The following is a 72,089-nucleotide window of genomic DNA, read 5'->3' as shown; positions in this document are numbered from 1 at the left end:
AAAACCTTGCTCACTACCGCAATGCGTCACAATAAGCCTGCCACCTTTGCCACTGGGGTTTTGTAGACCAGTCGACAGTCCGGATCGATGCGCTTGGTGTGCAGATTGGATGGTGCAGTCAGTCCACACTCGACTTCGCGTGTGGCCGGCGTTAACCCACGTTTCGTCGGTGAAGAAAATAGGCCTACCCTGGCGTCGCAGCTCCGCTATCTGGCGCAGGTACCGGCGGCGACACTGCACAATGTGCGTCGCTTCGATTAACATCGCATTCCGAGAGCGCTTCTTATATCGGAAGCCAAGTTTCTTCAACATCCTCTGCATTGTCGCTGCGGACACGGTCGGTAGCGTTTCGTCCTCTTCGAAATGCGCAACCACCTTCGCGATAGTTGGAATTTCCCCTCTCTGGAAAAAGGTGTGTACCACCCTTCGCAACACGCTCAGGTCAAAATCGTCCAGCTTCTTCGTCCGCTCGCGGCCTCTTCCGCCAGCACGCTTCTTCGGTGACAACACTCGGCCCGCGTTCAACGTCTCCGTTGTCCACTTGTAAAGCGTTCGCTCGCTCACCTGCGTGAGTTTTGCCGTCCTCTTGATGAGCGCATTTGTACTCCAACTGCCCCCGCACTCGACGCGAAGCGCTTCAAGAACATTTAAAGCCACCTGCTTCGCCTGCTTGGGGAAACAGCGCACTGTCGGTGTAGAGCACACAGGAGACACAACAGACTCGTCCGACGCCATGTTGGAAAGTGGCGACGCATCACTACCTCGCAGCAGGCCTCCGCAGAGCTGTGTCCGTACAGGCTTTGTCTGGTAATTTCACCAGTGATTGAAACACTCCCTACCATTTAAATATACCTGTCCAAATCATGTTTTTAGTTGCAATGCTTATTGTTTTGATTAATAGTCATACACTCCTCAAATATTCGAGGGACTATTTTCTGCGTTTCTGCAGCCCTGATTGGACGAGAGAGCTCTACCTTCCGTAATGCTGCAAACATCTTGTGAGACGAAGTATAATTCTTCCTTTCTTCTTTCACTCCCTCTCTTATCCCTTCCCTTACGGCGCGGTTCAGGTGTCCAACGATATATGAGACAGATACTGCGCCATTTCCTTTCCCCAAAAAACCAATTATTATTATTATTATTATTATTATTATTCAGACCATTCCAAGTTTCTGCGCTTCTGCATTCCCTCTCCCCTCTGGACAGAATGCAAAAGTTGTTTAATTCTCTTTGTCCTCACCTTGATATATTCGAAAATTCTGTCCCTTCCTTTATATTCGATGTCCGTGACGTTCCACTTTGAGCACTCTTTTTCTCTTACATAACTTCCCCTTTCATGCATTTTGTCTTTACTACCCTTGTGCATTTGCACTGGTATTATTTTGTTGTTTTTTCTCCTTAATTGTTCATCATGTCTACTTGTTTTCATTAATATTATTTCTTTAATACTGTGTACTCACGCCTGATTGTCTGTAACGCGTTCTCTAATTACATTTTTTATTGTGTATTATTGTATTTCTAGCTTGTATTTCAGAGGTTTCTTATTCGTTCATATTAGTATGGCTTTATTCTTGTTTGTATTTTGCTATATGCTGTACTTGGCTGTTATCGGTCGTTCTTGTGTTCAGTCTCTTTGTTTATTGTTTCATTAGTTATTTTTATGTCTGTTGCCTTTTCTAGCTGTTTTCATTTACCGCTGCTCTCGCTGTTTTCTTTTTTAGCTTTTTTGCTTCATGCTTGCTGTCACGCCTAGTTTATGTCTTTTTTTTTCTATCGCCTTGACAGCTGCATTACACCACTGAGTGTCTTCGTTTGTGGTAAAATAAATTTACATTTTGTGCGTGTGAATGGTGTACCAGCACCAAGACCTTTGGGTTGTTCCTGGACACCGAAAAATAAAGAATTATTGATTGATTATTATTAATAAATTTAAACGCGGATTTTAATATATCATTCGGAAACCAAAACGAAAAATCGGTAAAAACCAAATACGTAAGAAGAGGTATTACGATGAAACTGCTGAGAAATCTCTGATAATATAATGTGCCAAGGGTGTTCGCAGCCGGCAAGTGAAAAGATGTTAAAGGATATGCGGTAAAAATCTAAAGATAACTTTACATGCTGCATACGAGGACTATAACTTTGAAGAGTTAAAAACGTTGCAGAGACTCCAAGTAGATTTGCGTAAAAAAATATACACAGTTTCGTAAATCACTAAAATAAATATATGCTTTGCCTACTATCGGTGCCTGAAGATCAACTAAGATGCATTGCGACAGTGTGAATAGAAATCAGTGTTTCGTCATATTTATGAACAATCAGAGGATTCCTTCCCGAAAGTAGACGCTAATCACCATAAAGCTGGTGTAATGCGAAGAGCGGGGGTAACGCTGAGAAAAATAAATTTGGTTTTTGGGGAAAGGAAATGGCGCAGTATCTGTCTCACATATCGCCGGACAAGAGAACCGTGCCGTAACGAAAGGGATAAAGGAGAGAGTGTAAGAAGAAAGGAAGAGGTGCCGTTGTGGAGGGCTGCGGAATAATTTCGACCTACTTGGGATCTTTATCGTGCACTGACATCGCAAACCACACGGGCGCCTTAGCGTTTAGCCCCCATCGAATTATTAATTATTAATTGTTTTTTTTTGGGGGGGGAAGGAAATGGCGCAGTATCTGTCTCATATATCGTTGGACACCTGAACCGCGCCGTAAGGGAAGGGATAAGAGAGGGAGTGAAAGAAGAAAGTAAGAATTAGGTACCGTAGTGGAGGGCTCCGGAATAATTTCGACCACCTGGGGATCTTTAACGTGCACTGACATCGCACAGCACACGGGCGCCTTAGCGTTTTTCCTCCATAAAAACGCAGCCGCCGTGGTCGGGTTCGAACCCGGGAACTCCGGATCAGTAGTCGAGCGCCCTAACCACTGAGCCCCCATCGAAACGCGGACGCTACAATCGCGTTAGAAACGTGGCACTCCGGATCAGTAGCCAAGCGCTGTAACCACTTAGCCCCCGCGGCAGGTAAAAATAATTATTAGTTTTTGAGGAAAGTAAATGGCGAAATATCTGTCTCTTATATCGGCCGGCACCCGCACCGCGGTGAATAATAATAATAATAATTGGTTTTTGGGGAAAGGAAATGGCGCAGTGTCTGTCTCATAAATCTTTGGACACCTGAACCGCGCCGTAAGGGAAGGGATAAAGGAGGGAGTGAAAGAAAGGAAGAATAGGTGCCGTAGTGGAGGGCTCCGGAATAATTTCGACCACCTAGGGATCTTTAACGTGCATTAATATCGCACAGCACACGGGCGCCTGGTAAAACGTTGAGCAATAAAAATAATATTAATAATTGGTTTTTGGGGAAAGGAAATGGCGCAGTATCTCTCTCGTATATCGTTGGACACCTGAACCGCGCCGTAAGGGAGAGGTAAATGAGGGAGTGAAAGAACAAAAGAAGAAAGTGGTGCTGTAGTGAAGGGCTCCGGAATGATTTAAACCACCTGGGGATCTTTAACGTGCACTGACATCGCACAGCACACGGGCGCCTTAGCGTTTTTCCTTCATAAAAACACACCCACTGCGGTCGGGTTCGAACTCTGGAACTGCGGATCAGTAGTCGAGCGCCCTAACCACTGAGCCACTGCGCCGGGTCAGGCGCTCGGCTACTGATCCGGAGTTCCCGGGTTCGAACCTGACCGCGGCGGCTGCGTTTTTATGGAGGAAAAACGCTAAGGCGCCCGTGTGCTGTTCGATGTCAGTGCACGTTAAAGATCCCCAGGTGGTCGAAATTATTCCGGAGCCCTCCACTATGGCACCTCTTCTTCCTTTCTTCTTTCACTCTCTCCTTTACCCCCTTTTCTTACGGTGCGGTTCAGGTGTCCAACGATATATGAGACAGATACTGCGCACTTTCCTTCCCCCCAACCAAAAAAAACCAAAACCAAGTCAAGCGCCCTAACCACTGAGGCACAGCGGCGGGTCTGAGAAATAATAATAATAATTGGCTTTTGGGGAAAGGAAATGGCGCAGTATCTGCCTCATATATCGTTGGACACCTGAACCGCGCCGTATGGGAAGGGATAAGGGAGGGAGTGAAAGAAGAAAGGAAGAAATAGGTGCCGTAGTGGAGGGTAAGGGTCTGAGAAACAAAATCGGTTTTTGAGGAAAGGAAGTGGCGCAGTGACTGTATTGCATGGTGGTAGACACCATAACCGCGCCGTAAGGGAAGGGATAAAGGAGAGCGTGAATGAAGAATCGGAGAAAGAGCTGGGAAATTGCAATGCTCCGGAAAAATTGCGACCACCTGGGCATCGTTAACGTCCACAGACATCCCCACACCACTCGGACGCCTTTTGCTTTTTGCCTCACTCGAAACACGGCCACTGCGAACGGGATCGAATTCGGATACTCCGGCTGAATAGCGGAGTGCCCTCACGCTGAGAGGAGTCGAAATTTACAAGGAAGAGAAGTGCTTGTGTCTAGGACATGTTTTTTTCGTTTTAATTATTCCATAAAATTTGTAAGCGCGTCGTGAACTAAAACCGATTGATAACGAAAGAATCCGGCGCTTGACGCTTAAGTGTTCGAATTGAAGCTAATAATGCTGCAGTTTTTTTTAACCCAGACAACAAAGAAGTGGTTCGACTTGTGGGAGAGCTTTGTTGCCAAAAACGTTGTCAAATAAACAGGGATAAGCCGGCTAGATTTTGTCATGGCAACTGGAATGAAGCACCTTAAATTTTTGCGAACATACGATGAATAACCGTGCCCTTACGTACTTTGCTGGGCACCTCGATCTCTAAGCAACTAGTGAGGAGTAGTGGTGCGCGCAAATAGACACTGCCATAGAGAAAACAAACCGTTGGCACCGGTAACTCTCCATGTTTGTCCGAAAAACGGTTTTTATTGTGTTTATAGTGGCTAAAGCGGGGTATAATTTGCAATGCTCTTTTAAAGAGCACTCTAACATGCGCACCAGTGTTCATTTGGGGTGCAAATTGTGAACGGACTTGACGATCAAATTTGTTTCATGCAGTTGGAAACTGCGCATTAGGACTCCATTACCTCACTGATAAAAGTTCCGTGAACGCGCTGAAAAAGGTCCCTGACCGACAGGAGCGTCTGCGCTGTGGAGGCTGTAGATGCGGCCCCTAGGTCCTAAGAACAAAGGGAGTGTACCACCGGCGCTTAACTTTTTGCCGTGCTGCGGAAGCCCACGAGCGAGGACTGTAGGGAACCTAATCCGGCTATCAATTACAGAGAAATTATTCAAATGAATCAAATACAGCACAGTCGCTTTCATCCCCCTGCGAAAGGGCTAACCAAAAACGAGAAGCGTCGGGTCCTTCGCTTTTATCCTCTTCAGATGCCTGTTCCCTCTAGAGCGACATTGGGTGTCAGATCCGGACCATAAATTCATTTTATGTAGAATATACACCTAGTGTCCCCCTAGGAGCACAAACGTTGTGGCGCTATCTGTGAAGAGCGCAGAGATAGATATCTCTCCGTAAAGAAAACATGGCGGGAATAAGCACGATAACGTATTACACGCAGAGGAGCGATAAGGCGCATTTTACCATTGAAAAATTTTTTTCTGGGAATTCTATTCTAATTGTCTAGAATCGCTATGGCTTAAAGAACATTCTAGTGCAGTTCATTGCGAGAAATGTTAGTTGTCTGCCACCCGCAGTGTTCTAAAAGAAATGTCCCTGCACGGGGACATTGGGTCTCAGTCCTGAAAGTTCTTGATTGGTTCCGGGTGATGAAACTTTTTTGTTCAACGTATGCAGCTTAGAAATCACAACACTTTTGTTGTTTGTTTAGGCCCTGCCTATTTAGTAAGGCCGAAGAGATTTTGAGGTCAGTTTGTCACCGTGAAAACTCCGATATATCTGACTCTGAAAATAAAGAAGAGGATAATGATGCACACAACTGTAATACTGAGAAGTACACTGATGCCTCATCTGGCAGTGACAGTGAAGACTCAACCCGTTAAACTTTACCGCGACGTTTTTTGTGGAGAGCAGCGATGTCAGCTCCAGAGAATGATGACCCGGATCTAGGAACCTGGACATACAGCTCAATTATTAATTATGAATGATAAGCATTAGGATCTTCCAAGTTCTGAGTAAGGGGTCCTTTTGACAGCGTTTCAGGATGTCTGTAGGATTATGGGAGTATCCTGAACTACCCAACAAATACACACATAGGAACCCAAGTGTCCCTGTAGAGGGACATGCATTTTCAGCGAAGTCAAAATTGCGATAACTGAAACTGAAGTTTATATTGTTCTGAGGTTCAAAATAGAAATCATATGTGAAATAAACATTTTCGCTGTGACGTTTGCTCTCAGGTCTGAGAAGGTTATACCAACACGGTACTGTGTCCGGCAGCGTTGTATATATTTTAATCTGTCTTTAGACGGGGAGTGCCCGCATTGTTGCTTCGCGCTCTTGGACGTGTATCACACGGTGTGGAGATGCCCCTCTAACCCTGCTTACTCCCCTTTCTCCTTACCTACCGGTGAGAGCTGGGAGGCTACCCTGCTCGGCTGCTCTACGTTAGAGAGCCAAAGAGCCCTCGTCGCTATGGCCCGAGATAAAGCGGAAGCCACAAAGGTCCCAGACTAGGGAGCCCTCGTATTATTGGTAAGGGCCAGCCCTTAAGGCCAGTTTCCTGGGATCTCTATTGCAAAAAATAGAAAACAAATGTTTTCCACCACCACCGGCTTCCACGAGTGTAGGCGCGCTCACGATCCAACCGCACGCGCCTGGAAACCGTGGCCTCGCACTCCCTAGAGGCCTCATATAGTAACTTTCGACAAGTTGGTGGTAGTGGTTTTATTAAAAATGATAGTAAAAAGCAAGGAAAAGATTTTTGCTAGCCCCGCATCTGCCATCCATACTGAAGCACCTGAGCTGGGGCAGCGGAAATAAAGGATAGCAGGCAGAATGGAGAAATGAAATGAGAGAGGTGAGGGGACAGGAAGAGAGGATAGGGGGAGAAGTAATATGTACAAACTATTTACACAATAAGAAATATGTCCAGGTTGTGCGCGTGATTAGTTCATTTTAGAGGAATTAAATCACACACGAGCACAGCACTGTGTTGGTTACAACTGGAGTGGGGCGTCCAGTTATTAGTCATTCAAGGTAGAACTCGCGGAGCGTTCGGTCACTGCGTGTAACTACCTGACGGAGAACAGACGGGACGTCAAGCCCGTGTGTTCGAGGAATGCACAGAGGCTCACCAAAGTTCGCTCACGAGTGCGCGCACTGCCCTGCGGCCACAATAGCGTCTTGATGGAGTCTGGTACTATGCCCTGCGCCCTATAGGCCGCGAGCATATCGCGACGAGCATCGGCGAACGCGGCACAGTGTAGGAGCAGGTATTCTAGTGTTTCCACTGCACCGCATCCGTCACACACATCACTCGTCGCGATTCCATGACGCACACGTCGTTCCCCAGGCCACACGCAGCCAATGCGCGCGCGGAGGATCATTGCACGTTGTGACCGTGTAAGTGCGCGACAGCCGGTGACACTGTCGATGCGCTCATCTCCCGTGATGCGTGGGTCGGGGTACTGCTTTCGGTGATGGTCGTGGATGGCCGAACGCGCGTCCTCCAGCGCAAGGGTACGATCGTTGGCAGGTAGTTGTTGTGCAGCGGTCGCAAGGTCGTCAGCTTCTTCGTTGCCTGCGATGCCGCAGTGACCGGGTACCCACTGTGCACGCACGGCACAACCTCTCTTCGCGAGGCGCTCGATGCGCGAGCGAATTTCCCGCACTAGTGGGGTACCGCGGCCGTTAGATTGCAGGCGGCTGAGGGCGGCGCGGGAGTCGCACAGCAGAGCACTCCTGGGCGGCGGAGGGCCGAGGGTGAGCAGCAGGTCCAGCCCGAGCCGTATCCTTATCAACTCCGCCGTGGTGGAGGAGCCCAGGAAGGCTGCGTGTTGCTGGCTGTGCAGTCGCAGGGCGGGGATGGTGGCCGCCGCAGCAAGGGAGCAGCTGTCGCGGGCCACTGAGCCGTCGGTGTACACGAGGAGATGGTCCTGGAGCTCCTCGTGTATGACGGCTCTGGCCAGCTGCTGCACAGCACAGAGGGGTGTGCTCCGCTTTCCCGCAATGCCGACGATCTCTCGCTGTACCTCCGAGGCAGCAGGCCAGGGCGCGCAGGTGCCGTAGGGGGGTGGGCCCTGTGTCAATTGCTCATACTCGAGCAGCGCCGCACCCATTCGTGTGCGCGGGTGCAAGCGCATACGCTGCAGCAGCGAGCCGCCGTCCGGTGCGCGGTGGAGCCGGTCGATGTGATTCAATGCCCTGCGCGCTGCTTGGAGCTCAAATGGCCACGTTCCTGCCTCGGCCAACGTTGCGGCGCACTGCGAGTTTTTGGGCAGGCCTAGGCACACGCGCAGGGACTTGCGGTGCTGAAGCTCGAGTTTCTTCCAGCACGGCATGCGCACCGTGACGAGCGGCAGCGCATAGAGCACCGCCCCCAAAACTGCGGCATTGTATAGACGCAGCGCGGCTTGCTAGGAGGTGCCCTGGCCTCGAGCGGTGAGCTTGTTCACGGCGGCGGTGATCCTCTTCATCTGTAGACAGGCCTTGGTCGCCGCGGGGCGGAAGGAAAGGCCCAGCCGATGTCCAGGCCAAGGTACCGCACCGATTTACGCCAAGGAATCGGAGTCCCGGCCAGTGACAGTGGCGCAAGTTGCGCGCGCGAGCGCGAAACACAGGCCATGGCCACCGACTTGGCCGCGCTCAGCGACAGACCAAGGCCGCGCAAGCTGGCATCGATTGCGGTCAGGGCTCCCTGGAGGCGCCCCCCCCCCCACGCGGAACGCCTCGCCCGGTGGTCCCCGGCACCACAGAGCTATGTCGTCTGCATATATGGACATGTACACATGGTGTCGGCCGCTCGTGGGGAGGGAGGCCGGCACCATCGACATGGCCACATTAAACAGAAATGGTGATAGGACAGAGCCCTGCAGCACGCCCATGTCCACCGGGCGAGGCTTGGAGAGCTTACCCCCTACTCGCACGCGCATGGTGCGCCCGCTCAGGAAGCCATGAACGTATCGCAAAAGGCGCCCGCACACATCAGCCCCCTCAAGCACCGCGAGAATTGGTGCGCGGTGAACGTTGTCAAAAGCGCCCGAGACGTCCAGTAGTAGCAGCAGCGCAACCTGGCCTGCCGCCCTGGCATGCTGCAGCGCTGTAACAACGTCCGATGTAGAATCAGCTGTGCACCGCATCCCACGGAAACTCGTCTACCGCGTCGTCAAACAAATCAGCCTCCGCAGCCCGCTCGTTCAGACGCTGCAACGCCATATGCTCCATGAGCTTACCTGCCGCCGATGTTAATGCCACTGGCCGGTATCCGCTCAGCTCCGTAGGTGGGCGCCCTGCCTTTCGGATGAGACAAACGACCGCGGTTCGCCAATCCTCCGGTAGCTCTCCGCGTTCCCACACCAGGTTGATTTTCTGTAGGAGGATCTGTCGTTGCTGCGCATCCAGGTTTCGCAGCATCTGGTATGCCAGCCCGTCCGGTCCGGGCGCCGAGCGGCTGCGGCAGCGCTGCAGCGCATTGTTCAGTTCCGCCGCGGTGAACGGAGCATCACATGGACCTTCCGAGGCGACGGGCGAGGGACTGGCGTCGCTTCTGGGGCTCTCAGGAGCAGCTATGTTAGCGGCGTTTGCGGGGCTGGGCGGCGCGAATCGATCGGCAAACCGCTCTGATAATTCTACAAAGCTGAGCCCGCTGGAGATTGCGAGGGCGTCCAGCGGTTGACGGTTTGCCTGTGCTTCGGTGATGCTCCGCAGGGTGTCAAACAGCCTCCGCGAGCTGACACCTTCCTCCATCCTTTGGCATAGTGAAGCCCACTGCCGGCGGTATAGCTTGTTGGCGTGGCTGAGCGCTGCCGCGTCCAAGCGGTTGTAGACAGTCCAGTCGGCGGCTCTGTCAGTCCGTCGCGCCCGGCGCTCTGCGCGATCTCTCTTCTCGCGCAGATTGAGCAGCTTCATATCAGGTGTGGGGTGCCCTGCCCTGACCTCTGCTCGTTGGGTGGCTGCGAGAGTGCTTCGGACTAGAGTTGAAAAGAAATCTGCGCCAGTGGCCGCCGCTACGCAGATTCATTTTAGGACTCAAGTCTACTTCAACCGCTGCAGAGCTTACGCGCCTTCGGGAAGCGATTCGCCACATCCGCGGAGAACCGCCTCAGGAGTGGTGCATTTTCACTGACTGTAAACCTGAGCTACAAAGATTTGGATGCTTCCTACGTCACACTGAATACCAAGCTCATGCTCTTGATAAAATTAGTCTACTGTCATTTTCTCAGGAAAAAGGCGACCGTATAGTGTTCCAGTGGATCGTGGACACTCTGGACTCGATGGAAATGAGATCAGGGCCGCCGCTGTCGCTGAGTGGTTACGGTGCTCGGCTGCTGGCCCGAAAGAGGCGGGTTCGATCCCGGCCGCGGCGGTCAAATTTCGATGGAGGCGAAATTGTAGAGGCCTGAGTGCTGTGCGATGTCAGTGCACGTTCAAGAACACCAGGTGGTCGACATTTTCGAACTCCTTCGCTACGGCGTCTCTCATAGCCTTAGTCGCTTTTAGACGTTAAACGTCCATAAACCAATAACAAACCAGAAATGAGATCGCCGACGCTGAAGGAAGGAGCCCCTTCAGCAAGGGCCTGCGTACAGCTGTGCCGTTCTCTAGACAGGACACCACTTGCCTCCTTTCGGAATCATTGAGGAGTGCGACGGCTAGGTAATGGGCAATGCCAGACACTCGACCCATCCGCCATAAATGGCTAGATCCGGCGATGACCTTTTTTGTTCCGCGCGGAATACTACGCCCTATTGCGTGCATAATTCATAGATTACGTCTAAACGTCGCATTCACGCGCAAATACTTGCACTTCATACGACCAGCGGACTCCCCGGAATGTACCCACATGAGGCGTGCTAGAGACTATAGAACATGTTTTAGTGGCGTGTCCAGCATATGCACGTGAAACACTCATGCTCCAATCTGCTTTGAAGTCTATGGACACAAGGCCCCTCATCTGAACCGCATAAAAGCACTTGCGCTACAGCTCAGTAATGTTACCCTATCCTATCTATCCTCAGCGCTTGGCCATATAGTTTGAAAACTGTACAGGCAACGCGAGCGCTCTCAAGCTTTTTAAGCGACACGGACCTTGCCTCGCGTTGGCGAAGTTAGAAAGTGTGCCTTAGGTTTTTAATGTATTTTTCATCTTCCACCTCCCATCATCACTATCCCCCATCGTGAGCCTCGATTTTTCTCCTCTTCCCTTACCCGCCACGGTGGCTCAGTAGTTAGGGCGCTCGGCTAGTGATCCGGACTTCCCGGGTTCGAACTCGACCGCGGCGGCTGCGTTTTTATGGAGGCAAAACGCTAAGGCGCCTGTGTGCTGTGCGATGTCAGTGCACTTTAAAGATCCCCATGTGGTCGAAATTATTGCGAAGCCCTCCACTACGGCACCTGTTTCTTATTTTCTTCTTTCACTCCCTTCTTTATCCCTTCCCTTACGGCGCGGTTCAGGTGTCCAACAATAAATGAGACAGGTACTGCGCAATTTCCTTTCCCTAAAAACCAGTTATATATATCTCCTCTTCCCATTCCCCAGTGCAGAGTACCAGGCCAACCCCTCTGCCCTTCCCGTCAATAAACGCTCTTTCTCTCTCTTACGTGTGTTACGCGCCCGCACTTCTTTCTCTTGTCTAATATAGCTTCCTCTCCTCCTAACCTCATTCTCGTGAACTGAACTGGCACCGTGCTGCTTTCGGCGCTTTCACTTGTCCTTTGTATCCTAGTCTCCAGACCGGACATTGTTTCTTGCTTAGTAAGTAATTTTCCGAAGAAAGCTGAAGACGACCACGAGCCGAAAAAGCGCTTCCCGGAAGAAGAAAACCGACGTAGATTTCCAGTGCAGCGATGAAACCTTTTGATCCACTCATGAGTGTCGGAAGGAATGACGCCGCCTCTCGCCAGAGTGGAAAAGGTGGTTTAATTATCACTGCAATCGATCCTGTAACGCGTCTGTTTCGGCGGAATAACGCCGTTTCCCGCTTGCGTGGAGAGCGGGTTTTCTTAAGGATAATTCTTTTGGAGCAGAAATGTCAGTAACTTGTTTTCTAATCTAATCAGGCGTTGCCAAAAGGCGTCTCATTCTTCTGATACCAAAAAATCAGTGCTTCCGCTTGTTTCCCCGGAGATTTGCACTCCATCACTTTTTGAAGTTCTGATTACAAGGTGCGGTTTTCACGAAGTCAACGCTACGATTCGGCAGCGCCGCGAACGATAGTGTATAGAGGGATCGGCAGTACGTGCTCCTTTGGCATTGCTTCGTCGGCGCATTCGCTGTCATGTTTTCCTATAATAGTTATCAGTTTTCATGACATAGCAGCTACACGTCGATTCCGTTTCAGGGGAACTCGTCCTACTGATGCACGATGTCTTCTGCTGGTAGGCACTTTCGGATGTCGTACACAGAGCGTCGTGGCAAAAAGAAAGCTCGGCCGCACTGCTGCGTGCCTTTTCGTATGTCAACGAGATGGCAAAGCTAGGGGATATCGTTCTATTAACCACTGCTCGACGCCGTAAAAGGAGGCAACTTTGGGTGCAGAAACTACGGATTGGTAAGCCAGTAACAGCGTCGACGGTGGTTGGTTGGCGGCATTGTCAATGAGACGACTTTCTTCTTACAGGTAAGGACTCCGTGCTAGTATAGCTTTCTTTGGTTTAACTGAACGAGTACGGTGATAATCGTGGCAGGTCTTTCTAAATGTTGCCGCGACGAACCATAACCAACGAAAATAGCACCTCTTACCCAAGCTCTTGAGCTGCAAATAATGCGCCGGTATTATATTTTTTATTCTCTGCGTTCTACATGTTCGCATTTGTGCCTGTTCATTCTAAACGCTCGTGTTTCACATTCCACAAAATAAAACCTTACACCGAACAGACCGAGCGGCGAGATATGAGCGCATTTGAGAAAGCATGAGCCAGCGGACAAGACAAAAATAAAGCTGCGAGGCAGGACGAGTTAACTGGCCGGCAAGGGGTAGCTTTGCACGTTAGGCCAAATAAGTAAATTGCACTTCGTTCGATTCACGTCTAGGAATAGCATTACAGGCATGTGAAAATAAGGACAGGAACCTGTGCTACTGCCTCCTCCGTCGCGCCTACATGGGCGCGCTCCGACCCGATGGTATCGAGACCACGACTCAACGTACAGAAGTGAGCAGGTTTTGCATCACGGCGCTGGAGCTGTCCTCTGCAGTGCAAATGAAGGAAGGTTTAACAGCACGTTAAATAATTTAAATTATTAGACTTCAGTAATTTTCCTATGATATATGGCAACTGTTTGCGATACACTGAAAATAGTTATATTTTTTAAAAACAGGAAGAACAAACACATTCACAGATCTGATTTAATTACAAAATCTTTCGCAGCACATATCTTCAGCGCTTTAAAAAATCTTCTCACGAACACATATTGCATACAAGAACGTTGCTTCTCGACTGAAGCGATGGCCTCACTTAAAGGCTGCTGTACTTCAGTTCTCTTAATTGAAACCGAAGCACATGACGGCCGAAAGCTAAACCATAGCAAACCGTTTAAGTTTTCATCTTTATGCAATGAATACGGAAAACCTTGGTTACCCGTAATAACGAAGCACTAAACTCGAGGCACCCTTACTTTTACACTCTTAGAGCTATCTGCCTAGCTGCCATTAGAGATTTGTGCGTGGAATTAGGCAGACTTATATCACTTTTTATAGTTTCGAAGACGCGATTGCCTCAGGTTCTCCGGCTCAAACAAATCCAGACCATCTCTTGCACCATTCGAAAGGCGCGCGTCTGTGTAGCGCGCAGCAACGATCACTTGTGCACGTCGCTCCGTTGCGCACGTGCCGGGTGAAGTCCTCCATCCCGCCTGTGCTGGAGCAAATAAATCTATGTTGCCAACCATGCCCGTGATTGTAGCAGCTAAACATCTAACTATTTGAACTAAGTTAAGCACTTTACTAATTAACATGATTAACATTTTTTTTATCACACAAACACCGTTTTTATGCCTCAAAAAGACTACTTTTAAAAGTTAGTGGTAGTTTTCGCTCACAGGCCCGGTATAAAGCGAATACGGTGTTGTGCGCTGGAACTGAAGCTCAGCCTTTAGAATAATAAAAAAAAGAGCATCGACGAACTTCGGAGGTAGGAAATGAATTGCGGCTTGATAATAAAAGAAAAAAGCCGTAATACCGGATTCCGAGATATCTTTATATAAATGCAGGATCAGCGCATATACTAACGGTGGGGCCCGTTGGTCTGGGGGTATGATTTTCGCATTTGGTGTCTCTCGGGTTCAAATCCTGGACCGGCCATTTGGTTTAAAAAATAATTTCGTTCATGCCAGCGCCAGCCTTAGGAAGTCGAACGAAGATATATTTTTGCATCCAGAAACAGCTTTTGCGTAACCTACACAGTGCTGTGCGCGTGTGTGATTTAATTCCTCTAAACTGAACTAATCACGCGCACAACCTGGACACATTACTTATTGTGTAAATAGTTTGTACATATTACTTCTCCCCCTGTCCTCTATTCCTGTCCCCTCACCTCTTTCATTTCATTTCTCCATTCTGCCTGCTGTCCTTTATTTCCGCTGCCCCAGCTCAGGTGCTTCAGTATCGATAGCAGATGCCGGGGCTAGCAAAAATCTTTTCCTTCCTTTTTACTATTATTTTTAATAAAATCACTACCACCACCACCACCGTCCATGGATTCGGACCACTAATATAAGACAGCGAACGCAGTCCCGTTTGATTAAAAAATTTTCCGTTCTAGGCAAAGGTCAATTATGTCTCGCAATATTTTTGTATTACACTTTCATCGTTTTGACAAACTGAAATGGTCGGGCTCGAGCCCGACCGCGACGGCTGCGTTTTAATGGCGGAAAATCTTTAAGACTCCCGTGTGATATGCGATGTCAGTGAGCGTTAAAAATTCCCAGGTGGTCGAAATTATTCCTGAGCCCTCCACTACGGCACCTCTTTCTTCCTTTCTTCCTTCACTTCCTCCTTTATCCCTTCCCTTACGGCGCGGTTCAGGTGTCCAACGATATATGACAGATATACTGCGCCGTTTCCTTTCCCCCAAAACCTATTATTATTATTATTATTACTAAATTGAAACGCGGATTTTATATACCTTTCGGAAACCAAAAAAACCTCTGTAAAAATAGATACGTAGGAAGAGGTATTACGATGAAACTGCTGAAAAATCTTTGATAATAAAAAGTTCAAATGGTGTTCGCAGTCGGCAATAGAAAAGATGTTAAAGGATATGGGGGAACAAGCTAAAGACAACTTCACATGCTGCATACGAGGACCATTACTTTGAAGAGTTAAAAACGGTGCAGAGACTTCAAGTAGAATCGCGTAATAAAAAAATATACACAGTTTTGTAAACCATTATTAAATACAAGTTTTGCCTACTATCGGTGCCTGAAGGTCAACTAAGATGCATTGCGACAGTGTGAATAGAAATTAGTGTTTCTTAATATTTATGAACAACCAAAGGCTTCCTTCCCGAAAGTAGACACTAATCAATATAAAGCTGGTGGAATGCGAAGAGCGGGGGTAACGATGAGAAAATTAAAATTTGTTTTAGGGGAAAGGAGATGGCGCAGTATCTGTTTCACATATCGGCGGACACCTGAGCCGTGGCGTATGGGGAGGAATAAAGGAGGGAGCGAAAAAAGAAAGGAAGAAAGAGGTGCTGTTGTGGAGGTCTGCGGATTAATTTCCACCATACAGGGATCTTAAACGTGCACTGACATCGCATCACACACGAGCGCCAGGTAAAACGCTGAGAATCATAATAATAATTGGTTTTGAGGGAAAGGAAAAGGCGCAGTATCTGTCTCATATAAAGTTGGATACCTGAACCGCGAAGTAAGGGAAGGGATAAAAAGGAGAGAGTGAAAGAAGAAAGGAAGAGAAAGGTGCCGTGGTGGAGGGCTCCGGAGTAATTTAGACCACCTGGGGATCTTTAACGTGCACTGGCATCGCACCTTAGCGTTTTGCCTCCATAAAAACGCAGCCGCCGTGGTCGGGTTCGAACCCGGCAACTCCGGATCAGTAGCCGAGCGCCCTATAACCACTGAGCCACCGCGGCGGGGGAAAAATAAACACTGAAAAAAATTCGGTTTTTGAGGTAAGGAGGTCGCAGAGTAACTGTATCGCATGGAAATAGACACCATAACCGCGGCGTAAGGGAAGGGATAAAGGAGAGCGTGAATGAAGAATGGGAGAAAGAGCTGGAAAATTTTAATGCCTCGGAAAAATTGCGACCACTTAGGCATCATTAACGTCCACAGACATCCGACAGCACTCGGGCGCCTTTTGTGTTTAGCCTCGATCGAAACACGGCCACTGCGACCGGGCTCGAATCCGGATTCTCCGGCTCAATAGCTGAGTGCCCTCACGCTGAGAGTAGTCGAAATTTACAAGGAAGAGAACTGCTTGTGTCTAGGACATGTTTTTTTTTCGTTTTAATTATTCCATAAAATCTGTAAGCGCGTCTTGAACTCAAACCTATTAATAACGAAATAATCCTGCGCTTGACGCTTAAGTATTCGAAGTGAAACTGATAATGCTGCAGATTTTTTTTAACCCAGCCAACACAGAATTGGTTCGACTTGTGGGAGAGCTTTGTTGCCAAAATGTTGTCAAACAGGGATAACGTGGTTAGATTTTGTCATTGCAACTGGAATAAAACACGTCAAATTTTTGCGAACATGCGATGAACAGCCGTGCCCTTGACATACTTTGCTGGACACCCCGATCTCTACAAAACTAGTGAGGAGTACTGGAGCGCGCAAATAGACACTGTCATAGAGAAAACACAAGGTTGGTACAGGCACAATCTCTCCATGTTTGCCCGGGAAATGGTCTTTATTGCGTTTATAGTGGCTAAAGCGTGGTATAATTTGCAATGCTCTTTTAAAGAGCACACTAACATGCGCACCAGTGTTCATTTGGGGTGCAAAGTGGGAACGGACTTGACGCTAAAATTTGTTTCATGCAGTTGGCAAGTGCGCATTAGGCCTCCTTCACCTTATTGTTAAACCAATGGTGTCGTAATCTCGCTGAAAAAGGTCCCTAACCGACAGGACCATCTGCGCTGTGGAGGCTGTAGATGCGGCGCCTAGGTCCTGGGAACAACGGGAGTGTACCACCGGCGCTTAACTTTTTGCCGTGCTGCGGAAGCCCACGAGCGAGGTGTTTATGGAACCTAATCCGGCTATAAATTACAGAGAAATTATTCAAATATATCAAATACAGCATAGCCGCTTTCATCCCCCTGAGAAAAGGCTAACCGAAAGCGAGCAGATTTGGGTCCTTCGATTTTATACCAACACGGTACTGTGTCCGGCAGCGTTGTATATATTTTATTCCGGCTTTTGACGGGGATTGCCCTCATTGTGGGTGCGCCTTCTCGGACGTGTACAGCACGGTGTGGGCATGTCCTCTAACCCTGCTTACCCCCCTTTCTTCTTACCTACCGGAGAGAGCTGGCATGCTGTCCTGTTCGGCTGCTGTACGTTAGAGAGCGAAATAGCCCTCGTCGCTATGGCCCGAGATGCCGCGGAAGCCACAAGGGTCCCGGACTAGGGACCCCTCCTATTTTTACTAAATAGCTGGTCCTTAAGGCCAGTTCTCACTCTCTCTTGCAAAATATTAATAAAATATTTTTCATCACCCTCGGCTTCCACGAGTGTAGGCGCGCTCACTATGCAACCGTACGCGCCTGTAAATCGTTGCCTAACGCTCGCTATAGGCCTCATATAGTAAGCTTCGACAAGTTACGAAGATTCATTTTAGGACACAAGTCTACTTCAACCGCTGCAGAGCTTACGGGCCTTCGGGAAGCGATTCGCCACATCTGCGGAGAACCGCCTCAGGAGTGGTGCATTTTCAGACAGTAAACCTGCGCTACAAATTTTGGAATGCTTCCTACGCCACACCGCCTACCAATCTCATGCTCTTGATAGCATTAGTCTCATCTCATTTGCTCAGTAAAAAGGCCACCGTATAGTGTTCTAGTGGATCGCTGGACACTGCGCACTCGATGGAAATGAAAACGCCGACGCTGAAGCAAGGAGCCCCTTCAGCAGGTGCCAGCGTAAAGCTGTGCCGTTCTCTCGAGCGGACACCACTTGCCTCCTTTCCGGATCAATGAGGAGTGCGACGGCCAAGTACTGGGCCCTGCCAGACACTCGACACATCCTTCTTAAACGCCAAATCAGGCGATGACCTTTTCTGTTCCTCGCTGAATACCGCGCCCTATTGCATGCACAATCCATAGAACACGTCTAAACGTCGCCTTCATGCTCAAATATTTGCACTTGATAGGACAAGCGAACTCCCCGGACTGCAAAACATGTGGCGTGCTAGGGAATATAGAATATGTTTTAGAGGAGTGTCCAGCATATGCACGTGAAAGACTCATGCTCGCATCTGCTTTGAAGTCTATGGACACAAGGCCCCTCATCTGAACCGCATAAAAGCACTTGCGCTAGAGCTGGCTAAAGTTATCCTATCCTATCCTGCTTGTCATCGGCGCTTGGCCAGATAGTTTGGAAACTGTACAGGTAACGCGAGCGCTCTCACGCTTTTTAAGCGACACGGACCTTGCCTCGCGTTTGCGATGCTAGAAAGTGTGCCTTGTTTTTTATGTATTTTTTTCATCTGCCACCTCCCATCATCATCATCCCCCATCGTGACCCTGTTTTTTTCTGCTCTTCGCATTCCCTAGGGCAGTGTAGAAGACCAGATATTTATTTTTCAGGCCACCCTCTCTGCCTTTCCCGTCAATAACCCCCCCCCCCCCTCTCTCTTATGCGTGTTGATGATGATGATTATGGCCTCTGGTTGAATGGCATGTACCCATGGTGGAGGATTGGCCAGGGAATATTGATACAAATACACACATTAAGCGCCCGCACTTCTTTCTCTTCTCTAATATGCCTTTCCTCCCCTCCTAACCTCATTCTCGTGAAATGAACTGGCGCCGCGCTGCTTTGGGCGCTTTCACTTGTCTTTTCTGTCCTAGTCCCCAGACCAGACATTGTTTCTAGCTTAATAAGTAATTTCCGAAGAATGCTGAGCACGACCACGAGTAGAAAAAGCGCTTCCAAAAAGGACACCGGCGTAGAATTGAATTCCAGCGATGAAACATCTTGATCCAATCAGAGTTTCGGCGGAATGACGCCGTCTCTCGCTAGCGTGAAAAGCTGGTTTTCTTAACGATGTCTTCCGGAGCCGTAATGTTAATAACTTTTTTTTCTAATCTAATCAGGTGCTGTAAGAACTGGTCTTATTCTTCTAATACCTAAAATCAGTGCTTCCTCTTGATTCCCTGGAGATTGGCGCCCCATCACTTTGTGAAATTGTGATTACAAGGCCCGGTTTTCATGAAATCAACGCTACGATTCGGCAGCGCCACGAAATTTTTAAGTGTATTTATACAGCGGCGTCGTCATCGGTCAGTCATGCATTGCGTAATCAGGACGAGAAAGAGGCATTTTTACAGGAGCTACAAAATGTCGGCGGAGACCCCACAGAGTGATCATAGCCCTGAAAAGGAAACGTTATAAAATTATAATCAGGAGGGGTGTCACGCACGGTGGCACAGGCTCTTGATTATTAGCCGTCGCATAATTACGGAAGGTATTCAGGCGGTTCAATTGGAAGGTTTGGGGTGAAAGTTAGGAATTGATACCTCTGTTACTTCCAATATGTTCGTTCCAGTGCCCTGCCAAACAATTTAGCGGAATAGTGGCAGCGCGGCTACAGTTACAACTTGACGAAGCATCAATGATTTAGAATTCTACATAAACTAGAACAATCCAGAGGAGGAAGACGAGGGATTGGCTAAGGATTGGGTGGCTGGTCCTGTTTTCCTTTTCCCCGTGTGCCTTTGCACCTTTTTTCTTGTGCGGTTAACGCACGCGGTGAGTTTCAAAATCACAGGAAATGTCTACGCAGTCTCCCGGCCAGGGGAGGTCTCTTTGGTCGGCTTCCCTACCACCTCATGAGATGCCTCTGGAAGCTTTTCAACGCTTCGGCGTGCGCAGCATTCCTGTGGCGCTGGTGCCAAAGAATGGTGGTTCTATCAAACTTAACAATCCAGGGCCTGTTCGAGCTGCTGTCCAGGCGGCCACTTCCCTTTATGAGGCAATCTCTGAGGTAAGGCAGTTTTGACGTGGCGGGATTCTGTGCCGTTCACCAGACCTGTAGTGCGTAAAGGATCTTCTAAACTGCTCCTATTTTGGGTATCTTTCGGTAAACAGTTTCATTCCGTCTCATCTGGCCTGTACAAAAGGTTTTGTTTGCGGTGTGGACTCTTGCTTGTCTCCAGTTGAGACCCTCGACCTTCTCTCTGCAGCGGGTGTTGTTGCTGTGTATCGCTGTAGCCGGGAGGGGAACAATAAGCGGGTGCCAACGGAAACGGTTATCGCCACATTTGCGGGTACTGCCTGCCCCTCAGAAATAAAAGCATGGCCTCTAATCTTCCGTGTAGATTTCCTTCCGTCTAAGCCACTGCACTGCAGCAATTGCTGGCGATATGGCCATAGTGCTCGTGGTTGCAAGTCTACCTTGCGCTGTTGCAAATGCGGCAATGATCATCCAGCAAATTTATGCTCTGATCAAAACAAGAAGTGTTGTTTTTGTGGTGGATCTCACACTGCAAATTCTATGGATTGTCCTTCTCGGGATCATGAATTGGAAATTCTAGACATCACGGACCGCAAACCCTGTTCGCGGCGCGAGGCAATATCAGAAATTAAAGAGAGAGCTCACGGCTATGCAGGTGTGTCAGCTCGTTCTGGAGAGACATTAGATTCGTCTATCTCATAGGCAGTAGCGACTGCTGTGGAAGCCTCTATGGCTAATATGGTTGACAGGATAGTGTCCACTGTCACAGTGTGCATATCTAATGCTCTGGCAACACAGATTACCCAGGCCATGCAAATTGGAATGACTTCTGCCATGTCAGCCATGCCTTCGTTAATGACCCGAAACTCCTTGCCTGAGCAGTCTCAGCCCCAAGAACAAGTAACTGCTGTTTCTCCACTTCATCTGTCTAATTATACTGATAATGCTCAAATTATTCATGATGAAGAGATGGTGGATTCGGATACGCGAATCCTCCAACGCAGCGGATGCCCATGTCTAACTCTTCTTCTTCACACCCTCAGCCGAAATCAAAGAAGCAACAGATTGGCTCTAAGCCGAAGGAAACTATTTTAGGGCAGGCGGTTGCTGCTACCCGGATTTCTCAGCCGTAGGGGTGTTAAGTGTTCTCCAGTGGAACTGTCGGTCACTTCTTTCAGCTTCAACAGATTAGTTGTACATTATATCTCAACATAATCCAGACATAATTTTTTTACAAGAAACTTGGCTCATATCTGAAAAACATTTCCATTTGCGAAATTATTCTTCATTTCGACAAGATCGTCAGTCAAGAGGAGGAGGCTTACTCATACTAGTTTCTTCTAAGTTTTGTCACAGGGCTAAGGTTACTTTTCATTCCTCTACTATAGACTGTGAGTTATTGGCGTTAGACTTTGAAATTCCAGGGTGTTATCCGTTTTCATTAGTAAATGCTTCTTTTCTTGCGGTGTGCAGGATACCAGGCTGCTAGATCTCGTGCTCCTTAATTGTCAGAAGTCAATTCTCTTGGCCGGTGACTTTATTTCTCATCATGTGCCGTGGGGCTTTAGGACAGATTTTTGTGGTAAGCGCCTTTGGGATTGGGTTACTGATAACAACCGTTCCTGTATGAATTCAGGTTCGGCTACATTTCTCCGAAAAATTCGATCTGTGCTGAGATTTCACTTTCACCAGCCCTAGCGTTCCTGTACTCAATTGGTCGACTGTGGATTGTGGAACATCTAGCGATCACATACCTATCGTTTATGATGTTAATTGCCACGTCAACTCCGGCGTGCTCTCAGCTGAGGTCACATATAAACTATGACCAGTTTCAGTCCCCTTTGCGCTCCACTCTTGCTTCAGCGGTTAATTCTGCTGAAGAACATACAGCAAAAGGCATATGCTTGGCCATTGAGGAATGCCGCGAGAAGTCCGTATTTTTGGTATGTACATCAAGAGGAAACACTTCAGCTAGATGGTGGAATGCAGATTGCTCGCGGGATTTCAGATGCAGAAAGGCTGCATCTCATTCTGCAGAGAGGGGAGTTACTGCTGTGTATAGTCCATCTCATCCGCATCTCAACTCTCGCGCGACGTATACTACGGATACGTGCACTCCCCTGGCATTGGAACTTCAAGCCATTTACAATGCCATTGCTTCCCTTCCGGTCGTTCCAACATTCAATACAGTTCACATTTACACCGACTCCCGCGCCGCCCTTAAACAGCTGAAGGCTGTTCGACGAACGTTCCAGATTTCACAATCTATTCATGTGCTCTGCGCAAAGTATCCATGTCCTGTGCGCATACACTGGATTCGCGGCCATGCCCAGGATCCACATAACATTCAAGCGGATGCTATGACTCATCTTCATACATTAGACGATCCGCCACCTTCCCCTCTTCCCCCAGATCCGTTCCTGTCCCACGTTTCCGATTCCGAAGTTCTGCGCCAGCGAACACGCGCTCTAATTCCTCCGTGTTCGCACCCTCTCCCCCGTAGTCTTACTAGGCAGGAGGAGGTATCCGTGCGCCGGATTCGGGCAGGGGCGGCTCTGACACCATCTGTCCGTCATCGGTGGCGTGCCAAAGATCTGCCACTACCTGACAGGTGCCCTCACTGTGGCGCTGCACCGGACATATGTGATGTGCGGCACTTGTTGTGGACGTGCCCAGCGACGGCTGCTATCAGAAAACGGCTCCTCAGGGAGGTGGGCCTGCGGTGGAACCGCGAAAGTGACTTCGTGAAGTGGACAATGGACAACCGCTTCATTAACAACCTCTGCGACTACCTCAGCGCAACGGTTCTTCACTCCTTCTTTTAACTTTCAATCCCGTGCATCCCTTCCCACCTTTCCTTTTTCAACTTATGCCTCATGGCACACTTCTCGAATAAAAAAAAAAAAAGAAAGGCTGCATGGAAGAAGCTCCTAGACAGTCAGTGCCCAAAAAATTGGCATGATTATAAGTTCATTGCGGCTGGTTTTAAACGCACAGTCTCACAAGGGAAAGAAAATTATGAATCCGAGCATTTTGATTTCCTATCAAAATCAGGAAATCGTTGCGCACTTTTCGGTTTCTTAAGATCACGGAAAAAGGTTCCGGTTTCATAAAATTCACCCTCATGTGTTTTGACCCCGCAAGAAGCAATAGAAACAGTTGAGACAATTGCCAAAGGATTAGAGCAGCGTTTCGCCTCTGTACTTCCTTTGCGCTCCGCGTTTGTGGCGTCAGTCGACCACTTTCAGCATTTCCCCCCTATTGCCCTTCCCGAGCTTTCCCCGATATTGTTGAGGTTACCAACTGGTGCTCCTGGCTCTGATAGAGTAACATCAAAAATGTTAAGGATCCTCTTTGAGGAGTCCCCTACATCCTTATTGCAGCTGGTTAATTTTTCAATCAAACATGCATGGATTCCTCCTTAGTGGAAAATCGCAAAAGTGATCCCTTTACCTAAAAACAATGGTGGTGACTATTCTCTGAATAGTATTAGACCCATTCCATTGACATCAAACGTGGTTAAGTTATTTGAAAGGGTCATACTGCTACGTGTTCCGGAGTTTGTGAACCGTAATAATATCCTTAGTCCCTGTCAAATTGGTTTCCGTCAAAAATGTTCCATATGGAATGCTCCCACCGATCTTGAGAGTCTCATTCGTCTTGAGTGGCACCAAAAATGCACGCTGCGTTGGTGACATTAGATGTATCCAAAGCTTATGACAGCGTAGAACACTACATATTATTGGAAATAATATATACTCTGCATTTGCGAATTACTTGCGTGGATATCTGCGCTCCTTGAAAACAGTTTTTTTTTGTATACTAAATGGTGTGAATTCTGGGAGTTATAAACAATCCAGAGGTGTTCCACAAGGGGCAGTCTTGTCGCCTGTGTTTTTTAATATTCTAATTAGCTCCATTCCCAGCCACCAAAACATTCGCACGTTCGTCTATGTGGACGACATTGCATTTTTCGCTGCTGCAGCTTACATTCAATCTCTCTATGTGCACCTACAATCGTACCTGAATTTGCTTGAAAGTTGGTTGGGTGACTTAAGTCTCACCTTAAATGTAAGCAAGTGCGCGGTACTTGTGTTTCAAATGATAGATCATGTTTATCTGGCTCTCAGTTACCAGCGACAAAATATTCCTCAAATTAAGTCATTAGAATATCTTGGCGTCATTTATGACGACAGCCTCACATGACGCTCCCACATTGACCATGCCGCAGGGAAAGGGGCTTGTGCTCTGGACATGTTGCGTAGATTAAGTAATCCCCGGTCTGGAATGTGGAGAGATGCACTTTTGCTGGTATATGTTTTGTATGTCCGACCAATTTTAGAATTTGGATCTGTGCTGTTTTCTGGTACGGCTGCTTACAAAATTCGCCTGCTCGTTCTTTTGGAGCGGGAAGCGCTTCGGTTGTGCCTTGGCCTCCCCAACTGTGTGGCCAATAACGTGCTTTATCTTGAAGCCCGTATTCCTGCTTCATCATCTAGATTTCAATTACTAACTGTTCAGACCTACTTAAAGATATATGAATCAGATTTACACCGCTCCTTGTCTGTTTTTTGTTGCCAACCGACTTCCTTTTATGGAGTCCACTGGCCTAGATTTCATACTCCGCAGGTAGTTATGGTACAAAATTTGCTTGAACTTTTAAATGTTCTTTTGTCTAACATCCTTCCGACAAAAAACAGTGGATACTGTGTAGAAATTGTCTGTGATGATATTTTCGCGAAAAACGTTTAACATTTACCACCTCGCATTTTAAATGGATTAATAGAAGACCATTTACAAATCCTACCTGTTAGCTTAACGATAGCTACTGACGCCTCCCAATCTGATGAAAAGACAGGGGTGGGAATATATTGGTTGCTCTAGATTGGTCTTTTTCTGTGCGGCTTCCCGACTACACCTTAATTTTCCAAGCAGAGTTTCTGGCGGTGTTGCTTCCTCTTCGCAAACTAGAGCCAGCTTTCTCTTCAGTGGCTGTTATTACAGAATCTCTTTCTTTGTGTTCGTCCCTTGCTTCGGCTGTAGATTCGCCAATTCTAAACACCTTCCATTCCTTACTCTTTCCGCATTTGAGCCGTGTTCACATATAGGTGCAAGGTCAAAGCGGCGTGACAGCCAATGAAGTTGCGGACTGTCTGGCAAAGGCGTCCCTCAATGGCCCCGTGCTACTTATCGTTCCGGCTGCAGCGTACATTACAGCAGCGAGGTTCCGATACAAAATTTGTTAAGAGTGACTACTGGAGCTCTTTTAAGATCTGATGATTACCAGCACATGAGGTATTCGTGGAGCAGGCAATCATGCCATTCACGGCAGGTTAAGGTATCTCTATCAGGGTTCCGCTGCCGGATCCCTCCCTTAAATTTTTATTTTCACAGGTCTAAGTAGGCGCTTAATCCCGTCTGCGTATTTTGTGGTGATAACAAAACCATAGACCATTTTTTGATGTTTTGCCGCCGGTACATCATGATGCGAAGATGGTTTTTAGAGAAACCTCTACAACAGCTTGGCGTTTGTTTGAACAGCTCAGTCTTATTGTCGTTTGGAGCCACCATACTTGGGTAGAGCCACAAGTGTTTTTGCTGCCGTGCAAATTTTTTTAATGGAATCAAGACGGCTACCTTGTCAGTTTTCTTTAATTTCTTCAATATTATTTTTATTCTTACAATTATCATTATCATTTAACTACTCAGCTATAAACATCAGTCTCGATCTCCTGCGTGCGTTGTGTATTTCCTGTTTCATTTCTTTGTTTCTTTTTGTTTACTTCTTCTGTCCTTACCATTCATTTTAATTTCGTCCAGGCATTATGAACCTCAAAAAGCCTCTCTGTGCCCTCCAATTCTTGGCCAATCCCCCGATGTGGGCATGTGCCAAAGTATGTGGGCAACAACGACAACAACTACGATCACTTTCCAAAAAGGGTTTCTCCGCCCATTCACGGCAACAGCCAAGTTGGTCGCAAGGAAGACGTTCTTTTTTTTCCACGCGTACTTAATAATTTCGGACACGTGCTTTAGGAATTGTCCCTTTGTCAATTTCTAACTATCAGCAGTCACTGTTCCAACTGGCGCCGTTGTCCCAGCGCTTATCCTGTGGGCCCTACCCTGGTTCCTTCATGCAAAGCCAGTGTTTGCGGATGAAAAATTCTCACTAATTTCGCGAAGTTTTTAGCAGCCAACCAATAATTAAACATGTCAACATTCACAATGTCATGGAATCCAAAGTGTGCCTCTTCATTGGTAGCGTGCGAAGCTTGCTGGCACTGCTGGTGGAATACCGTTACAGTGGTAACATTTAGATATTGCGTTACAATGTGGACATGTGCTCACTGTTCGAACATTGTACGACCATACCTCCGCATTCCTCTCAGGTGCAGTGAAAAGGAAAGAACGGCTCAAATGCAGCGCAGTCTTGGAAAACAAAGTCTATAGGATTCATTTTGAGACGCAACGCAAATAAAGACGATATTCAACACAAAATGACAGCATGAATGCTGATAGAATTACGGGCCTGTTAAACGCTCGGAGCGTAAACTAAAGGCCGCAACCAGTCATGGATGCTCATTCAGTGAGGAGCGATCGGAGTACTTCATGGCTTTTACAAATTCTACTCCGTGAGCTGTTGATCGGAGCCCTTCGACAGCCGGTCCCGTATCTCGCGCTAACCGAAGCGATTTCTTGTGGCAAAGCATCCGCCTCGCATTCAGGTGTGGGTTCGATCCCCTGTGCCGCCGGCTACCCATTGGCTTTCCAGTGGGTACATGGACAAGGTTCTCATGAAAACATGCTGCAGCAAAGGCGGCCGCGTTTCGGTGAAAGCAAAACAGGCGCGTTAGAGTGCGCGTCAAAGTGCCCCAAGTGGCCGAAAAAAATCCGGAGCCCCCCACTGTGGAACCTTTATTCTTTCACTCCCACCTTCCCGGCTTCTCTCACGGCGAAGTTCAGATGTCGACCATTAAGTGAGAGACTTACTGTGCCATTTGCTTTCCTAAAAGAAAATTTCAAATTTGTTTCAATTAATGGAAGTGGCGACATCCTGCACGCCTGAGTTGTAGCAGCCACCACATTTATAAAAGAACCGCCAGCGAAGATGCGGAATGTAATTGGCTATAAGGAAAAGAAAGGAGCAGTACATGTCTCATTGTCGTTGCATGCCTCACCTCTGCTGTAAGGGAAGAGATGAACGAACGACTCATAGAAGGCAGAGAGCTGGAATGTGAATCAGGGGAGACGGATGCAGCAGAGGCGGATTGCTGTACATGCTTTACGTCGTCCTGTGTTCTAGGAAAAAAAAAGCCAACGAGCCCTTACAAAAATTGGTGTGTTGATTTAGTGATCGTTTCGTGGACTTCCGTCAACACAGTGAATAACATGGCAACAAAATGACCATACACCTTATTGTTGCCGAATTCTTACATAGTGGCCCACTTTTTTGTTGACCTGTTGAAATCTGTTGAGTGGAGAAGTTGTACTTTTGATGAGGCAAGCAGAAAGATAATCTTGTTGATCCCCTGTTCAACCATTCTTGAGTTGAGAAGTTGTAGTCATTTTGTTTACACACACATAGAGGCAATCAATCCTGCTGGAAGGACATATATGCAAATGCAGTTTGTGGCACACGTACCTGCATGTACTTCAAGACGCACAGGAAAAAATGTTAAAATTTGTTTTATTCGCAAAACATCACAGGTGCCTGACTAGAGCCGACAAAAGTGAAAATTAAAAAAATAAACTAATTAACAGTTGTATGTTGCAGCAGGTGAATGTTGCTGCCGGCCCATTGCAGTAGAACCCCGTTGTTACGTTACTCACTGCTGCATTTTTCGGGCTTTTACGTTTTTCTTTCCCGGTCCGGTGAAAAACGTATGAACGGGGTTCCATGTAATAAGGCGTGTCAGGTAGGGTAGGAGGCTATTTTTCACATGGTCCGCTCTGGCGTTGCTGGGGCCGGCCTTATTGTTGAGGCGAGCCGGGTATCTCGCCAGGCTAATCTTGATGGGGCCTGCACTGGAATCCGGAAACTTCCTGCATGTAAAGCCTGGAAACAAATATAGCAAATTAATGTTGAACATGTAAAAAAATGTGCAAAAGCACTTGACGTGTGGTATCACTCTCACATTTCTGCAACATTCATATATGCCTTTGCCAAATCTACTCGTCCTTTCCTTAAGTACAGTAACTCTAGTTTGCTCCATAAAACTATAAGCAAAGATATAATGAATCCAGTCATATCCCTCTCAACTGTGCAAAGTGAAGCTATTGCTAATAAGTGCAGATATAAATGTTACCTCAGGCAGTCTTAATTGATATGTGTCACAATAATGGTAGCAGTATTTTTGTATGCGTACATGCACTCTGCAATTTCAAGGCATTCAGCAGCTGCTTTGTTTCAGCATGCATGACATTTCTCATCCTTTCGTATTCTTTTCTCTTTTTACATACCATTTGGTTTGCGGGAGTTTAACGTCCCAAAGCGAGACAGGCTATGAGAGACGCCGCAGTGAAGGAATCCGGAAATTTCGACCACCTGAAGTTGTTTAATGTGCATTGACATCGCACTGTTCATGTGCACGGGCCTTTAGAATTTCGTCTCCATCGAAATTCGACCGCTGCGTTCAGGATCAAACCAGCGTCTTTCGGGCCAGCAGCCGAGCGCCGTAACCACTCAGCCACCGCTGCGGCCCCATACCATTTGTGAGGTCTTGCTATAAGGTTTGTGTTAGGTGTGTACGAATATTAGAAAATCGGTTTGATTTGGTTTATGGGGTTTAATGTCCCAGAGGGAGTAAGGCTATGAGAGACGACGCAGTGAAGGTATCCGGAAATTTCGACCACCTGGGGTTTTTTAAAATGCACTGACATCACACAGTACACGGGCGTCAAGAATTTTAGCTCCATCAAAATTAGACCGCCACAGCCAGGATCGAGCCCGCGTCTTTCGTATCAGCAGCCGACCACCATAACCACTGAGCCATTGCCGTGGACCTATGAGAAAATCTCGAACGAGTCAAATAGTGTGTTTTAGAAATTATTCGAACCGAATCGTATTGGTTATGAACTTTTGAACACTTATCGAACAATTGGCATAATGTTCAAATAAGGCTAGGCATGGTATATTTCTTCGATGACTGTTCTTTCAAAGAACAGGGCCCACTCTGGTGCTGCATGCCATCCTGCGATCATCAATACCTGCACAATGAAGGGTGCAGTGTCACTACATGGTCGCTTCGTGCGGCAGCAGTCGTAATATTCATAGATGGCCTCCAAGACGCGACAACGCAGCAAGGCTTCGGCAACTTCAGCAGCCATGGAGGCCATGGCTCATATATGTTTTCGCCCATCTCATGCCCTTAGCTGTGGCTCTAGTTGATTCTCTATCGTTTCCAATAAGAAAATAATTTCTGTACATCCATAACTTGATGTTCACACAGTTAACATTATGAATTCGTGTTGCGGCCCCTTAGTGGCGATCATTGTTGCGTAATTTAACAGCTATAGCTTTAACTCCGTTAGTTAGCATCGTACTGCAGCGCCGCCACTATCACATCAATGTTTAACACTATTCTTCCGTTTTGTACGATTATTTGCAACAGTAGCAAATATTGGCACAAATATTCTATTCGCATTCAACTCAGTACACCAGTTACACTACTCATGTTCAATTAAAGAAGTACTATCCGTACACCTCTAGTTTGCATTCCCGTCTTGTTTGCAAAAAAATCTCAAGCGCTTTCTACCTACGACACTGAATTTTTTTACTCTCAGCAATAGGAGTTCTAAATTCTAAATGAGCAGTTTGGATTTGTAGAAAGTATTTTAGATGGCTAGCTACATAAAGATATGTCTAAAAAAGGACACTTACCAATTACTGCCTAGACGTTCTCTTGGTCCAGAGCCCCGCGTTTTGAGTGTGTACATGTGTTCTGCTGCCCGAAAATAGAGCTGTCCTGCAGCTCCTCAGGCGAAAACAGATGGCACAGCAGTGCACAGGCATACTTCCCTGGCCCACTGTTCGACTGATTGAACAGCTATAGCACCGATTTGTCAACCAGCACACCACCACCAATATAAACCTGAAAAGACAAAGTACGTTACACCTTTGTAACAAAAGCATTCAGAAGACAGCAAAGAGAAGAGAACAAAGTTTTATAGAAGGCCTTGTTTTACAGTGACCACACAAACTGCTACCTAACGAAACATGCTCCTGCTTTGGGATAGTGCCATAAGAGACAGTATAATTGATTTATTTATTAAAAATACTGCTAGTCACGAGACCGTAGGAGGTGAGCAATCAGTACAATACAAAGTTCAAAACAATAACAAGAAATTACTTCCTGCGGATCAACAGACAGGGAAATTTGAAAATAAATGTTATATAACTACCAGTATTGGAAGCACAAGAAACATACACTCGCCAAAGAAAAAATATTTAACACATGACGTTTCCAGACCCGTACGAGTCCCTTGTTCACAATGAGGATGGGCGGAACAGGCCGCTACTTATAAGCCGACTTGACTGCACAGTGAGTGGGCGTAGATATCGGGGAGATCCCTCGTCCTGTTGATAGTATTCTTGGTCGTCTGTATGTAAAATGATTCGAGAAGTAATCGTGAAGATAAAGGTTTCTTCGTGTCCAAGATTGTGGCGTTTTCCCAGTCAATGGAGTGCTGCATCATTTGGGCATGCACTGCAAGTGCATTGGGGGAAGAGCGACCTTTCTTGGCGTCATTTTTGTGTTCCCTTATTCTTCTTTTAAAATCGCCTGACTCGCCAATGTATGAAGCATCGCAATCCTTGCAGGAGATCTTGTATACAACGCAGGGGTAACATGTGCACTCTAGGCGGTCCTTCACGTAACACAGCTGCTGTTTCAGTTTGCTGGACGGTACGTGCGCAAATAGAACGCCACATTTGGCAAATATTGGCGCCAGAGCCTCAATTGTACCCCGGGAATACGGGACAGTCGCGCGTTTCTGTTGCCCAACAAACTGGGGCTGAGCAGGTTCCTTACAGCGGCGTTCTGGATTGTTTAGCATCTGACGGGGGTTCCATTGTGAACTGATGAAGAAGCAGCCACCGGAAGTATTGCTTTTCTCGATGTTCTCGTTCTCCGCACTCCCGATGGGCTCGCCACTACCGTATACTGAAAGCCCACACATACCGGCAAGTACCTCGATTTTAAATCTGCCCATCCCATAGGCCACAAACGCTCCGTCGCGTCCGCTCTGTTCAAGCGAGCTGGACGTCTATGTTCTGGCCCTGGCCTTCTCTCTTCCGAGCAGCAGAAAGTTCGCGTCGACCTTAAAAATAATGGCTACCCCCGTCAGATGCTAAACAATCAAGAACGCCGCTGTAAGGAACCTGCTCAGCCCCAGTTTGTTGGGCAACAGAAACGCGTGACTGTCCTGTATTCCCGGGGTACAAGTGAGGCTCTGGCGCGAATATTTGCCAAATAATGCGTTCGAATTGCGCACGTACCATCCAGCAAGCTGAAACAGCAGCTGTGTCACGTAAAGGACCGCCAAGAGCGCGCATGTTACCCCAGCGTTGTATACAAGATCCCCTGCAAGGATTGCGATGCTTCATACATTGGCGAGTCAGGCGATTTTAAAAGAAGAATAAGGGAACACAAGAATGACGTCAAGAAAAGTCGCACTTCCTCCAACGCACTTGCAGAGCATGCCCAAATGATGCAGCACTCCATTGACTGGGAGAACAACAATTTTGGACACGAAGAAACCTTTATCTTCACGATTACTTCTCGAATCATTTTACATACAGACGACCAAGAATGCTATCAACAGGACGAGAGGGAATCTCCCCGATATCTGCGCCCACTCACTTATAAGTAGCGGCCCATTCCGCCCATCCTCATTGTGAACAAGGGACCCGTACGGGTCTCGAAACGTCATGTGTTAAATATTTTTTCTTAAGCGAGTGTATGTTTCTTGTGCTTCCAATATGCTTCCTCCTGGCCAGACAGGATTCTGTCGAACCCTTGATTATAACGAAAACAGTAGGCAGGTCATCAAAGAATGCCTTAACAATTCATAACAGCAGAAAAGAAGAAAACAAGTAGAGCAGTGGTCATCCTTGCTAGTAAGCATGTTAGAAAAAGAAGGTAACAGGTCACAATGGTCAACAAAACCATCTGTAAAATTAATATATCAAGGAATGGCAATAAGTAATGGCGGCGCAGTCATCTGGTAGAATGTAGGACATGTCCACTTAACTCATTTTTGTTGGATTCTAATTTTGAGGTTAAGGGAGATAGTGTTAGTGAGCACACTAGTAATCAATGAATTGAGCTAATTCCTTTCGCTTATGGTTAAAGGTAAGAAGGAATGCTTGAGAATGTTGGTTTGACGAGATTATTCAGTCAGCGGATGCGTGCGCATGCTTGTGCCGGGATTAATAATAATAATAATAATTGGTTTTTTGGGGGGAAAGGAAATGGCGCAGTATCTGTCTCATATATCGTTGGACACCTGAACCGCGCCGTAAGGGAAGGGATAAAGAAGGGAGTGAAAGAAGAAAGGAAGAAGAGGTGCCGTAATGGAGGGCTCCGGAATAATTTCGACCACCTGGGGATCTTTAACGTGCACTGACATTGCACAGCACATGGGCGCCTTAGCGTTTTTCCAGGATTGTAGTAATTATCAGAAGGGTGCATATTTAGACACGTTTACACTATAGCTGTTGTGTAATAATTTGGCATAAAACTACAGGCGAGATTCTTTTGCCTTAGGTGATAGTGATGGAAGGCCAAACGAAGCGGTAATATAAGCAGGGGAGTCAGAGGGGTCGTATTTGTTATGAATGAACCTTACAGCTTTCGTTGCGCTCTCTTAAGCCGAGTGACGTCAGTGATTGATTTCGGGAACCAAAGAGTGCTTGCATATTGTAAAATCAGTCTTACAAGGGTAGTGTAGGCAAAACAGCTTGGTATTTTGAGGGGCTAAACGTAAGCATCTTCTAAGCAAGGGCAGCTTTCGAAATGCGGCGGAATATAAACATGACCCAAAATATAAATAATCCAAATATCAAAAACACAAAAATAGCCAAACGTGATAAACTGGTCATCACAAAAGCCTAACTTGCATCCAGCGATTATGCAACAAGATAGAAAAACGAATTTAGGAGCACCTTTCGAGGTAAAAGTAGCCCAAGAACAACAACGTACAAATGAAATGAGACAGTCGTAGCACTGAGCTCCCACTTAAAGGCGTATGGCGAGAAAAAAAATGAGCGCTCAAAGCGAGACATGACGTGACCTCAAAACCAATTTACCAACAAAAAAAAACTCGCCGCGGTGGCTCAATGGTTAAGATGCTCGTCTACTTACCCGTAGTACCCAGGTTCGAACCCGAACTTGGCGGCTGCGTTTCGATGGAGGCGAGATGCAAAGGTTGTGCGATGTGCTGTGTGCTGTGCGATGTCAGTGCACATTAAAGATCCCTATGTGGTGGAAATTATTTCCGAGCCCTCCACTACGGCACCTCTTTCTGCCTTTCTTCTTTCCGTCCCTCGTTTATCCCTTCCCTTACGGCGCAGTTCAATACACGGGGGAAGTAAATTAATGGAGTGGCCTTCAGAACAAAACATAATAGAGCCAAGCAAGACTAGGCAGTAAAGCGTGGCGCAAGTACCCCTGCGACCTGATGCTTCAAAAATGGTATGTATTTTGCAAGCCAAGTTCAATGCTTTTTACTACTACGCCGTTGGTCCCTACGCCCACTGCTGCTAGGAGCATGAAAAAAGGGGTAATGTTAGGTGTGTCTTTTTCCGGTTTGCTTTCCTAATTTTGGTCTTTTCTATTTCTAAGTATGTGGAATATAAGCCATATATTTTGGCGAACTGATAATGTAAACAGCTGAGAGTGCAGCATGCGCCAATATCTTATATGTTTCTTTCAAGCTTTGTTTAACTATGATATCAGGATGCCGAAAGGCTGAGTAAAACAGATCACTGCAAGCTCCTAATTACCTTTAAATGTATTTTAGCAAGTATATTCACTGAACTTCCACAGTGTCATCACGAAGCAAGCGAAATGGCGAAACAAACACCAAAACTCACCAAGAACGTTTTGTGGTGTTGGTGGTGGTAGTGGTTTTATTAAAATAATAGTAAAAAGGAAGGAAAAGATTTTTGCTAGCGCCGGCATCTGCCATCGATACTGAAGCACCGGAGCTTGGGCAGCGGAAATAAAGGACAGCAGGCAGAATGGAGAAATCAAATGAAAGAGGTGAGGGGACAGGAATAGAGGATAGGGGGAGAAGTAATATGTACAAACTATTTACACAATAAGAAATGTGTCCAGGTTGTACATTCACAATTTTTCATTTAGCACTTTTTGCTTTTTTGTGCACAGGCTATAATTGCACTGATTCTGAAGTACTTTGCCGCACACGGTGCTTATTTTGCACTGAGATTTAATAATAATAATAATAATAATAATAATAATAATAATAATTGGTTTTTTGGGGAATGGAAATGGCGCAGTATCTGTCTCGTATGTCGTTGGACACCTCAACCACGCCGTAAGGGAAGGGATAAAGAAGGGAGTGAAAGAAGAAAGGAAGAAAGTGGTGCCGTAGTGGAGGGCTCCGGAATAATTTCGACCTCCTGGGGATAAAAGAATTCTCCTCATGCTGTAATATTACCTTTAAATGCTGCCCTGTAGCCCATTTCTTCATTCTGCTTTTTTTTTAAAGCCTGGCTGCATTGAAGGGGGTCTCTAGGCACTCAAGAACAGCTGGCGAGAGAAATAGAAAGTAAGAGAGAAAGTGGCTTTGCTGAGGACATGCTGGTGTGCTCGTTGCTGCTGTGTAGCCTTGGAACTGAGCGACCAGCTCTGGATTCACTTGGGGTGTGAGGGTGCGGGTTTTCCTTTTCCTTCCTACCTTTGAGTTGTGTTGTCAACTTTGCATTTTTACTGCATCTTGGCTTTAAGAAAACGTGTTAATGATTCTTGCTAAAAATCACCGCGAAATTTTATAAATGACTGTAGAAATGTTCCGACCACCGCTAACAAAAAACAATTGGCTGTTTTTTCCGGATTCATACACTCCCTACACTCTAGTATGAGAACCCGCCGCGGTGGCTCAGTAGTTACGGCGCTCGGCTGCTAAACCTAAAGACGTGGGTTCGATCCTGGCCGTAGCGGCGGAATTTCGATGAAGACGAAATTCTAGAGGCCCGTGTGCTGTGCGATTTCAGTGCATGTTAAAGAACCCCAGGTGGTCGAAATTTCCGTAGCCCTTCACTACGGCGTCCCTCATAGCCTGAGTCGCTTTGGGACGTTAAAACCTAATAAAACAAATCATTCTAGTACGAGGGGCTCAAATTCCTCGTTAGTATTAGTAGGGGCTCCGAGGCCATCCGAGACCCCTCTGAATTAAGCACTGCTTCATAATGAACATGAAAGTGGCACTATCTGATATTGACCTATTGAGAAGAGACGCGCATGTTATTTTGAATACGGGAATGCCCATACATGCCGTCAGCATTCTGGTTCGAAGGAGACATTGCAACACACTGATCTCAACACAGCGGTGAAAAGACAGATTTTAGAAAACTCAATACATACTTGTGCTCTGCAATGTACGCTGAACGGGCACAGTCAGGAACAGCCCCAAATCTGGACAGTGAAACATCCTCTTCGGCGAAGCTCTTTTAGGGCCTCTTCATACTGAACAGCAGGCACTTCACCTGCATACCATCGTTATTTCCAGCTGTGTATTCTTGCATCTGCAATGCCTGGCACTTCTTGGTAATAATTTGTATTGCTTGCATTTCACACAACCACAAGAAAATGTTTAAACAGCCAAACTTTAAATACATAACGGCACTTGCTCATACTAGTTTTTATGATCAGCTCTGCACTCTTTAGGTTATTCATAACCACTTAATATGAAAGTGCTTTAAAGAACCCCTTTTCTAGGGCTGCTTCTTCGTCAACATTTAGCAGTGATTTTTATTCACGGCCGCCTGCAACTAACTGAACTTTACAGCTGCAGGCACCGTTACAAATATTGGACTGGTTATCGAGCAGCCAGCTTCCTTGTTGGGGTATCGCTACGACGCATCGCTGAATTCACTCTCTTGCATGCCTTGACGCGTCACCAACCTTGCACACTGAGCTTGACATCTGGTGTAATCGGTTCTTAGAGGTGTGTTAAAACCTTAAGACGCCACATCAAATCACAATAAAGACGCACATACGCGTAGCGAATAATACAAAGATAAACAGACCGAGCGGAAGTCCGCAACGGGCCGATAGTGGCGTCAAAAACACGCGTGCAAGCAGCGCACAATCTCGTCGAATTATGAACAGCAAGCCGGGCAACTACCTTAACGAAAGCCAAAACATAGTCACACGGTTCGCTGGGCCAGCGCCTTGCAGGGCGATATCCAGTTGCCACATTTAGATTAATTACGGACTCATACGCGTGCACCTGGCATTTAGGAAGCGCATCTATGCACTCATCACGGCGTTCGCTTCACAAAGCATACACTACGAACACTGACAGGTCAGCATGTTGATGATTCGATGTGGAAGGCACTTTGCTGCCGCGGAAACAACCAGGGAACGACGCGCAATGCCGAAGGGAAACGAACAGGACAGAGCGGTAGAGTACCCATCTCACGAAACCCTACCGGACTCGCCTTTGTGCTCGCTCGTTTATTTTTGCGGTCGCAAATCGCGCGTATTCCTGCGCTACACTATGGGTCTCATCTGGAAACGAAGACTTGACGGCTTGCAGTAACCGCTTTCTTCTCTTGCTTCGCGGCAAGAAAAAAGCTGCAGCGGCTTCCACGGTTGAAGTTGAACGTGTTGTCAAAATGAAACAGCTCCATGCTTTTCGGCGGGGTCACTTTTTGGCAAAGTACGCGAACGGTTGCATGCATTGCTGACACGCGGCGCGAGCTACCATAAGCAGGAAGTCCAAACGCAAGTTTGAAGCAACAAGTTTGAAATCAAAAACACAAACAACGTCCACACAACAGCAGCACGGACCACGGCAAGGCGCGGCGTAATACCTAGCCGGATATCACGCCGGGATGCCGGATGTCACGGAGGGAGTGTCTGCATCCTGCCACGTGACCTGGCAGACAGCGCGCTGGATTTGAAGGGCGTTATGAAGCACGCTAGGCGTTGGCGCATGGCTATTAGCGTTGCGCGTCTCACGACAAATAATTACTGCGAACTGTTTCAAAATTGCAGTTAGACTAAGGCGCTTCGCGCCACAGTGTCGTCTAATGACCATAATCAGACCCTCAAAGGCACTCGAGGTGGCATTAACGTGGCGTTTTCATTCGTAAGATTTCCTACAGAGACTGTGTAAACCGCCGTTGTATTAGACATAATTATTTTGATATAATGCAATTATTATTTTGTGGTGTGCAGAAATTGTTTACATATCTATTTTATAATTATGCTGAGCTGCTCATGATCCAAACAGAGCGAATAAATTTGCTTCTGTGGCCAGTGTTGCATGCTCAAGAACAACCATCTCTCTGATGTACACATTACCACACACCAGCGCTCTGATGTGCACTTTAGTCTGGTGTGCACACTAGAACACACCAACCCACCCTGGAGTGCACATCACAGCACACTAACACACTAAGACGTGTACACCAGCACACACCAAACCAGTGTGGTATTTAATTTCTATATTATACATGTCTATTTTTTTGCAATATAGGCATGTGTAATTAGTTGGGCAATTAGTTGGGCATGAGTTGGACACTTATTTTTTTCGTTCTATTTGTGCTCTAGTATGGCTGTCCCTGTAACCTTTGCTATCTACATTCACCTCTAGCAGTGAACAATTATCTGTTAATTTTTAAATCTTTCTTTACCATTTTGATCATGTGGCAGCAACACTTACTTTTTTCCATGTGATGCATAGATCTTTGTATTTGAACAGCACTGACCAGAGGCCAGAAGTGACTCGTATCGTCATCTTCTGCCACAGAATCTTCTTCCAACTCTTATATTTCCAATATTTCAAATAAAGATTGTTGGTGGACTTCCAAAAAATTTCAATCTGTCATTATGTCTTACTTGGCTAGAAGACAGTTCTGCATAATGCAGCGACTAAGACAAAGCTGCGGGCACAAAAGATATATAGCTTTTAAAGATATCGCCTGTAATTTACATCTGGCATTTTTAAATGTGCAAGGATCTTCTTTTGGTTTTTGTGATATGACTGAGTGTCTTACTTTGGACCTATGAACAAAAGAACATTGAATTATGCATTAAAGCTAACAGAATGGCATGATCAAGGACAGATTTATGGAAATCGCCTAACTAAATGTAACACTTCCATGGGGCTCTTTTATACATGACGCATGATCACACCTCATCCTTTTCAAGAATCAGCAAAATACTGATAGTCTTTCCCAAGAGAAAAGAACAGGCCTGTTTCAGCCTACTTGAGTGCTAATAAAAGGTTTTTATATATTTAGGCATTGCTCCTTGAATACCTAATTTAAATATATATTCGGCTTAGTTTACCCACAGTATGCTTATGTAATTCAAAGCGTGTTTAAAAACACAGCTTTTACTAGGTGAATATAAATCTTGTGGAACCTCACTGATTTTTGTTAGCAGAATCGACAGTGTTGATAAAGCTGAGTACAAACTTTGTTGACAGCTGCCGAATGCAGTCAACAGCATCGATAGTGTTGACAAGGTTAAGCATAAATTTTGTTGAGGCCCGTTGAATGCAGTCAACTGCATCAACTTTGTTGACAAAGTATGTATAAAATTTATTGACAACCGTTGATTGCCGTCAATGGCACTGACAGTGTTGGCTAAGTTTAATATAAATTTCATTGCCTGCTGTTTACTGTAGTCGACAAGCATTCCGTTTTTGTTGACTAGTTGTTGATTCCATTAGATGTTAACAGTTCGTCAATGGAATGGCAATGCTGATTTTTGTTAGCGCCTTGCTGTTAGGGGGCCCCGTAAATGAAACTCTTTTTCTTCCTATTTTATTGTTTGCTGTTGCTTTGCTCAACAAGTTAACGGCGCGTGCTCACTGCGGGAGATTTATCAAGACACAGGCAGCTACTGAAAGGTGCCCAAAAACGGTTTAAGGTTTAAAAAACTGCAGATTCAGTGTTTAAATTAACAAAAAATTGGAAACTGGCAGAGTGGTGACTAAAGATAGGAACTAGGCTATACGGGCACTGTTTGAGATGTTTTAATTACAGGTGGATTTTGAATATCAATAGCAAGAAGGTGGAATTTAGGAAGATTTCTGGATGGCAGCCGTTTCGTGCCTTAAAGGAAACTTTGAACGGCGAAGAGCACATTCCTGTTACTATGTCCTAGGGTAGAAGTACCAAGAGACAGAACAACCGTAGAAGACAAACTTACACCTAGCTGACGTAACGGGTGTTCTCACTCCGTCTTCCCGACTTCACACCCATTCATTTGTTAGAATTTTCTTCAGCTGCCCTGGCTTAAATTTTCGCAGGTTAAAAAGCTCTTTTTCTTCTGCCACAATTATGACGGATTCATTATCCCTCTGTTTCTCTCTAACAGCGTGTACAGAGTAAAAGGTTTGCCGGTGGTGTTGTTCCGGTGATTTCCAGAAACTGGATGCACCGCTTGAAGGCTTCTCGATGATATGACTTGCAGGCGAAGGGATTTAGTGAGAAACGAACTTTTATACAGGCTATTTACAGATGTGTAGACACAAAAGTCAGTATACGGCCACAACTATCCGCGGCCGGCCTAGCCGACCGCCTGCACAGAGGCGAGGGACACCGCGTCCCAACAGTCAAACTGGCGCGCCTTGCACCAGCTCTCAACGGTCACTCCCTCCGCACTCGGCCAGACCGAGCGCCTGCCAGCTAGGAGTAGCTAGCGACAAAAGCACACTGGCGCGGCTCCCTTCGCGGGTACACCCCGAAGATGCCCACGCCCCTTTCCACACGTAAAAATAATCTGCTAACTGCGGCTCATCAGTTTTGACGAATAGGAAAGCTCAGAACTGATGTCAGCGTTTTCCCATACCCCCGAGTTCCTCCCTAGGTGGTCTCGCAATCCTTCGCAAAGGGGACAGGGGTCCAAGGTCAAGCCCGGCAGATAGCCCCGCCGTCCGGATCGGCGAAGGAAACCGCAAGGACGAATGGGGAAACTAACCAAAAAGACATGAGTCCCCTTCTAATGGCGTGCCCCAAAGCAAAACAAAATAAAACAAAACCGGAGCGCAACCTAGGTCACTGCCCTCTCGCAGAATATTCGCAACACATGTACAAAAAGATGCGACAGCGCGCCGAACCCTACATACAGAGTCACAGGCACTCCGCTTACCCCGCATTTTCGGTACAACCTCATGCGTGCCCATTACGGTTGGTTTGGGTGCCTGGGCTCACTGCAATTCATTTAAATGAGGTGGCAGATACACTGGCGAAGGTATCTCTTCATGGCCCAGTCATGATCCTTCTTCCGCCCTGCGCATATATTACAGCGGCCAGATTCCGCAGGTATCTGCTATTGAAAGAATTAGCAGCCTCAGCGCTACTTGCTCTCCGAACTAGCAGCATATTATCTTCCCGTGGCACAATAAAGTGTGGCGATAGCGCAAGCTTGAGGTTTCTTTCACGCGTATAAATTGTCGCTTACCTCATTTAAATTTCTACCAACATAGGTCTGGTTTGGCGGCCTCCCTATTGTGCCCGCTATGCGGGGAACACGGAACGATAGATTATTTCTTGTTTTCCTGATCTTGTTGTTGTTACAAGGACATCACGTACCCACACTGGGGGTCGGCCAAGAACAGGGACGCAGAGGTTGCTATTCATCTGCACTCAGTAAATAAGACACAAAGCACGCGGCAAAACAACGCCGGTGGATTTTGCCTCAAGATGGGCATGTACAGAAAAGGGTAGGAGTTTTGATTAAAAAATAAGAAAGGAAAAAGAAAGAAAATATTCTAACATTTAGCAACGCAGTCGATGAGATCCTAGCAAGAATTTTTGAACAAATTTTGTTCAAAAAAGAAGTTTTCTTGTCCTGCCGCCACCTCTTCTCCTTCACCTCAGTAAACATGGCACATACACACTCGGGGGTATGGCCAAGGTACGGTGGCGAACGCCGAGGAAGTATTTGCGCGGGTTAAAAAAGACATGATGCGGCGAAGTAAAATAGTGGAATGACTGAAACTAGAAAAAAATAATTATTTTAGATGTAGAAGAATTCAACCAAGTTAAACAAAGTATGAGGAATATATTAAAACAGACTTTTTAGACATGCTACCGATTTTTATGTACAGTTAACAAGGTAACCTAGAAGTTTCAGTAATGTATTCATGAAGGTAGCGGAAAACCCTACTTAACCGTAATCCCTTGGTGCTCGAACCGAACAAGGGAAGTGGAAGAAACACAGTGAGTCCTATATAATCTTGGCTACCGCATGGTTTGGCAACTAGTCTACTAGTAATTTCGACCTATAAATGTGATGTTGCACATACCTCCTCAGCGGGGTGGATGTAGAGTTTGTCGATAATAACGCGTCCCGCAAGGGTGCGCGACAAGCGAGTCACTTGTGCCGTCTTATGGGCTTCGATTAACTCAGCGAGCGTGTTAAAAATTCCCAGCGTCAGCAGTCGATCTGGGTTGGTGTATGCCGACAGGCCAAGGGCCGCCTTGTATGCTGTTCTAATGATGCTATTAAGTGTCTCTTCGTCACTGCGACGCAGATGATAGGACATATGCAGGATCGGTGCACACCCGAAGCCCGCCGTAAGGATAGAAGTAAGAGGTGCCGTAGTGGAGGGCTTAGGTGTGATCAATGCGACGCCTGCCGTGGAGAGCGGCAGATGTGCGCTCCATCACCGCGTTGCGGAAAGGAGGAAAGGATGCAGCGCAGGTGTGCTGCCTGATGATGATGATAGCAACTTTATTTTGCCACGAGATAAGGAGGCCCCCAACTCCCTGTTCCCGGTACGCAGGCCTGGGTGACGGGGGCCGGGACCTCCGCGATTAGAAGCAGGCAAAGAAGTCTCAACTCGCGTCTTCTTCCGCCAGGCGGATGGCTTGTTGCTCTGGAGCAGAAACCTTGCTCCGCGGCAGGGCTTCCCAGGTTTCTGTACAATTTATATTTGCTTTAGCCCCTGGGGAGCTAGCGCAATCCCAGATTATGTGGTCGAGGGTCCCTCTCGCCCGACAGTACTTGCACTTATCGTTTTGTCAGACATCTTCTGAACATGATATGCCCAGACCAAGTTTACGAAGATCTCAGCTTGGAGGCGCCGCCATGCAATTACCTCCCTATTGTTTACACTTTTATCCAGGTGGTGGCACCAGTCTTCTCTGTAACATATAATTTTCGACAATCTCCGTATAATTTCGCAGACGCTCGTCAATGTTCAGGCAGTCGGGCGGCTCCACAGTTCCTCGAAAGTAGAGAGCCCGGGCTAACACGTGCACCGCATCGTTGCCAGGAACGGACGGTGCACAGGAGTCCAAATTAGGCTAGTTTTGTGTTTAGCCGTCTACTTGCCAGAATCCTTGCCGCTTCCGGCGAGATCGTACCCTTTCCAAAATTACTGATGGCCGTATTGCTATCGCCAATTATATAATAGGCTTCCATTTCAACGCAAGCAATCGCTATCGCAACTTCTTCAGCTGTTTCCGTGTTTCGGCGGCACGTCGGGTGCGACGGTGTCCTTAGTGGTCGACGGCCGCGGTGCCGCATATCGGCAGCCACCATTAGGTGTGCTGCCTATTCCCTCCGTGACGTCACTAACCTTGACCGTGCGGAGCGGGAAGGAAGGAAGGAAAACGTTTATTGAGTTCTAGAGAGTAGGTGAGCAATTTGGCGGAGTCAGATGTGTCGTCCGTCTTAGCAATGGTCGTCTGCCCCTAGTTCAGCGCTCCGCTGGATGCCGCTGCCAGCTGTGCTCGCCGGATTAGCCCAAGTTGGACGTCCTGACGGTCGCTGGAGAGCAGTCCTTTCCATTGCTCCGCACTCGGGTTTGGTATTTTTGCTGCCACCTTTATTTTCTGGCAGGCCCACGTTATGTGATAGAGCGTGGGTGTTTCATGGCACCATGGGCATTTGTCTGTGTAGTGTGTGTTGTATTTTGTTGAGTGTATTTAGATTCGGGTATGAGCCCGTTTGTAGCAGCCTCCAGGCGACGGCGTCTTCCCTGGAGAGAGATTTATGTGGTGGGGGTTACCGTTTCCTGCAGCCCTTGTAGTGGTTTAAGATTGCCGAGTAATCTCTAGCGATATGTTCGGCTTCCTCGAGGTCGCTTGTGTGGAGATCTCGGTAAAAAGTGTACCCTCGAGCTACCCTGCCGACCGCTTGGTTACCTTCCACTCCCGCGTGTCCCGGCGTCCATACTATCGTATGTTTTATTGGTTCTTCTTCTTCTGTGCCTTGTTTGGGTCGGTCCCCAGAGCGGAGTATGCGGAGCGCTCTGTGACCTATTCTGCCTAACATGAATTTTCGGCACGCCGTTTGAGAGTCGGTTAGTATTTTTAAGGATCGCTTAGTCCGGTAGCCCTACGCTGCCGCTAGAGCGACGGCCACTTCTTCACATTTGACTACCGTACAGTCCCTTTAGCGGTGCGCTGATGATTTCCCGCATGTCCGAGTTTATCACAGCCGCTACCACGTTGGGGTTGTTTTGTCCCGTCCTTATGGAGTATGTGGCTGCGTCCACATACATCGTTGTTGCCTGGGGGGCTAGCGATTTTTGGATGTACTCGGCTCTCGCCTTTCTACGTTCTTCGTGTAGGTTGGGGTCCATGTTCTTTGGGTTGGGGTCACTCTAATTGTGCCCTGAATTCCGTCCGGGATTGTCGTGGTTCGCTGTTCCCAACTTCTGCAGAAGCTCCCTTCCAGACGAAGTCTGCTGTAGTCTCTGCAACTGGGCGACGTGTTGTGCCTCTCTTAGGGCTTCAAAGTTGTTATGAAGTCCTAGTGTTAAAGCTTCTCTGTGGATGTGCATTGCGGTAGATGGAGTCCTGTTTGTATGCTTTGCGTATAATCGCATTATTCTGTTGGATTTCGCTTTTGATTGGGTTGTAGTATGGAAGACTGTAGGTGACTCGGCTGATCACAAAGCTCCTGACCACCTTCAGCATGTCTTCTTCTCGCATGCCCGGGCGTTTATGGGAGACGCGCGTGATCATGCGGGCAACTTGTAGTGTGGAAGCTTTGAGTAGAGCAAGTGCATGTGTAATCCGTTGGTTTGATTGTATCCACTTGCCCAAGATTCTTATGAGTGTTTTCTCTGGTATGGGTTTTCCCTCTAGACGTTGAGCCTAAGCTTGTCGCTGTTCGGGACTGTGCGGTTTTGTTTCCCTCTCCAGACTCTGAGCAGTTCCGATTTTTCGGTGGAGCATGCTAGCCCTCTCGCTTTTACGTAGTTCTCTACGCAGGTCGCGGCCTCCTGTAGTCTTTCTTCCTTTTCTTTTAGTGAGCCAGTATTTGTCCAGATGGTGATGTCGTCGGCATACATGGCATGGTGTGTTCCTTCGACTTCCTTAAGTTGTTTTGCAAGGCTGATCATTGCAACGTTATAAAGCGTAGGTGAGATGACTGAGCCCTGGGGAGTTCCCTTGTTAGGGGTGTGGAACTTCTCCGAACGGAGTTTTCCCAGCCCTATCGTCGCTGTTCTATCTCAGAGGAAAGCTTTGACGTAACCGAAGACCCTCCTGCCGCAGTTCAGGTCGTCCAGGCCTGTCAGGATGGCTCCGTGGCTTACGTTGTCAAAAGCTCCTTTCGTATCCAGTGCCATTATTACGTTCTCTCCGTCCCTAGGGACGTTACTTAGAACTCCTTCTTTTATTTATAGAAGTACATCTTTGACTTGTAGAAGTACGGAGCGGGAGAGCCTCTGCGGGAATAGCATGCGCAGGGCATCAAGATGGGTCCTGCATAAAACGCCGGTGCACTGTGATGCGTTCAGCATAAGGATAGGTGGGTTCGATGCGGTGCCTGCCGTGAAGGCCGCCAGTCGTTCGACCACGAACAGAGCCAGGGAGATGCAGCTTTTCGCTTTCGAACAGTGTTAACCTGAGCTGACCCACCAGCGCAGTAGCTGTCTCACATATCCCTGCTGACGCACGAACCGCGCCGTACGGGGGTGGCGCTGTGAGCGCGCGAAGCGAGTGGACATACAGCGCATCGTCTCCACCAACTTTTGGCTGGAGCCACGGTTCCTCGGCCGGAACCCCGTCAACACAGCCGCGTCTGTGTTCGCGAAGTCGACAGCTACCTGTGGACACCACTCACACACAGGTGGGGCAACATTTACGCATTTTAGGGCCGATCCTCACTTGCGTTTCGTGGCGACGGCGCTAGGCCTAACGCCTACGCCGACGCTCGGCCGTGAGTGAGTCGCCCACCCGTGTCAAGATGGCTGCCCAAAAAGTACAACGCGGCTACGACCCGGACGCCATGGCCTGGTCCGAGGTTCCTTCAGCTCCAACGCCTGAGAGTCCGGATTCTGCGCCCATCGAGAACCCCAGGCTCTTCAAACTAGTGGAACGCCGCTCCCGCAAGCGGAACGCCGCCTCCAAGAAAGCGGACGCCACGTCGGCAGGCCGCTCAACACGGCACAGCGCTGCTGCGCGCGCTGCAGCGCTTCACGGAGGGGGCCAGTCTAAGACCGGACCCTCTTGGAAACCAAAGCCACTGCCGCGTCTTCATCCAGAAGACATCGTCATCATCCTGAAGCCCCGGGTGACCGTCGCTCTCAGGGATGTCTACCAACATGGCGAGCTGGGAGCAGCGTTCGCGGACTACCTGGGCGCCAAGGCCGCAGCATCCCTCAGCCTGCTCCCCACATGGGAGCAAAACCTGATCGTCGCAGGCACCAGAGAGCCGCACGTCGCGGACAAGCTTCTGCGGGATTTTCAACTAGCATCACCGAAGGGCCAGCTCTCCATGTACGGCCAGTTGAAACTCACTGGAGACGTGTGCCGCGGCGTCATCACCGTGGCCATGCACGAGACCAGTGAGTCCCTCCAAAACAAGATCCAGTGGCGTGCTGGAGAGCTTGCCGATATCCGCAAGCTTGGCAAATCCGACGTCGCGTCGCTCACCTTCGTGGGAAAAGTGGTGCCGCGATATGTGCATTCCAACTCTGAGGTGACCCTTGTGCGTCCGGAGAAGAGAACCATTCCGGCCTGCGTGCGGTGCGGCACTGTGGGCCACCGGGCGGACACCTGCCCCTGCCCGGATGAAAAGTGCGGCCTGTGTGGCCAAACGGCGCCGACCGTCGACGGAGTCAAGGCGCAGCATGAATGCAGTCTGTCCTGTGCAGTCTGTGGGCAAGCCCACGCTACCAACTCCCGCGACTGCACGGGAAAATTCCGGCAGCTCAAGATGCATGGCCCCAAGGCTAAGCGCCCAGAGGTGCCAAAAAACCAGCGACCTGGCAAGCAGCCAAGTCATTCGAAACCAGGTGCCGGTGGCGGAACGCCGCGTGGTGCTCACGGCACCGACCACAAGACATCGTCACCTTCTTCACCGTCGGTGAAACCAGCGCCCGGGAAGAAGACGGCGCCTCCACCACCCAGCGGCAGAGACACTGGCCACTTCCCGGCCCTCAAGACAATTGGCGCTGCCGACGCCCGGGCATCAGCGCCTCAACACCACAAACAGATGAGCAGCTGGGCTGAGATCGCCTCCTCTTCCTCCCATCCCTCACCCTCCCCCGTAACCGTCTCCGCACTCGACGCGGAATACAAAAAACAGATAGACGTGCTCCGGGCACAGAATGAGCTTTTGCTCAACAAAATTCAAAATTTAGAATCAAAATTGGCGTCCGCCGCACCGAGCCCGCAGAACTCGGACGCAATGGAGAGCGACGCGAAGATCTCGCCTGCCCTCGTGACAGCCATCTCTGCGATGGAGGAGCGCTTAACCTCTAAATTGCGATATATGATCGAGACCGCCATGGACCAGATCTTGACAAAGGTCAAATCTGCCGTCCCCGCGGTGGTCTCAAAACACATCTCGGACAACCCCCGCCTCCTCCGTCGGACGGGACCCATTTGGGACGTATCCCGCCCTTCAAAATTCACCCGTCTGATTATTGATTCGGACAATGAGGACAACTGCCCCGCTCCTTCCGTCATCACCCCCTTGATGGCGCAAGTAGCTGGCTCTGAGGCAGCCAATCCCTCCTCCTCCCCCCCAAGAATTTTAAATCATGGCGAGACACCTTAATAAAAGGAATTCCGCCATCTCCAATTCGGCCATGTCAACTTCAATAACACAGTGGAACTGTAGAGGCTTTAAGGACCGCACTAAGCGGGCCAATTTCCGCCTCTACCTTGAAAATTTCGAGTCCTTACCAGCCGTGGTTGCCCTCCAAGAGCCAGGCCTGGGCGCCACAATTTCAAATTACACGACGTTCCAACAGGATCCCGCGTCTTGTCTTCTTGTCCACAAAGACTACACAGCAAATCTAGTGGATCTCGACCTCCCACTAGAGTACTCTTATGTAATGGTGACCCTCCTACCAGTCCGCCGCAGGGACCCACCGTTGCATATACTCAACGTGTACTGCTCTCCCAAACTAAAGCGAGTGATTTTTGCGGACCTGTTTAGCCGCGCGCTAAGAGTAGCGGGCCGCGATCCCCTGCTTATTGTGGGCGACTTTAACGCTCCCAGTCAGCAATGGGGGTATCGCAAAGAGGAGTCACGCGGGCGTAAGCTGGCGGAGCTTGCGTCCACGTTGGGCCTCACCCTCCACACGGACCCTGTCCACCCAACCCGGCTAGGAAATTCCGTGACACGGGATACGTGTCCGGACTTAACCTTCACTCGCAACATACAACACGCAGACTGGCTCAAACCGAGGAGACCCTCGGTAGCGACCACTGCATCATTAACACTACACTACGCACACGCCCCCTCAAGCGTCCCAGAACACAAGCCCATATCCCAGATTGGACGAAATTCAGGCAAAATTTTAACTCACTTGATAATACACCCATTTCCGCGCAAGGCTACACAGCATGGTCCCAACAGCTGCTGGCACACCTTTCATCGCATGAAACACACATCCAGCTCTCAGAGGCGGTCACGGACGTGGATAACCACCTTCTACACCTCTGGGAAGCCCGTCGCAGCCTCGTCCGCCGTTGGCGACGCCAGAAACACAACAGAAAGCTTAAAGCTCGAATTGCCGAGCTTACCCACAAAGCGGCAGAGTACGCGGCCCAACTCGCCGACTCAAACTGGGTAGATAGATGCAACACGGCCGCGCGACAAATGTCCAGCCGAAACACTTGGTGTCTCTTTCGAGCCCTACTCGACCCAACCCAAACACGAACCGAAACACAAAAACATTTGCAGCGAGCCATGCACCATTTTCCTGGCAACACGACTCAACTGGCACAGAAACTTCGGGACCAGTATCTGTGTACAGCCCAAGACCCCCGTGGATCTGCGTACTCTTATGCAGGCAGAGAGAACACGGAGCTGGATCAACCTTTCCAGCTCCATGATCTGCGGGCGGCTCTCGCCAAAATGAAACGGGGCACTGCGCCAGGACGGGATAAGGTCACCGTCAAGCTTTTGACGAACCTGCCCGACTTGGCATACCAGTCCCTCCTGGAATACGTCAATGCGATTTGGCGTGGGGACACCCCACTGCCAATCGAATGGAAACCGGCTTTGGTGACTTTTATTCCTAAAGCTGGCAAACCAATTGACACAGATAACCTCCGCCCCATCTCTCTCACCTCATGTGTGGGCAAACTAATGGAGACGATGGTGCGGGATCGGTTATCTACATATCTTGAACACAAACAAGTCTTTGCGAGCACCATGTTCGGATTCCGCCCACACAGATCCGCACAGGATGTCCTCCTGCAACTCAATCGGGAAGTCCTTGACCCCCTCGAATGCCCCCATAATAACCGGGTAGTACTCGCCCTGGATCTTAAAGGGGCATTTGACAATGTAACACATGAGATCATACTCACTAACCTAAGTCACACCGACTGTGGCCTCAACACATTCCAATACATAAGCCAATTTTTAATGGATCGTCAATCCTACATTCGAATTCAAGATAGAGACCATGGTCCTTAACTACTCGGCACGCGGGGAACCCCTCAAGGCGCGGTACTTTCCCCGCTGCTCTTTAATCTGGCCATGATGCACCTGCCGGCCCAGCTGAGTGGTGTCGCCGGCGTGCAGCACGCCCTGTACGCCGATGACATCACTCTGTGGGCCACACAGGGCAGCACAGGAGACATTGAAACCAGCCTGCAAACAGCGGCGACGATAGTAGACCGCTACGCCCGCCGCTGCGGTCTTCAATGTTCCCCTCAAAAATCGGAATTTGTGCACCTCCGCCCCTCACAGAAGTGCACAACTAAAATATCTCTCTCTCTTGAGAGCGGTCCCATACGCGAAAGTGATGAGATACGGGTACTCGAACTCTACATCCACAAACACAGGCGGCCAGACACTACATTGGCCAAACTCCGTAAGGTGGGGGACCAGGTGGGCCGCATGGTCCGCCGGGTTTCCAACAAACGCGGAGGGTTACGAAGTAAGGATGCCTTGCGGCTGGCAAACGCCTTCGCAACTAGTCGAATTCTCTATTCGACTCCTTATCTCCACCTACGGAAACAAGAGGAGGACTCCCTTGAGGTCATCCTTCGCAAAATTGTTAAACGTGCCCTTGACCTCCCCATCACTACTTCAAACAGCCGGCTTATGGCTCTTGGGGTGGTGAACACTTTCCGGGAGCTCCGGGAGGCGCACCTTACAAACCAGTACACGCGCCTGTCGCTAACGGAGTCGGGTCGCCGCCTTCTTGCTCGACTCCATATCCAACACACCCCTCCAATGGAAGACAGGTTTCGCATCCCGGAACTGTGGAGACGTGCCCTCCACGTGCGGCCTCTTCCAGCAAACATGTCACACGAAGACCATAATGGTCGGCGCCTGGCACGAGCGGAAGCGCTAGCCCGATATTATGGCAACAAAACAGGTGTATACTACGTGGACGCCTCCGGCCCTCACCACGGGGTATGGTACACGGCCGCGGTAGTTCACAACAGCAACACAGTTAACGCCCTAACTTTCAGAGCCCGCAGTGTAACACAAGCAGAAGAGGTCGCGATTGCTCTCGCGGCCTCACATTCCAATTCAAAATACATAATCACCGACTCGCGAGGGGCCTGTCGGAACGTCGAACAAGGCTGCACTCCCTTCCTAGCCTATCGAATATACCAAAATTGCATACGGGATACGGACCCCTCACACCGTTACCTCATATGGGCCCCTGCTCATCAGGGGTTGGCAGGAAACGAGGCAGCAGACGCAGCCGTCCGCGCGCTCTCTCATCGGGCTGTTTTCTCCTCCCCATCCGATCAGGAACCCGATTTTAATCCGGTCTATACATTCAAAGATATTACAACATATTATCAAAATTGTCATCGCCTTTACCCCAGTCCATGTAAAGGCCTGAAGAAGGCGGATGAGCGGCTCCTTCTCCGCCTTCTCACCAATACATTGCTGTGCCTGGCAGCGCTAAAACATTTTGACCCCTCCTTTAGTGGCAGCTGCCCACACTGTAGTGCAGTGTCCTCTGACACTTATCACATGGTTTGGGCCTGCCCCTCCAACCCCGCTATTCCCCCCATCCCCAACCCAACCCGGGAGGCCTGGGAGGCGACCCTGCTCGGCTGCCACGACTTACAGGCCCAACAAGCCTTAGTCGGGCGCGCCCGGGCGGCGGCAACCGCCACTGGGGTCCCATACTAGGGACCTCCACCTAGTGCTTGTACGTATCGGTCCCTTACGGGCTGATCCAAACATACCTCCTATTCATCCGTAATAAATGTTTTCACCACCACCACCACCGCCGTACGGGAATGGGATAAAAGAGGGAGTTAAAAAAGAAAGGAAGAAAAAAACTCCGTAGCAGAGGGCTTCAGAATAAAAATTGAAAATTAGTTCTTGAGGAAAGGAAATGGAGCACTAACTTTCTCACATATCTCAATGGAGGCATAACTACGCCGTAAAGGAAGGGATAAGGGAGAGACTAAGAGAAGGAAGAAAGAGGTGCCGTAGTGGAGGGCTCCGTGATAATTTCGACCAGCTGCGGATATTTAACGTGCACTGACATCGCGCAGCACACCGGCCCCCGCCGTTTCGCCTCCATCGAAACGCGGCCGCCGCGCTCGGGTTCAATCCCAGGTGCTCCGGATCAGGAGCCGAGCGCCTAACCACTGAGCCACAGCGGCGGGTTTTCAACTGCGTGCTCGATATGGTCGCTATTGTGCAGGGCCACGGCTGGGGCCAGCAAGTATGAAACGTGCGCGATCTGCGCTGCCTCGAATTTAGAGGCGCTTATAAGTTGTGTCGAACAGTCTGTGCTTGAATGGCGACACGAGGGAAGAGATTTCGCAGGCCTAATTGCGAACTTCGGTGGTTGGTGCCGTGCCCAGTGACCAGTATCACACTCCTCTATCCGCAACTTCAATTGATTATCCATAACCATTCCTCTAACCCCTTTCCCGTACCTCTCTCATTTCGTCCTGCATGGTCCCTACCAGCACCGACCACATACTGCTGAGCTGCTCATTACTGCATGAGTCCGGCCGCCAGCAACACTTGGTGTCCCTTGGGCCCACCCTCCAATGCTCCTTGTGGACTCTCGCTTAATGAGTCAACCACCCCTGGAAGACTCGGAACTTCAACATGAAGACACCCGGCTCCCGTTGAATCGACCAATTTTTGGCGCCAATAAAGTTTTCTCTCTCTTTTAATGAGTCAAACCATTTTAGGGCCGAGCCCGTAGTATCTAAATCTGACTTTCGGCGTGGATCTAACAATACCGTCAGCTTCGGATCGAGAGAGAGAGTGAAGTTTTATTTACTTCAAGGGACTTCACAATTTCTAAGTAAGACACACATTTTCTATGAGCTACATAAGATTTTAAAAGCATTTGAAATTTGAAAAGGAAGAAATGAAAATTGGCTTTGAGCAAAAGAAATGCCGCAGTAACTGTCTCACATATGTCGCCGGACACCCGAACCGCGCTTTAAGGAAAGGGTTAAAGGAGCGAGTGAAAGAAGAAAAAAGAGGTGGTCTTGTGGATGACTTCTGAGTAAAAATTGAAAATTATATTTTTGGGGAAAGGAAATGACGCAGTAACTGTCTCACATAAATCCGTGGATACCCGATCCACGCCATAGTAATGGAGTTAGTGAAAGAATAAAGGAAGAAAAAGTGCCGTAGTAGACGGCTTCGGAATTAGTAGTGGTGGTTGTGGTTTATCAAAGTATTTATAAAATGGAAGGATAAGATTTTTGCTAGCCCCGGCATCTGCCATCGATACTGAAGCACCTTTGCTGGGGCAGCAGAAATAAAGGATAGCAGACAGAATAATAAATGAAATGAAAGTGGCGATTGGGGATAGGAAGAGAGGATATATAGTTAGAGGTAATATACACAATCTATTTACATAATAAGAAATGTGTGCAGGTTTCGATTAGTAATCGGAATAAGAATTCAAAAGTGGTTTTCGAGGAAAGTAAATGGCGCGTTAACTCTCACATTTCGGTGGACGCCCTAACTGCGCCATGAGAGAAGGGATAAAGAAGGGACAAGAAAAGGAAGAAAGAGGTGCCGTAGTGGCCGGCTCCGTAAAATTTCGACCACCTGGGGATCTTTAACGTGCACAGACTGCTGTCGCGGGAGCTTCGCTCGTTGCAGTTGCGACAGGCTAATCAGATTTCCAGGCTGGCTTTTGCGTGAAAGGTGCTCGTAGTGACTGTGAAAAACCTCCTTGTGGTGAAATATGTGCACTTGGTGACTTGAAGTGAGTGTTACACGTGCCATCCTGCTTTGCGTCCGGCTGCACAAGTAGCAACAGAAAAGACCCCGCTGATAATCATTTTTTCGAATGACCTCACGATGACAGCCACTCGATAAATGGGAGCAGATACTACGGTCAAATTCCGCGAGGGAGAAGGAAGAGAGAGGTCCAGGCACTGGAGGCAGAACTCCTCAGAAGTTGCAGCCAAGGAAATCAAAGAGCACTGGTCGATCACCTTCCTTTGCATCGCCTGGGGTTCGTGTCATCAGCGCGCAGCATGACAGTGCACAGCTGGATGTTTGTACACTAAAACAGTGCTGTCGTTACATCTAATAGTGTAAAGTGCTATAACCGACGAAAAAACGTAGTGAGAAACTAAAGTGCTTGGATCGCATCAGACACACAAAACATAACAGTAGAAGCGCTCCTCGTTTATTATCATGTTCTTTTCAACCTTATTGTGCGTACCGTAGTGTCGTGCAGCTATGGGCGTGGCACTGCCTGTCGTTCGGAGGTGTAGCAGACGACGAGCGAAATGTGTAGAAAAGGACGACTACAGCGCCGTTAATGGCAGCGACGCCCACAATGGGCGTCAGGTGTCGGAAGCTGCGTCAGGTGTCGGAAGCGGCGGAACTGGAATTGTGCGCATTGAATCTCGACCGCATTCTTCCTTGTCGAATATTCTTCAGCTTTTAAATATCTTTTGATAGGCTAACAACAACAACAACAACAAATCTTTTTTCAGCCTCACTTGAAAACAATAATTTTGTGCTAGCACAAAAAACCACGGCGTACATCGCAATGGTAAACCAGGAACTGCAAGCGTCCCTTCTTTCCTCTGTTTTCGCCTCTTACTTACTAGTACTCTCACAGAAATCTTTGTATACTTTCGATCTGCTTCTCTTGCTCTTCTCCATCTTCATGTTTAAAGCGAAAGCTTTACTGGCCGCAGGTTGAGCAGTTTCGCGTGATTCCTGGAGAGCCGTGCTGCGCATGCGCGAGGAGCAGTGAGGACACATGGCGCATTTCTCTCCCTCGCTCCCTAGTCACAACTGCGCATGCGCCACTAGTAGCACCAAGCCACAGAACGCGCCTTGTATCAAAATGCAACTTTCGATTTTTACTTTTTTCTATGTTCTTTCGCTCCATCTTTTATTCCTTCCTTCACGACGTGGTTCGGGTGCCCATGGAGATATGTGAGACGGTTACTGCGCATTGCGCGCTCGCCGCGCCATCTGGCATGACGTCACACCGCGCGGCTCACCGCCGCCGCTGTTTGGTATGACGTCACACCGCGTTCCTCGTCGCTACGCTCGCCTCCGCTCGCTTCGCCAGCTGCTTTGCATGCCTGATAACATGCCCGATTGAAAACGAGAGCTCGCGTGCGCCCCAACCACAGTTGTGTCGCCTTTAATGCTACAACATAGCTAGACAATCAGACTAACCTGGACTTGCAATCAAGATTAACCAAGACTAATCATGCTGTGCCTTAGCATTCGCTACATATATCCTGGCATAGCCGAGCTAAGCCACTAAGCCGCGGCGTTCACTGGGTGACCAACCTCCCGCGATCAACCATTAATTTTACCGTCATCTGCAAGGGTAGGCGCGTTGCCTATCAAGTGTGCGGAGCGCACTCAAGGTTACAGGCCAAGCCGTGTCAACTTACCCGATACGCAGCAGCTTTCGCTCTCTAACTAGATTCAGCAGAAGTTGCACCGCAGCTCATTTTTTGTTAACCTGGAATGAATGACGTTCTGACTTTAAAAAAAAGACTTCTATCGTGGCCAGGCAGAAGCCCGCGGACATCGTCGACACCAAGTTCCGCGAAGTAGACGTGAAATGAATGCCCGCACTGGATTTATTCGCGAGCTAGCCCCCGAAATATTTCGGACATGTTCTCTTGCGCGCGCGCAAAACAAACCGGAAGTAGAAGGAAAAAATGTCTCGAGGTCTCCCTACTCCTCGAGTCTTTCCCTCGCCGTGTTTGTCGTATAAGCCCGAAGATATCATCATCATCATCATCATCATCTCGAGTCGGCTGCTCGAGCTCTCTATGCTCGAGCGGCACGAGACATCGAACGCACGCCATCTTATCTTTACAGCGGTTCCTTCATGACGCACCGCCAAGCTAGGTGCGTCCACACTGTCCCTCCCGCCTAGTCGGCTGCTTAACTCCATCAGAGTGGTTCTGGACTCGAACTCGCGATGCAGGACGATCTTGGTCAAGGAACTGACCGCTGCTGTGAGAGCGAGAGCTGCCGGTACATCGCGACCTGTGCCGCGCTTCCATCTGGGCAGACACCGGACGCCGAGCTCGAAAAGCGCTTCGTCAACTCGGGGCCACGCAGGACCAGTACCATCGGAGCAACCTTTGCCGCGCTTCCATGTGGGCAGACACCGGGCGCTGAGCTCGAAAAGCTCTTCGTCGCCTCGGGGCCACGCAGGACCAGTACCATCGGAGCAACCTTTGCCGCGCTTCCATCTGGGCAGACACCGGACGCCGAGCTCGAAAAGCGCTTCGTCGCCTCGGAGCCTCGGAGCACCAGTACCATCGGAGCAACCTGTGCCGCACTTCCATCTGGGCAGCCACCGGACGCCGAGCTCGCCAAGCGCTTCGTTGCCTCGTGGCCATGCAGCACCAATGGAAGACAAGACGCCGGTGACGACCACCACCACCTCCGTGGCAAAGGCGAACAGATACTTAAGCTCCGAAAAGCGCCTGCGCAGAAATGCACGCAGCCGGTCACAGCCGTTAGCCTTCCCCCCACTACCTGCACGGTGAGTTTGCTTCTATGCCTTCCCTCTCCCGAGTGGCCTTGATGAACTTGCGGGATATTCCTCTGGGCTGCTTCTCGTAACCCTGTATTCATTTCCTACGGTCAGGGCGCGTGTTAAGGTTCAGGCGGGCGACATGGAAGTCCCACCAGCTCGTTCAGGCGGACAAGCAGGTCCCACCAGCTCTAGTTCAGAAGTATCCATTTGCCCAAATCTCGATATTCATATTCGCCTGTAGGCGCCATCTTGCCTCTCTGATTGGCTCTCAGGTGTGTGAATCAGTGCCACTGTTTGCGTCACTCGCCGTCATTCACAGACGCTCTTCTCGCGTCGGCGTGAAATTGATGTGGCGTCGAAAATAGATTTTTAGCAGCACTATTTTTGGTGTCCGGCTCGTAATTATTTATGATTGTGATGAGCAAAAGAAGCTACAAGCCGTAGGATGAGAACAAATGAGCTCGACTTGCCAATTTGAGGAAAGCAGCTGCATACTGGAAATGGCCGCTTCCTGTAATTTGAATGGCTGCCATAAACACGAGATATGCTCGTATTATGGAGTGATGTCAAATTGACCTTTCACCATGTATACAATGTGCCGCCAGTAATAATAATTGCTTTTGAGGAAAGGAAATGGTGCAGTATCTGTCTCGTATATCGCTGGACACCTGAACCAAGGCGTAAGGGAAGCAATAAAGGAGGGAGTGAAAGAAGAAAGGAAGAAAGAGGTGCCGTAGTGGAGGGCTCCGGAATAATTTCGGCCACCTGGGGATCTTTAACGTGCACTGACATCACACAGCACACGGGCGCCTTAGCGTTTTCCCGCCATAAAAACGCAGCCGCCGCGATCGGGTTCGAGCCCGGGAACTGCGGATGGCAAAAATGCAAATGAAAATTGGTTTTGGGGGAAAGGAAAATGGCACACTTTGTCTCACATGTCGGAGGACACCTCAACCGTGGCGTAAGGGAAGGGATAAAGGAGCGAGTGAAAGAAGAAAGGAAGAAAGAGCTGCCGTAGTAGAGGGCTCCGGAATAATTTGGACACAGGGGGATCTTTAACGTGCACTGACATCGCACAGCACACGGGCGCTTTAGCGTTTCCCCTCCATTGAAGGGCAGTCGCTGCAGTCGGGTTCGAACCCAGTAACGATCGGTAGCCGAGCGCCCAAGCCACTGAGCCATCACGGCGGAGTGTCTAATATTAACACTGATTTTTGGGGAAAGGAAAGGGTGCAGTATCCGTCTCATATATCGTAGGACACCTGAACCGCGCCGTAAGGGAAGGGATAAATGAGGGAGTGAAAGAAGAAAGGAAAAAGAGGTGCCGTAGTGGAGGGCTCCGGAATAATTTCGACCACTTGCGGATCTTTAACATGAACTGACATCGAACAGCACACAGGCGCCTTAGCGTTACGCCTCCATCGAAACGCAGCCGCCGCGGTTGGGGTCGAACCCGGGAACTCCGGATCAGTAGCGGAGCGCGCTAACCACTGAGCCACCACGGCGGGCGGTGGGGTGTGTCCAAAATTGGTTTTGGGGGAAACGAAATTTTTACCCGCCGAGGTGGCGCAGTGGTTGTGGCGGCTGGGTTTTAATGGAGGGAAAATGCTAAGGCACCCGTGTGCTGTGCGATGTCAGTGCACGTTAAAGATTCCCAGGTGGTAGAAATTATTCCGGAGCCCTCCACTACGGGACCTCTTCTTTTCTTCTTTCACTCCCTCCTTTATCACTTCTCTTACGGCGCGGTGCGCGTGTCGAACGATATATAAGACGGATACTGCGCCATTTCCTTTCCCCCAAAACCAATTATTATTATTATTATTATTATTAACGAAATTGCGCAGTATCTGTGACATATAGGCGGAGACCTGAACGGGCCTAAGGAAAGGGATAAAGGACGGAGTGAAAGAAGAAAGGAAGAAAGAGGTGCCGTAGTGGGGTCTCCGGAATAATTTCGACTACCTGGGGATCTTTATTGTGCACTGACATCGCACAGCACATGGGCGCCTTAGCGTCTCGTCTCCATCCCAGCGCAGTCGCCGCGGTTTAGTTCGATATCTAGAGCTGCGAATTCGCCGCCATAATTTCGCCCTGCCGCAATGTACTCAAATCATGCAAAGGAGTGAAAGAAACGCTGATTTACACGGCGTTAGGTCGCCGCAGTGTAACAGGTATTTATGTAATTCCAAAACTAAGCTTATAAAAGTCATGTTTTCATTGCACAATGCAATACAACGGCGTCAATAGGGCACAGCTGAAATGTGCAGCCTTTAGAGGCATAATAGCGAGAGCTTAAATGTGCAGCCGCATAAGGGGGCTAGCTGCGCTCTCGTTGCAAACCCATCGCTCGCATCTGTCTTTGCGGTTAATCTAGTGTGGCAATGGCGGCTCCGGCAGTGCGTGTTGCTGAGTTTTGCTGCTTGTTGCACTTATTCGTCGTTTATTAAACCCTTATGATCACTATGATGGTTTATGATCCCGATATAAGACGGGCATTCAGCACGTCAGATACAGTGAAAGAGAGGGAAGAAAGGGATACAAAGGGAGACGGAGACCGCAGCGTTCATCCGTGTTTTTCAGACCAATTTGTGATCAGTAATCTGGCGCATTAGCTTGGTTCCTTGCAATGACGCATGCGTGACGTCAGCTCATTCTGCTTTACGACAAGGACAACGACGCTGCATAAACGGAGCCATAGCGCTAAAAGCTAATAATAATAATAATAATGAGAATTGGTTTTTGGGGAAAGAAAATGGCGCAGTATCTGTCTCAAATATCGTTGGACACCTGCACCGCGCCGTAAGGGAAGGGATAATGGCGGGAGTGAAAGAAGAAAAGAAGAAGAGGTGCCGTAGTGGAGGGCTCCGGAATAATTTAGACCACCTGGGGATCTTTAACGTGCACTGACATCGCACAGTACAAGGGCGCCTTAGCGTTTTTCCTCCATAAACACGCAGCCGCCGCGGTCGGGTTCGAACCCGGGAACTCCGGATCAGTAGTCGAGCGCCCTAACCACTGAGCCACCGCGGCGGGCTAAAAGCTAACGCGGAAAAAAAATTATTCGATGCTGCCGAGTTTGAAACATGAACAGTGGTGCCATGCGCTCACAGTTCCCAAATCCAGAATATTCCTGGCCAACTAGTGGCCTGTGCGAGAATACCAAGTCAGGCGTGCTAACGCGCGCTACTTTATCGTGACTCGTGCAGCGTGAAACGCTGTCTCAGTTCTCTACTATTCTTGATACCTACAAGTGAAGGACAAAAAAAACAGAAAAACGATCATCGACGGAGTTTTGCTGTGCCCCATTTAGTGTACCTTCTGGAGGGAAAGTCCTCCCAGTCCTGTCTTGTTGCATCTCAGGAGACAAGACGATGCCTCCCGGAGAGCACTAACAACTAAGAACTTGATCACAGGAAAAAACGTCACTGCGGCCATGGTTGCTTATTCGAATCGGTTGACTGGGGACGACTGCTATTTTCCTGGTTGTTATCAACTTACCTTCGGACCACTAGTTTAATGTCGCATAATTGTGGTGTGATCATCATTTCGTTTTTCAGACGTGGCGTTACTGACAACTGAACTTGTCGTAGAGCATTATGCGCGTTATCTCCAGTTGTTTTTGTGGCAGTGTAATTGACGCTTGCCCTCGGTGAGTAAGCCATTAGGCTAAGGTTTCAGTGCGCTCGAGCTGCGAAAGTGCCAAGCTCAGCAAAGGCGGACGAGAAAGCGACGATGTAATTGAGGAGAACCAGATATTCATCTTGACTGCTCCACTTGATCCCATAGCAACTCTCGTCGCTGTGATTACGAACACGCCGATAACGAAAGTGCCAGCTGCGTTCGTAAAGCACGGCGCCACGCTGCGCCAACCACGCGGTGATTTTCGCCGCTCTGGTGGCGTCATTGCGCTGATTCTTTTCACTCGCTAACGAATGTCCATCGGTCGTGTATACGCCAAATTATTTATTCCTTACTTTTAGAGTTGCTTCTGATAGTGACAGCAGTTTTTATTTGCTTGATAATTTGCACTTCTAACAAAATCATTTGAGCAGTTAAGGCTCAGCTCTAACCTCTTTTATAAATATGCAGTTGCAATTGTGAGAGCGTATGTGATAACGCAGTAATGCCTGTTAGAGATGCGCTGAACTCTATATACAACTATCGACCAGCACTTCCTTTTCCTTGTTCCTAAACATGAACCCATCGATCAGCAGTCTTTAAAGATCCCAAATTCCGTGTGCACGCCCGCTTTTATCTGTCTGTTTACCCACTTTTAATGTATGCGTGTTTTTTTCTTGGCGTTTGCGAACCGGAATTCATTATGGCTTTCCGTTCACCTGAATTTTGTTCCACTCGTGCTTTCGGGTGCAGCCAACGACGCAACCCTCGCACCGCGTCTGCTGAGGAGCAAGACATTACCTTCCGCTCCACGTATCGTCACGTAAGCCAAGCTGCTGTCGCTCGGAGGGCGTCCGACCGAGGAATACAGTTCTGCTGCCTCGGCCAGCTGGTTGAGTAAGTAGTCTCACTAGCGCCTGGGCACTGCTACAGATTGCGGTTGTCCGCAGCGTCACGGAGAAAACACGCCACGAGGAATTCGTGTTAGCGTTGATGATACGCAGCTGCTGTGTCCGTGCATACACGCATCGTTGAACAATGACGGAGGAAAATGAACGCGTCTTATATACAAGGCGTTCGGGACCCACTGGCAAATAATTCAGCCGTATATCACAGTGGCAGCTGGAACAATTTGGATACTTTAGGCACAGGTATACGGGCGCTGTAACTGTGGACCAGACAGTGACTGCAGATTTGGACTATTAGATACAACTTGGAGAGAAATATTATTAGATCTAAGCTTCGCAGCTTAACGCATTAATTAGTGAAAGCTGATTGGCAGTGGCAGCCGAGCGGTCTGCAGTGGCAGGCCTCTTTTGATGTTTCACACGAGACAGGCCGGTTGGGCGCCTTGGTGGCTCGTGATGGCGCCTATACGCTCCGTGCACACTCGGATTTCTGCAGCAGCAGCCGGTAGTTATGAATCAAGCCTATCCCCGTTCACCTAACTACACAAGTGCACAGCACAGAAGCCAACTACTCAAAAACATTTAGGTTGTGTGGCGAAGCTTTCACTGCAGGCGTGCAAAACTGAAAACGTTTCTAAACGCGCGAAGCCTGCTACCACGGTGTCAGTGGCTCTGTTGAAATCATGGAGACGTCCGAAGCGCTGCTCCCCAACTTCTGACCAAATTCAATCTCCTGCGACTTCTTTTCGCCTTTTTCCCCTCTCACATATTTCCCAATGTGTAGAATAATTCGCTCAGTGTGCTTTCGAAACGCGGGAACGGTTTTCTTGCAGAATCCTTACAAATCGCGCAAATCACCGCAGATTTTCGTGATGCACTGCACGCTTTGGCTCCATGAGCCTGCGTTTTATGGGTGCTTGAAAGTGTGACACGGCTCGGTTGGCCTTCAAAAAGGCGGGTTTCTTGCGTCGTTTTGTGTGCCTCCTTTCTATTCTGTTGTAAATCTGGTGTACCATCTAGCCCATGCAAGATTTTTAATCGCCACACAATTTGGCCATTTGCAAGCTGCTGAAAATCCGTTCTCGTTCCCGTTTTTTACGTATGTAGCACATTGAGCAAACACCGTTGAAAACTTTCAGGGGCTTTATACGTTTCTCATTGCAAGGATATTTTGCCGAGAGAAGTCTCAGGGCTCTATCGAAGGGCCACTCAAGCGCGCGAACCATTTGAGTAGACCAGTGTGGATACCATGGTTTGAGCGCGGCACGACTGCTCTCTGCGGCGTATTTGACAGCGAAATAAGAAACTAACCAGCAATGATTATTAAGGACTGGCCCCTAAATCTCTTCAATTACTGGTCTTTCATGCCTGACGTCAAGTAAAACGCGCGCACAATACAAATCATTGCCAGCTATCCTCGCCCTGCGGCTGTAGTTGTGAACACGGGCCAGCCATTTCTAGATATTTCTTGTGGGTTCTTCATTCGCTTAGGTATCGAAAGGGTTATGCGCCAGTTTTCTGGGGTGTGATCACGGCTGTCGTGCTGGAGTCGCAATTCCACACATTGGCGGAGGAGGTTGCTTGTCTCAATTCATAATTGCTGAGTGCCAGTAGAGAGGAAGTCGCACCATAATTATGAAAGAAAACGACGGTATAATTAGATTTAAATAAAAGAAAAACAAGCGCATTGGCCAACAGCTTAAGTAGCGCACTTATTCCTTTCGCTGCCAGACGCACATACACATTGAAGCTTGGACGGTCGTTCCCTTAGCAAGTGATGGGTGCGAAAGGCGTTGGTCTCCTTCCTCACTCCACCAATCTTCCAGCGCTTTCCCGCTGAATTCCTCTGGGCTTTCCATGGTGTTTCTATAGATAGGCTTAGCCCGGAACCACAGGCATACAGTGAAAGTTCCGGGCATACAGTGAAAAAGACGACGATCGCTAAGGCGCGATTGGGACAATAGGCGGGTGGAAGGGAGAGTCTTCTACACTGCGAGTGGAAATAAGCATTCGAAGAGTAAGCAGGTTTCTGAGAATCCCTACTGTGACCGAGCGGACGCGCGTGGCCTGTGTTATTCGAAGCGCTAAAGGAACCAGGACACATGCAACCTTTAGGTCAGTGTACGTATACCGCTGTCCGTTCCACGTTTCTTAATGTCCGGTAGGGCGCAAGCGCACCTGCGTTCTTCACAGTATCTGCGCAGATGTCTTGAACTCTCATACTTGCAGTGACTATCGTTCCGTGTGGCCACAAAGTGCTGCATCCGACACTGCGATTGGCGAATGCAGTTCCGTTGTCGAATTAGGTTTGAGTGTCACTGAAGGAGCAGCCGTAATTTATGAGGGTGCACGCCTTAGTCTGACCCGAGCTATACCTAAGTGTCTTCCCTTTTTGCATGACAACACGCAGGCATCAGAGGTCACTAGCGGCCAATTTGCTGCTTTTAACGCGTTTTCTAAGCGACTGTTGTCTTTGTCTCCCTGGTTGATTCACCACCCTCACTCTCTTTTTTCTCGACTACGCAGATGGCTGTACCTGATAGTTCATGGGCGTACTGCGCGAGCTCGGCGTATCCTGCTCCGCTATGGAAAGAGGCGACGACAGTTTCGGTTTCGTTTTTCGATAGTTTTTCGATATTTGTGAATTTGATGTAGTTGTAGATTGTGTTTGAAAATATTAAATCTAAAGAACGCATCAGTCGTCTCATCATTCCTTCAATAACATATAAGCACTCTTTGAGCTCTTATCTACGGGGGGAATGTTCACCCGTCAAAATGGGTTCAAAGTGCAGATATAACTGAATTTTAATAAGAATTATAGGATAGCGCACTGGGTTAATTCCCCACATATGCAGAAGGTCATTCTCTACATTCATAGATCTATGGGATTCCTCATGCTCCTCCTTGGACTGTGGTGCAGCGGTTGAGCGATGCGTAACTGCCCTGCGATGGCAGGTGTTCCAAGCGGCGGGCCTCGTGTGCGCCCCAGGTTGATATTCGCGAACGACCAATCATCAATTTAACTGCCAGCTGCCACGATGGCCAGTTTTCTCACTATCCCGTGCCCAACTTGTGACGGCAGTGCAAGGTCACGTGAGCTAGTTGGCCTACCTGAATCCCGGGTCGCTCTCTGGGCACCACCTGCAAGAGTCGTGCTCGTGATTATTCGCCCACAACGCCGACTACGACGCCGACTGCGCCGACAACAGACTTTCTGAGCAATGGGCCTTCAACGCTATCGCGTCATTACTTCGAGAGGCTACAAAAAAGACTTGAGTGCATCAATACATGGTTGACCAATCATTCACCTGTATCATCCGCAGGTCAGTAGAAAGAATGCATACGCTTTACGCCAGGAAATCGGTGAATCCGTTTCTCTTCCTGCGCCTATGTCCACAAGTGTTATTCTTAACTTTCAGCGAATGCGTTGACGTGACACTTGCTCTTCTCTGGAAACATTCAAACCAACCTCGGCCCACCCAGGACTCGCCCTGACAGTTCGGAGTCCGAAACAAAGGACTATCCTGCAGGGACCAAAGCTAAATTGACAATGTTTACACGAATCAGACTAGACCTTGGCACTGCTAAAGGCCAGACCCAGCTCTGCGCATACGGTAAGGTAAAAGACATGAACTCAAAATTTTAGGTGCATTCAATCGCCTCGAAGTTCTTGAATCGAATAAATTTTCCTAATCTCATTGAGCCTGGCTATCTTCGATTCAGGACGAAGCTAAATATTTGACAGCGGTCTAGGCAGCACTCCAGTCTTGTTTAAATGATCTGGAAAGCCATTTAGCTGAAATGATTTCATTCTGCGTTGTATTCCTGATGCAGGCGAAGCATGAAACTAGGAAACAAAGCAACTGATTCGTTTTCAAACGCACTCGGCAGCGAATCCACGCGAGTACCTAGGTATACAGTACGGTTTGGTTTGGTTTATGGAGGTTTAACGTCCCAAAGCGACTCAGGCTATGAAAGATGCCGTAGTGAAGGACTGCGGGAGTTTCGACCACCTGGGGTTCTTTAACGTGCACTGACATCGCACAGTACACGGGCCTCTATAATTTCGCCTCCATCGAAATTCCACTACCGCGGTCGGGATCGAACCCGCGTCTTTCGGGCCAGCAGCTGAGCGCCATAACCACTCAGCCATCGCGGCGGCTGGTATACAGGATGTTTTTTTTAAGTGTAACATATTTTCATTTTAACCCTGAGTGCGCCGGTGCGCTCTGTTTAGGTGGATTGTACTGCAAGGCAGACATTGTGCACATCGTGTGAATCAGTAATTAGACGTTTAACTAACTTCAATTGGGTAATAAACTTTTTAGTTTTATTTTAAGGGGAACGGTTGCATTGCGAAATTGATGGCCGTTAAGATCGAAGATGACTGTTGTTTTTAAATTTTGGCAATGTTTTTTGAAATACCGATATTTCAAAAATACGGATATTTCGGTGAGCGAAGAAGCAGGAAACCTACAGCATGACACGTGGGCAAGTGCGCTGCCTTTACCGCCATTGCGCAAAGCCATTCTGTTCGGTGGCGCAACCAGTGTGCGGCTGACATCACAGTAGCAGAAACCAGAAACCTGGCTTCATTACAACCTGCCTAGATAACAGCAAGGAATTTGATCAATCGTCCCAGCTTACAGTTCAGCAGAGCGATCTCAACGTGCGATCAGGCGTTGGTGTCGTGTTAGCTTTATCTAAAAACCAATCAGTCCTACCACATTAGACTTCAAGGTGACCTTAAAACCATTTTATGCTATCTACCTCCAAATTACTCTTTGAACTTCGCATCAGAGCAGCATAATGTGTTTAACTATGTTATCTGACTTCCAGCAGCGCCCAAATCGTTTCAAGGCAATTTTTACTTTCCTGACCTCCCTTGGTCTTCATATGTAACTGCTAAAACATTATCTTCGTTGCAGGACAGTGGGTTCTTGAACCTCTGTTCACTTTTTTTTAACTTCTCAGCTGCCAACGCAAATTTAGTATTAACTTCCCATCCGGATCTGGTTTAAACTTGACCTACTTGGCCGGCCTAAGGGACCGCTTGCTAATTTCGTTTAGCTTCGACATTCAAACTAACGAAGCGGACAAGGATGTCAAGCAAATACGTGATTGCAACAGCGATGACCTGCAGGCCACCACTGAAGAACATTCTTCATTTCTCGATGCATTTCTAAGAGATTTTTATATCAAAGCCACTGAAACTATCCTTAGCATTTTCATTGAAAAAATTTACGATCGGAAAAATACATTCCTTTAGGCGCCATTACACCTTATATAAAGGAATTGTGGCACAACGCACGCATAAAAAGGCTTCCTAATACAGAAACACGTTTTTCAGAAGCTGTTTTCCTGCAGCATTCCTTTCCACACATGTTCGCAATCAATCCCCGCAAATTTTGGCGAATCTTAAATCATTCAGTTCCACCGTCAGATAAAAACGATATCTAACAGTAGTATCTGTCAGATAAAAACGGTATCTGACAGTGGCATGCCCCAGTAGTGAATGGCATGCCAGAAAATCACATTTATCGCCGATATTCCCGCTACTCTTATCTTGACCGTATTCGTTTTCTTTGCCTTTCTTAGCGTTGTGCATGTGTCTGTTATGACTTTTTTCCCTTCTCTCTTCCTTCTTTTCGTCCCCTAATCCCTCTGCCCGCCTGCCCGCCTGCCCGCCTGCCCGCCTGCCCGCCTGCCCGCCTGCCCGCCTGCCCGCCTGCCTGCCTGCCTGCCTGCCTGCCTGCCTGCCTGCCTGCCTGCCTGCCTGCCTGCCTGCCTGCCTGCCTGCCTGCCTGCCTGCCTGCCTGCCTGCCTGCCTGCCTGCCTGCCTGCCTGCCTGCCTGCCTGCCTGCCTGCCTGCCTGCCTGCCTGCCTGCCTGCCTGCCTGCCTGCCTGCCTGCCTGCCTGCCTGCCTGCCTGCCTGCCTGCCTGCCTGCCTGCCTGCCTGCCTGCCTGCCTGCCTGCCTGCCTGCCTGCCTGCCTGCCTGCCTGCCTGCCTGCCTGCCTGCCTGCCTGCCTGCCTGCCTGCCTGCCTGCCTGCCTGCCTGCCTGCCTGCCTGCCTGCCTGCCTGCCTGCCTGCCTGCCTGCCTGCCTGCCTGCCTGCCTGCCTGCCTGCCTGCCTGCCTGCCTGCCTGCCTGCCTGCCTGCCTGCCTGCCTGCCTGCCTGCCTGCCTGCCTGCCTGCCTGCCTGCCTGCCTGCCTGCCTGCCTGCCTGCCTGCCTGCCTGCCTGCCTGCCTGCCTGCCTGCCTGCCTGCCTGCCTGCCTGCCTGCCTGCCTGCCTGCCTGCCTGCCTGCCTGCCTGCCTGCCTGCCTGCCTGCCTGCCTGCCTGCCTGCCTGCCTGCCTGCCTGCCTGCCTGCCTGCCTGCCTGCCTGCCTGCCTGCCTGCCTGCCTGCCTGCCTGCCTGCCTGCCTGCCTGCCTGCCTGCCTGCCTGCCTGCCTGCCTGCCTGCCTGCCTGCCTGCCTGCCTGCCTGCCTGCCTGCCTGCCTGCCTGCCTGCCTGCCTGCCTGCCTGCCTGCCTGCCTGCCTGCCTGCCTGCCTGCCTGCCTGCCTGCCTGCCTGCCTGCCTGCCTGCCTGCCTGCCTGCCTGCCTGCCTGCCTGCCTGCCTGCCTGCCTGCCTGCCTGCCTGCCTGCCTGCCTGCCTGCCTGCCTGCCTGCCTGCCTGCCTGCCTGCCTGCCTGCCTGCCTGCCTGCCTGCCTGCCTGCCTGCCTGCCTGCCTGCCTGCCTGCCTGCCTGCCTGCCTGCCTGCCTGCCTGCCTGCCTGCCTGCCTGCCTGCCTGCCTGCCTGCCTGCCTGCCTGCCTGCCTGCCTGCCTGCCTGCCTGCCTGCCTGCCTGCCTGCCTGCCTGCCTGCCTGCCTGCCTGCCTGCCTGCCTGCCTGCCTGCCTGCCTGCCTGCCTGCCTGCCTGCCTGCCTGCCTGCCTGCCTGCCTGCCTGCCTGCCTGCCTGCCTGCCTGCCTGCCTGCCTGCCTGCCTGCCTGCCTGCCTGCCTGCCTGCCTGCCTGCCTGCCTGCCTGCCTGCCTGCCTGCCTGCCTGCCTGCCTGCCTGCCTGCCTGCCTGCCTGCCTGCCTGCCTGCCTGCCTGCCTGCCTGCCTGCCTGCCTGCCTGCCTGCCTGCCTGCCTGCCTGCCTGCCTGCCTGCCTGCCTGCCTGCCTGCCTGCCTGCCTGCCTGCCTGCCTGCCTGCCTGCCTGCCTGCCTGCCTGCCTGCCTGCCTGCCTGCCTGCCTGCCTGCCTGCCTGCCTGCCTGCCTGCCTGCCTGCCTGCCTGCCTGCCTGCCTGCCTGCCTGCCTGCCTGCCTGCCTGCCTGCCTGCCTGCCTGCCTGCCTGCCTGCCTGCCTGCCTGCCTGCCTGCCTGCCTGCCTGCCTGCCTGCCTGCCTGCCTGCCTGCCTGCCTGCCTGCCTGCCTGCCTGCCTGCCTGCCTGCCTGCCTGCCTGCCTGCCTGCCTGCCTGCCTGCCTGCCTGCCTGCCTGCCTGCCTGCCTGCCTGCCTGCCTGCCTGCCTGCCTGCCTGCCTGCCTGCCTGCCTGCCTGCCTGCCTGCCTGCCTGCCTGCCTGCCTGCCTGCCTGCCTGCCTGCCTGCCTGCCTGCCTGCCTGCCTGCCTGCCTGCCTGCCTGCCTGCCTGCCTGCCTGCCTGCCTGCCTGCCTGCCTGCCTGCCTGCCTGCCTGCCTGCCTGCCTGCCTGCCTGCCTGCCTGCCTGCCTGCCTGCCTGCCTGCCTGCCTGCCTGCCTGCCTGCCTGCCTGCCTGCCTGCCTGCCTGCCTGCCTGCCTGCCTGCCTGCCTGCCTGCCTGCCTGCCTGCCTGCCTGCCTGCCTGCCTGCCTGCCTGCCTGCCTGCCTGCCTGCCTGCCTGCCTGCCTGCCTGCCTGCCTGCCTGCCTGCCTGCCTGCCTGCCTGCCTGCCTGCCTGCCTGCCTGCCTGCCTGCCTGCCTGCCTGCCTGCCTGCCTGCCTGCCTGCCTGCCTGCCTGCCTGCCTGCCTGCCTGCCTGCCTGCCTGCCTGCCTGCCTGCCTGCCTGCCTGCCTGCCTGCCTGCCTGCCTGCCTGCCTGCCTGCCTGCCTGCCTGCCTGCCTGCCTGCCTGCCTGCCTGCCTGCCTGCCTGCCTGCCTGCCTGCCTGCCTGCCTGCCTGCCTGCCTGCCTGCCTGCCTGCCTGCCTGCCTGCCTGCCTGCCTGCCTGCCTGCCTGCCTGCCTGCCTGCCTGCCTGCCTGCCTGCCTGCCTGCCTGCCTGCCTGCCTGCCTGCCTGCCTGCCTGCCTGCCTGCCTGCCTGCCTGCCTGCCTGCCTGCCTGCCTGCCTGCCTGCCTGCCTGCCTGCCTGCCTGCCTGCCTGCCTGCCTGCCTGCCTGCCTGCCTGCCTGCCTGCCTGCCTGCCTGCCTGCCTGCCTGCCTGCCTGCCTGCCTGCCTGCCTGCCTGCCTGCCTGCCTGCCTGCCTGCCTGCCTGCCTGCCTGCCTGCCTGCCTGCCTGCCTGCCTGCCTGCCTGCCTGCCTGCCTGCCTGCCTGCCTGCCTGCCTGCCTGCCTGCCTGCCTGCCTGCCTGCCTGCCTGCCTGCCTGCCTGCCTGCCTGCCTGCCTGCCTGCCTGCCTGCCTGCCTGCCTGCCTGCCTGCCTGCCTGCCTGCCTGCCTGCCTGCCTGCCTGCCTGCCTGCCTGCCTGCCTGCCTGCCTGCCTGCCTGCCTGCCTGCCTGCCTGCCTGCCTGCCTGCCTGCCTGCCTGCCTGCCTGCCTGCCTGCCTGCCTGCCTGCCTGCCTGCCTGCCTGCCTGCCTGCCTGCCTGCCTGCCTGCCTGCCTGCCTGCCTGCCTGCCTGCCTGCCTGCCTGCCTGCCTGCCTGCCTGCCTGCCTGCCTGCCTGCCTGCCTGCCTGCCTGCCTGCCTGCCTGCCTGCCTGCCTGCCTGCCTGCCTGCCTGCCTGCCTGCCTGCCTGCCTGCCTGCCTGCCTGCCTGCCTGCCTGCCTGCCTGCCTGCCTGCCTGCCTGCCTGCCTGCCTGCCTGCCTGCCTGCCTGCCTGCCTGCCTGCCTGCCTGCCTGCCTGCCTGCCTGCCTGCCTGCCTGCCTGCCTGCCTGCCTGCCTGCCTGCCTGCCTGCCTGCCTGCCTGCCTGCCTGCCTGCCTGCCTGCCTGCCTGCCTGCCTGCCTGCCTGCCTGCCTGCCTGCCTGCCTGCCTGCCTGCCTGCCTGCCTGCCTGCCTGCCTGCCTGCCTGCCTGCCTGCCTGCCTGCCTGCCTGCCTGCCTGCCTGCCTGCCTGCCTGCCTGCTGATACGGGAATAAAAGAAGAGGCGGAGAGCGAGCGCGAGCGGCGAGCGCGCGGCTCCAGCACGAGGGAGATAGAACGAGAAAGCTTGGCCGCCACGACCTAACTGAATGCATGTTAAATAACAGCAGGGGACCCAGTTCTGGAGCTGTAGCCTATATGCAACGAATCTTCATAATGAAAATTTCATTCTCGACAGTACTGCTGAATTTCGCATTTTAAGAACTCCTGCTTGAGGGACATCAGGGTTGGCTTCAATCTGCTGTGTTGTAGAAAAATATCTCCCCAAGATGCTTACCCGGCACACAATAATCTGATTCGTTGCATAACGAAGGCCACGGTAGCAAACCGGTTATTATTCTGGTTAACCTCCATGCCTTTCCTGCTCCTCTCTTGATGTTGTGTTGTGAGCTGAACAAATTACAGAGAGCCACCTGCAACAAACACAAACAAAAAACAGCCATATAAATCAGAAGTCAAAGCCTACTAAAACAATTGGTTGGGAAGTTTCTCTGGGAGCTAGAAATTGTGTGATGTGATCGACTTGCGAGTCACATATCACTGCCCAGCTCACGTGCACATGTCTGAAGTTTAAGACATCGGCGCACGCATTGTAAAGAGCGCAGCTGCGCTTGCACCTTACCGGGATAAAGAAACGTGAAGCCGACAGCGCTACGCTGACCTAGGATTCATGCGCCCCAGTTCCTGCACCGCTTCAAAGAAAACAGGCCTCGCGCGTTCTATCAGTCACAGTTGGGATTCTCAAAAGCGTGTTTACTCTTCGAATGCTTATTTCCACTCGCAGTGCAGAAGACTCTCCCTTCCACCCGCCCATCGTCGCCATCGTGTCTCAGCGATCGTCCACTCTTTCTTCACTCTACCTGTGATTCTGCGCTAAGCCTATCTATAAAAACACCCTGGAATGATTCAGTGGAATTCAGCGGGAAGGTGCTGAAAGAGGGTTGCAGTGAGGAGAGAGACCGACACCTTTCGTACCGGGCACTCGCTGAAGGAACGATGGGTCCAATGTGTGTGCGCTCGTGTGGCAGTGATGGGATTAAGTGCGGCACGCAAGCTTGCACACCCGTTCCCCACTGAGGGAACGACCGCCAAACTACAGTGTGTGTGCGAGTGGCAGCGCGGTAGTTAAATGCAATGTAAGCTTCTTGCAAATCTACATTTTTCTTTTGCTTTAGGTCTGGACTGTCGTTTTCTTTCATTACAATGGAGCAACTTTCTGCCCTAGGGAGATGTGTTCAATGCTAGTCAGATGCGTATGCCGGGACACCTAGCTCCGTGCGCAGGCATCTGTGGATGGCTGTTTCATTTTGGTTTAGTTCAGTTTTGTTTATGTGGTGGAATGGACGCATACACGACTTGTGAGAACACGGCAGGTTCGACAATCTTGTGCAGCTCGTGGTGTGGCACGGGTAATTCATTTAAGCCTGTTAGCGTGCGGGGGAGGCGGGATATTTATTTGTAGGACAATTATTTATGTCCACAGCGTGCTCTTCACATCCCGTTACTAGATGAAGGCAAGTATGCGAACACGTGCCTGACATGGAATAGAGCGTCTGTCAATTTTCAAACTAATGAGAGAGCGGTAGGCATTAGCGGCCCTCCTTTTGTGATTGAAAACAACTGTGTAGTCTGATTTTCCGGCTGAGGATTCGAGCCCCACACTGGTAGCGTCGGATTGAATAATGTCCAGGCATTGTTGGAAGTTCCTCCTTCATATCCTGGGTTTCCAAGGGCACACCAGGGCGTCATGCCATCCGCATAGATGGCATGGCATAGATGGCGAACGCCGGCACATTTAGCCGGAAAAGGTTTCACTACCAAGTTACACAACGTGGAAGACTGAATAGCCCTCATTATACGATTCAGAGTCTTAGTGACCGACAGTACAGGAAGTTTAGCATCCTCCTGTATCGGTTTAATGAAGGCTGGCTAAGATTGCGCTGTGCGACATATTGTCGTAAGACCCTCGACCTCATCACCCACAACAGTGCGCAGTTGCACAGCGTTGAGGACTGCGCATAAGTTTTTTTTTTATAATCGTGCCGCAACATTTTGACAGCACAAATTCTTGCTGAACCGTTCGGGAGGAGCTACTGCCGCGCTCAATATGACTTGAGACGCGCGGCTGAGTGGCCGCAGCGCTTACCGGAAGCATGGTGGGGCCGGCAAATGGCGAGCTTGAAAACGAAAGGGAAAGGGTTTTTCTGTTCCAGCAGTGACCCTTCTCCCCTGTGCCTTCTGGTCTTTAAAAGAGCATAGCGTTACCGCATCGCCAACGGTAATGCAAGGCGAATGTCGCAGTTGATCTCACATTGTGTAGATCACACGGGGCGGTGGATGCAGCTAACTGGTGGAACACCATAACCATTTTCCTTTTGTTTTCAAGCACGACGCTTGTTGGCAC

General features: G+C 49.7%; 1 long non-coding RNA gene across 1 annotated transcript; it reads right to left on the bottom strand.

The window, feature by feature from the left end:
• Positions 1–28,048: 28,048 nt before the first annotated feature.
• On the bottom strand, positions 28,049–36,343 carry LOC144098783 (uncharacterized). Its single transcript, XR_013307245.1, has 3 exons — positions 35,861–36,343; positions 30,133–30,343; positions 28,049–28,308 (listed from the first exon to the last, which is right to left on the bottom strand). It is a non-coding gene; the product is annotated as an uncharacterized LOC144098783 (long non-coding RNA).
• Positions 36,344–72,089: the final 35,746 nt, after the last annotated feature.

The sequence above is a fragment of the Amblyomma americanum genome, chromosome 1 (assembly GCF_052857255.1).
Source record: "Amblyomma americanum isolate KBUSLIRL-KWMA chromosome 1, ASM5285725v1, whole genome shotgun sequence".
In the NCBI taxonomy this organism is placed as follows: domain Eukaryota; kingdom Metazoa; phylum Arthropoda; class Arachnida; order Ixodida; family Ixodidae; genus Amblyomma; species Amblyomma americanum.
Note: the sequence above shows the minus strand (reverse complement) of the source record. Positions and strands in the feature narration are given on the sequence as shown.